The following is a 72,089-nucleotide window of genomic DNA, read 5'->3' as shown; positions in this document are numbered from 1 at the left end:
AAGATAATTGGTTTGTTGAACAATGACCTTTACTTGTATCTCGTTTAGTAACATTGTTAAGGTTGTAATGTTATTGTGAGGTTGTAACCTTGAAACTGGTTATCGGTTTGCTTTCATGGTTGTTCTTTAAAGTCGGATTTGAATCACGTGGTACCTTGTTTAGTGACATTTTTAAGGTTTATGAAAAAAAGTGTTTCATTTGTTATTACAAATATCTTTTTCACCGTTTTTTTTTGTTACATTTTAACATGTTATGTAACTCATCCTTTTAACAATTATTCATGGTTCACTACCACATCGCAATGGACAAGATTATAAACATTTGTGTTTGTCCCACATCAGGAATGAGAACTAATATGTTGCCGCTTATAATTGGTAGATGGGGCTTCTCCATTGCCGAGCTTGGTAACGTGAGCTTGTAACTCAAGTGTGGGCATTAAAGTGGTTTGGACTGTGACGGAACCTAGAATGGTAGAGTCAAGCTTGCTGCAATATCTGGCTTGCCCGTTCCACGTTTGGAGTTGGGTCATGTTGTTCGAGCGAAGGCTCGGGCTACTTGGTTCCTAAAGTAGAGGGCAACGCGTCAGGCTGGTTTCACAGAGCATCGAAAACCTCTCGCTCTAGACAGTGGAAGGATAACGGGTCGGTGTAGCCGTCTGTGTTCTTTCAAATGGACTACCACTTTTTATAATGTAAAATTCGAAATGTTACATTCCATCTAATATCTGTTATTTCTACAGGCGTCACCACCGACTACTTACAACAGACCAAAATGTGAAACAATGGTAACAATAAAATTAATAAAATCCTTAGTAGATTAACATTCAAAAAAATGAAACTAATATAAATCCAAACACAAGTGCAAAAAACAAACTAGGTTGCTTTGTTTTCGGCTTTGGATCAAAACCAAATCGCTCAACCCTAATCTCTTGTCCTACTACTAAAAGAAGAGCCACTGAAAGAAAGTATTAAGTATTAACAATACCAAATCATAACAGTTTGGTTAGGTGCTCATGCTACTCAGCTTGCTTATCAGTTCTGTAAATAATAATAGTTATCTGTACAAATTATATCATGTGTTGGGGATGTAGCTCAGATGGTAGAGCGCTTGCTTAGCATGCGAGAGGTACGGGGATCGATACCCTGCATCTCCAATAATGGTTTATTCTTTTTTGAGTTAAAATGGTTTAGACTAAAGGGGTGTAAAATGTCTATGCATTCGTGATTTTTAATATTTTCTTATTACATAGTTACAGAAAGTGCCACATGTAAACGAGCTTTTAAATGATCCGGATGGAGAGGAAGATGGAAGATGGTTTTATTTTTATAAACAAAATAGATAAAAAGGGTATATTAGTTTTCATAATGTTAGTTTGCAGTTCAAACAATTAACTGTATTTTGACCCAATTATATATCAATTAACTATTTTTTTGTTACATCAAGACAGAAGACAAATGGACAACAATGATTCATGCTTTTTTTTTTGGGACAAACGCTGAGCATGTGAGTTGGAGAATGAGGGTGCAGGTTGTGTGTAACCGGACGACGAGGCGCTTCATTTTCGGCAAAGATTCGAGTCAATCCGGTGGTCTTTTTAATGGTTGCATATCATGTGGGGTAGGATTTGGCTGCTGTTAAGAGGCAAAAAGATAGTTGGTTTGTTGAGCAATGACCTTTACTTGTATCTAGTTTAGTAACATTGTTAAGGTTGTAATGTTATTGTGAGGTTGAAACCTTGAAACCATTTAAACCAGTTATCGGTTTGATTTCATGGTTGCTTTCATATTTGTTCTTTAAAGTCAGATTTTTAAGGTTCATGTAAAAAATTGTCTCGTTTGTTATTACAAATATCTTTTTCACTGTTTTTTTGTGACATTTTTAACATGTTATCTAACTCATCTTTTTAAAAATATTCATGGTTTCACTACCACATCACAATAGACCAGATTATAAGCATTTGTATTTGTCCCACATCATGAACGAGATGCAACATGTTGCTGCTTATAAGTGATAGATGGGGCTTCCCTATCGCCGAGCTTGGTAACGCGGGCTTGTAACTCAAGTGAGGGCATTAAAGTGATTTGGACTGACGGAGCCTAGATTGCTTGGATCAAGCTTGCTGCAATATCCGGCTTGCCCGTTCCAAGTTTGGTGTTGGGTCATGTTGTTCAAGCGAAGGCTTGGGCAACTTGGTTCCTAAAGTAGAGTGCAACGTGTCAGGCTGGTTTTACAGAGCATCAAAAACCTCCCAGTTTTACAGAGCATCAAAAACCTCCCACTCTAGACAAGTATTGCTTGGATCAAGCTTGCTGCAATATCCGGCTTGCCCGTTCCAAGTTTGGTGTTGGGTCATGTTGTTCAAGCGAAGGCTTGGGCAACTTGGTTCCTAAAGTAGAGTGCAACGTGTCAGGCTGGTTTTACAGAGCATCGAAAACCTCCCACTCTAGACAAGTTTGGTGTTGGGTCATGTTGTTCAAGCGAAGGCTTGGGCAACTTGGTTACTTAGCATCAAAAACCTCCCACTCTAGACAAGTATTGCTTGGATCAAGCTTGCTGCAATATCCGGCTTGCCCGTTCCAAGTTTGGTGTTGGGTCATGTTGTTCAAGCGAAGGCTTGGGCAACTTGGTTCCTAAAGTAGAGTGCAACGTGTCAGGCTGGTTTTACAGAGCATCGAAAACCTCCCACTCTAGACAAGTTTGGTGTTGGGTCATGTTGTTCAAGCGAAGGCTTGGGCAACTTGGTTACTTAGCATCAAAAACCTCCCACTCTAGACAAGTATTGCTTGGATCAAGCTTGCTGCAATATCCGGCTTGCCCGTTCCAAGTTTGGTGTTGGGTCATGTTGTTCAAGCGAAGGCTTGGGCAACTTGGTTCCTAAAGTAGAGTGCAACGTGTCAGGCTGGTTTTACAGAGCATCGAAAACCTCCCACTCTAGACAAGTTTGGTGTTGGGTCATGTTGTTCAAGCGAAGGCTTGGGCAACTTGGTTCCTTAAGTAGAGTGCAACACGCCAGGCTGGTTTTACAGAGCATCGAAAACCTCCCACTTTAGATAGTGGAAACTTGGTTCCTTAAGTAGAGTGCAACACGCCAGGCTGGTTTTACAGAGCATCGAAAACCTCCCTATCGCCGAGCTTGGTAACGCGGGCTTGTAACTCAAGTGAGGGCATTAAAGTGATTTGGACTGACGGATCCTAGAATGCTTGGATCAAGCTTGCTGCAATATCCGGCTTGCCCGTTCCAAGTTTGGTGTTGGGTCATGTTGTTCAAGCGAAGGCTTGGGCAACTTGGTTCCTAAAGTAGAGTGCAACGTGTCAGGCTGGTTTTACAGAGCATCGAAAACCTCCCACTCTAGACAAGTTTGGTATTAACCTCCCACTCTAGACAAGTTTGGTGTTGGGTCATGTTGTTCAAGCGAAGGCTTGGGCAACTTGGTTCCTTAAGTAGAGTGCAACACGCCAGGCTGGTTTTACAGAGCATCGAAAACCTCCCACTTTAGATAGTGGAAACTTGGTTCCTTAAGTAGAGTGCAACACGCCAGGCTGGTTTTACAGAGCATCGAAAACCTCCCTATCGCCGAGCTTGGTAACGCGGGCTTGTAACTCAAGTGAGGGCATTAAAGTGATTTGGACTGACGGATCCTAGAATGCTTGGATCAAGCTTGCTGCAATATCCGGCTTGCCCGTTCCAAGTTTGGTGTTGGGTCATGTTGTTCAAGCGAAGGCTTGGGCAACTTGGTTCCTAAAGTAGAGTGCAACGTGTCAGGCTGGTTTTACAGAGCATCGAAAACCTCCCACTCTAGACAAGTTTGGTGTTAACCTCCCACTCTAGACAAGTTTGGTGTTGGGTCATGTTGTTCAAGCGAAGGCTTGGGCAACTTGGTTCCTTAAGTAGAGTGCAACACGCCAGGCTGGTTTTACAGAGCATCGAAAACCTCCCACTTTAGATAGTGGAAACTTGGTTCCTTAAGTAGAGTGCAACACGCCAGGCTGGTTTTACAGAGCATCGAAAACCTCCCTATCGCCGAGCTTGGTAACGCGGGCTTGTAACTCAAGTGAGGGCATTAAAGTGATTTGGACTGACGGATCCTAGAATGCTTGGATCAAGCTTGCTGCAATATCCGGCTTGCCCGTTCCAAGTTTGGTGTTGGGTCATGTTGTTCAAGCGAAGGCTTGGGCAACTTGGTTCCTAAAGTAGAGTGCAACGTGTCAGGCTGGTTTTACAGAGCATCGAAAACCTCCCACTCTAGACAAGTTTGGTGTTAACCTCCCACTCTAGACACGTTTGGTGTTGGGTCATGTTGTTCAAGCGAAGGCTTGGGCAACTTGGTTCCTTAAGTAGAGTGCAACACGCCAGGCTGGTTTTACAGAGCATCGAAAACCTCCCACTTTAGATAGTGGAAACTTGGTTCCTTAAGTAGAGTGCAACACGCCAGACTGGTTTTACAGAGCATCGAAAACCTCCCACTTTAGATAGTGGAAAGATAATGAGTCGGTGCAGCCTTGGCCCTGAGAATCATTTGGGTTCTTTCAAATGGACTCCCACTTTTGTATTACTATTTCTTGTTCAATACTAATTATGCTAGGTCATCATATGTGTTGATTGGTTCAAGTTTTGGCTCCCAATCAAAAAGTATTCCATTCTCCACATCAGTTCATCAAAAAGAACTCCAATAAAGTGGATGCAAATAATTCTTAAATAATTATTTAATTGAAAAGTTAATCAATCATTAATTAGAACTCCTTTTAGTGAGTTGGAGAATTTAAGTAGAGAAAAAGGCTTAACCTAAAGTCCTAAATTATGATAAACTGAAGGGCCATTAGCCATAGCTACATGCCACATTCCTAGAAACAAAATATTATTTGGAAAAAGTTCAAAGCAATCCTAAGCAAACATGAGAATTCTTGCATGATAATAAGTTATAACACAAGGGTCCATGGATGTATGGATTATAGGGGTTGGTGGAATGGGGAGGCTGTCTATTACTATGAAGACAAAAACATTGGGATAAAGTGACACAAGCACTTGTTACCATGCACATGCATGTTAATTTTGCTTAGGATACCCATGTATGCACATGTTGTTCCCATCACCTATCATCACCATTTTTTCTAGGATTTCAACAAAACTCCATCTCCAAGAAGCCAAATATCAATCATTCATTTGACTTGGACATTCAACTTTTATAATTTATTGAGGGCCTGTTTTGATCCTTGGGGTTATTAAACCATATTCTTTCATTAACTATCTATACCCATGGATGGTAAAGGTTTCTATTAGTATTGGAGTTAAATTTTTCGTTTTGAAGTAGTTTGATACTATAAATTACTGTCGATAGAGTAGTTGAAACGAATTTCATCGTGACCTCATAGTTAAAAGTTTTAGCTTGTTCCACCCTACAAAGGAAACTGAATTCAAGAACTTGATGTGACCTTGATATTATAAAGAGATACATAAAGTCGAGAAATAGTTGTTTAGCAAATAAACTATGAGCATTAGCTAGATCGCCGATATGTTAACTATATACTCTTGTTTATGTAGAGACGCAAATTATGTTCATTTAGACCCAACCAAAATACATATAGACATACAAGTGAATTGTTCTATGAAACTATATTATGTTTACGTGAATGCATAACCGTTCATGATTATTTCTAGATAAACATTGTGTTTTTGTACTCCATATAAGCATTTTAATCATTTCAACTTTCAAGCACATGTTGTGTGACAATTGTTAAAGAAATAGCCAAAGATTGATGGATAGATAATGAAATTCTACAATCTACTTATTCGGAATTGACTATTGTCAATAATAGAGTGAATTGTATAATATTTGTCACTAATAATAGAGCAAGTTTTAAGGTTTTTGTCAATAATAGTAATAGAAAGTAATAAAATTACTTTTTATTGTTTCCCAGTATTTCCATTTAAGTTGCATATAATAAGATAAAGAGTGAATTACAATTACTTGTTTGGTTAAAATTATAAGTTTTATTCATCTTTAACATTTTATATAAGTTTGATACCTCGTTTTAATATTTGTTTGCACGGTCATCCTTCCAACTCCGTCTGATTTACTAGATCACATAAAAGACACATGAGGGTACGCATTTGATCATTTTCTCAAATGTGGCCCTTTATGCATATGATATGTCGTTTGCATGTAGAAAATACTTGGCCTCATAAGAAAATTTTAACCTCAAATTATTATCAACTAATTTTGGGCACTTGTTTATGGATTAGATGAAACCTCCAGGGTTTGCGTAATTGGATGGGAGAATTTCACCTATCGGAAATCGAACAACTCTATAACACATTAAGAACTTATACTAAGGTCATTAAATGTGATAAAACACAATAAGTTTTGTCATCACATTCTCATCTCCATCTCTCTATATAAATAAAAGTCATACCCAATTACCCAACAATCTTTCTCTATTTAGTTCAACTACTAGTCTAATCATTACATAAAGATATGCTTAAAAGTTAAAAGCAACAACATTTAAACATGATAAAAGAGAGGGAAAAAAAAGGAAATTGGCGTAAAGGAAGAGATGGAAAAAGTTTAGGTGGTAAAAACAAGAGGAAAAAATGATTGGAAAATGAGTACGTATATAATTTGCATGGGCAAGGTTATGGGCTAGGTAGCGATGTTGTTTTATGCTTGTGGGATGTTCCCCTTCTTTTCTTTTATATGGAACTATATATATTGGTAGCACACTAATAATATTTTTTAGTACTCTTTGTTTTACTGTCTTTTAGATTCAGAGTACCAGTGTATATGTTATAGTTATATTTTCACGTTCAGATTTGGTTGTTGAATCAATGTCTCATTGAAAACAACTTCTTTATCATTTGGAATAGATGCATGGTTTGTCTATATCTTACTCTCCCATGATCTACCAATAGTCTGGTTATAGGTTGGATTTTGCTATATGTATGATTGATTGATTGCAGAGTTGAGTTTCGGAAGTTAGACAAATTAAGTAGGCTAAAGGCCGCTAATATTAAATTGCGGTGCACTTGTATTATTATGAGAAGTTAATAGTTGTTATGATTATATGATTTTAAAAAAGTGATAGCTATATGGTTTCATGATATGGCTGATCTAATGCAGAAAGAGATATTTAATTTCTGCTTGCAGTCACATGATTGTCACGTCTTTCATGTTAATTAGTTTCTTGTATTCTCATGATTGTCTTTTTGTACAAAACTGTTTATTATGAAAACTTTAAAAGTCAACAAGTCATGCAACGACGTTGTGTCTCATCGATCTAGTACACTAGTACTTATCTTGACACTATTGCATGTCTTGTATACTATTATACACGATATATCATGGTTATTATTATTATTAAAAAGTATATAAACGTAATAACATTTTTGTAAATTTCCAATTAGTAGAAGAAGTATAATTCAAAACATATTGTGGAAGGATTAATAGGTTTGAAGAGATGTAGACAAATAGACAAAAACATTTAGTACGTACACCTAAACAATGTACATCATACTAGGATTTTCATCAAAACTAATAAACACCAAAGATTATAAGAAATAAGAATATGTAGGCTTGAAACGTAGCATCTTCGCATGTAGGCTAGAAAACTAAAACATTAAGCATTTTGTGTGTAACTGAGTTGGTTATTCATATAGAACAATTAAAAAGTTACAAGTGTTTAAACTTGTTAGAATTTTTTATACATTGTTGGATTAGTTGGAACACCATTTAAACGGACGATCTTGATCTATCTCTAACGTGACAAGCCTGAAAGCGGCTCAACATGAGTCAACTAAGATTGTCGAGATTGAACCTTTAAGTGAAAACCATCACATGCGGCGATTAAGTACTTTTATTAAATTTAATTATATTTATATAAATTAGAAGACTAAATGGTATACATTATGTATGAATAGTCTCTGATTCTATTATCATGTTTGCTATCTATGTTTAAGATTTATAATCACCTCAGTTTATCTTAACCTCATGTTTAGCACCTTATCTTACTTTAAAATTAGAAAACCATCAAATCACAACTCAAATCATAATAAATAAAGTCAATGATTTTTAAGGTTTCACATTCTAATCACTCATATTTAGTGGTTTAGATATCCATATCTGCTATCATATCACAATTAAGTTGCACACTTGCACCTCAACCACCAATCTAAGAATATTTGCTTCATAATTTGATTTTATAACAAAAACAGGTTCTAACATTTAATTTGAGTGATATCAAACAAATATAATTTTGGTTTTGAAAAACAATTCGCTATATTAGAGACCACTTGTAAAATATTAGTCACTAACATTGTCATTGTTAGAGATATATATGGCGGCCATAAGGGCCTATCATAAATCAGACACTAGGGGTGTTTGAGATTTCTTATTTTACCTCCTTATGACTTTTGTAAGTTATAAGTTATAACTTTGTAACTTAAATAAGAAATAAGGAGGTAAAATAAGGAATCCCAAACACTCCTAATAAAACCTATCTCAACTTTAATCGTTAATCATAAAACGGTTATTAGTAATAGTTAATTGTTGTAAATTAATCGAGCAAATCCACCTCTTTATTATGGAGAGTTTTCTTGCTAGTCCATTAAAAATATCAACACCGTTTAAAACAGTAACATTTAATTCATTAGTACAAACTTGGGACTAATATTTCAGGGCTACAGTACTATTTCCTTCTCTCTTATAAATTACTCAACATTTAAAAGTAAAAGTAAGGTTTTTGGGTTTTTACGAGCTAGGTTTGATCTTTACGGCTCGGTTTTCAGCAGTGGCGGATCTAGAACCAAATGTCAGTGGTAACGTTTAAAAAAAAAAATTAACCGTATTTCATGCAGTGTAAACTAAACAAAAATAGAAGCACAATGATAAATAAATTTAAACATATGGGCTGCATATTTTCCCATTCGGTTTTTGAAAGCTTGAAATCGAGCCATTACATCATCTTCTTTTACTCAATTAAGAGTTTCTCTTTCATCCACACAAATTAAAGTATTGTTCAAATACTCATAACCCATTTGATTACACAAATTCGTTTTGATAAGCTTCATTTTAGAAAAAACCATCTTTCAACGGCTGCGGTTGCAGCCGGTAAAACCAACACTAGCTCCAATATAGGATAAACCAAATGAAAATTGGTGCATTTTCCGGTTTCCACCATTACACGAGCAAGGTCACATATTTCACCCAATTTTGCAAATTTATCATATTAATTTAAAGTGTATTAAAAGGTCGTGAGATCACCCGAAATACACCATCTTTCTTCATTACTAAGGTCATTCGGATACATATTTGAAAATGCCACTATCTTCGATATATCAAACGTATAAAATGAATCACAAGGATTTAAACCGGACATATTTTCTATCAGACTAGTTGAGACCTCACTAACTCTATTTCCAAGTTCTTGAATTTGCATATCCAAAACGGTATTAAAAACTTCAACCTCAAAATAATGTCGATTTGTAATAATATTTTTCGGTTTCATTGATTACCATAACTTTTCGTCGTATCTAACATTTTAATCTTGTTTTTTCACAAAAAGATGTCACTTTAGTCAACATCTTGTCAAACCCGTTTTGTCTTAGATTATTTAATGTTCGGTTTGTCCCGCTTATTAGCTTAGACGCTTCTAACAAGTCTTGATTTTTTTTGAAGACATTTTGATAAACCATTTGTGAGGCCTAAAATATCATCTAACAAATTTATACATATTATTTTAATAGTAACATATATTATTTTAAGGATTAATAAACTATTTAAAACCCCCTAGCCCAAAGGTATACAGAAAACAAGAAGAATATAAACATTTTAAGCTTTCATCCTTGTTCTTGGATACTTGTTTTCTTCATTGGCGCTTAAATTTCATCATTTTCCTCAAAATTCATCAACTTTTTACCACCAAATTCAAACCAATTCCAACTTATAACTTATAATAATAAACTTGCTTTTCGAATTTTGATTGTTCTTATCTTTACAATCTGTCACAACTTCAGAGGTATGTTTTCCTTGAGAGATTGAATTCATTCGTGAAATCATTTTATTGTTTGTGTTCTCTTCCACTGATTGTAATGGATCACGGTTCAATTCGTTCGGTATTCACGTTGAATTGTATCATTGACCGTATGTTTGACCAGATGATATTGATTTTATCGCACGGCAAACAGTTTTTTGTATCAATTTAGAGTTAGGGTTAGGGTTAGGGTTTTATCAATTAGGTTTGTTTGGTGGTAAGATCACAGATGTTGCTCAACAGCAACTTATAATACAGAAAGCTGAGAGTAATAATAATGATGGTTGTTTGGGTTATGAAAGATTGTATGATTGTATGTCATTTGCATCATCAGAGGATGATGATGATGATCTGGCAGAATCTTCTGTTGTAAGAAGACGACAGTTTCGGGTTTTGAGCACGTGGGCTGCTAGGCAAGCTCGAGAAGTGATTACGACGATCGAAAGAAGAAACCGTGAGTCTGAGTTGATGGCGCTTGCCGGTCTGCAAACCGTTTCGATGTTGGATTCGTCTTTCTTGAGGGAATCTCAAGATTCTCCCAGGAATGAAGGGAATCTTGAGAGATCGAGCGCCCGCGCGTCTTCGCTTTTGCAGATGTGGAGAGAATTAGAAGAAGAACATGTCCGTGAAAGGGTCCCGCGAAGAAGTTTGGACTCGAGCACAATTGTTTCAAGCACCACTGAAGGCAGAGAGAATGAAACTGAAAACGAGTATGGAACTTGGTCGAATGATCTGATGGAGCCACGGACCGAGGGTCGGGATCAAGACACGGACGGTTCGAGCCGTGAGCAAAGTCCTGATATTGGTGAGGTTGAACGGAAGAGGGTTAGGCACATTGTTCAGGGATGGAGGGATGCACCCGATGTTGCGCCGAGGATTAATAATAGTTCAAGGGCCGAGTGGCTCGGTGAAACTGAGCGGGAAAGAGTGAGGAATGTGAGGGAATGGGTGCAAATGACAAGTCAGCAGAGGGGTACACGTGGCGGTCGTGAACGAAGTCTTGAAAGGACAGGTGGTCAACATGATGGTCAACCAGAGCATGTTAGAAGGGATATGCTTAGGTTGCGCGGTAGACAGGCTCTAGTTGACTTACTTATGAGGGCTGAAAGCGAACGACAGAGGGAACTTCAGGGTTTGACAGAGTATCGGGCGGTTTCTGGTTTTGCACATCGCAACCGTATTCAGGTTTAGTTCTGTTTCTGTTTTCTCTAAAAGCCTTATATAACTATGTTTGCATTATTGCATATGTTTACATGAAGTTTGAAGTTTGTTTTCCTTTTTCCAGTCATTGTTGAGAGGCAGATTCTTAAGAAATGAAATACCTGTAGAGGAAGAAAGGCCTTCTTCAGTTGCAGCAAGTGAATTGGTTCAGTTGAGACAACGTCACACCGTTTCGGGTTTAAGGTATGCTTTATTTCATCTTTTTTGCTTGAAATGTTCATATCAGTTTCAGTATCTGCTTTGAGGATCCATAATTTTCTAGTACTTTTATTGACACAAAATGGGGCGGGTTGAGTGGCATTGAGAGTTTTTTTCTTCTCTTTTCTTAAGTTTTGTAAATAATTAATGTGTTAAATACTTAAATATGATTAAAAGAAGCTATTTTGGTACATTGATAAGTATTGGAATAAAGGTCTAATGCAGTTTGAGTACAGTTTGGGTGACTTCCTGTCTGGTTTGGTTTATAGCTAATTTTTAGAAAAACATCCATCATATGAAACCTAACCCGAATGGACCTATTTACCCATATGTGTATCAAAATTCCAGCTCTAGTTAAATAGTCCTGAATTCGTTTATTAAGATTTTCTTTGTTACTGTCAGTTGATGACATGGTTCCCTCTTATACCAGGGAAGGGTTCCGGTCCAGATCAGAAAATGTAGTTCATGCTCGAGTAAGCACATCCATTCTTATACCACTAATCTTCAACAATTACATCACTAATCTCACAAGCGATTAGACTCACACTCACACTTACACTTTCACAGGAACTCGAACATGATAACCAAAACCAATCACAACTGTGGGCCCAGGAAACTGACATTCACCAGGTAACTGACCGCATAAGCGGCTCAGATACCGTTACATCCACTCAAAATTCAAATCAACTAGAAAACATTTATGAAGATGAGAGAGAAGAGTGGCAGCAGGAAAGCAGCAGTTATACTGAGTTTAATAATATATGGAGAGACGAACATTTAGAAGATGTTGGAATAAATTGGCAAGAAAATTCAGGTAATGATTGGCCCCAAGAAACTTCAGAAACTGATGGTGATATGTCACACGACGCCGAGAATTGGCCCAACGGGCCTTCTGACCCGCCAATGCTGCATTTGGGCCGGGTCAATAGGTTTCACCCACCTGATGATGATAATAATGTTTACAGCATGGAACTCCGGGAACTTTTAAGCAGGTACAGTAACTACAGTTTGACATCTGATTATTTGATTATTAAAACTTCAAACAATAAAATTACATCCAAACACTATTTGTTTATAAGAATTACACGGGTAGTTCCTGTGTTTTACGTATATCGCAACTTAGTCCCCAAGTTTAAAAAATTACAGGTTTAGATCAACTGTTTGCTGGAACGCAACACCAGTGATCCATCGAGTGGATGAGCGTTAACTTGCTTCATTAAGAGCATGTGAAATGACTGAAACACCTTTAACATTACCTAAAAAATAAATTAAGACCATCCCACAGGGACCATCCGTGTAATTCTTTCTTTTTAGTTTTTACAGATGTTTATCTTTTACTATTACTTTTGCATTGACTGAATTTCTTGTTTATTGTAGAAGAAGTGTTTCTAATCTTCTTCGAAGCGATTTTCGCGATAGTTTGGACCAATTGATACAATCATATGTCAGTCGACAAGGTCATGCTCCCGTTGACTGGGATCTGAACCGGCCACCTGTTTCACCAGAGGTTGACCAGGATGAACCGACTGACCCGAATCAGCAGGATGTGAATGGTGGCGGGCCTTCATTGGTTCTTCCATTGCCACCTGTGCCTCCACCACAACCAATTTGGCATCATTTTCCTTATTCTAGTTGGTCCCGTCGCACAATGCATCATCGCTCTGAACTTGTAAGTTATAACTGGATGTGTTTGCATATGCTGTAAATATTTGGATAAACAGATTATGAATCGAATAATTAGTTTTCAGTAATTAATATCAACTAGCTGTGACAAAAGACAATTACCAATTTACGGTATTTACCGCTGTTTGTTGGAAGGTAACTTGTACAAGCCAAGCTGATCATGAAATAACAAAATATTATATATTATGTTATATATAAAAACATTAGTTATAGATATATTAAGGTAGGTATAAATATACATAAATTAATTAATAAATAATAAACGAGCCAGGCTCAAGCTTTAGAAATGGAGCTTGAGCTCGAGCCTAGACAGCTAAGGCTTAACTCGGCTCATTTACACCAGTTGTACATTGCTAAATTGATAGGTTTGTCTATTTTAGTTTTTACCCTTCACCAAAAGAGATGGTAAAAAGACAATTTAATTGTTGAAAGGTAATATGGTCAGGGTATTGCCTAAAAAGTTGGTGTACAAATCACTCTTTTTTAGCCTTATTTATGAGACTTGTACGGTCATTTTAGTCTTTTTGGTTGTACTTATTAAAATTTTCCAATAATCATAATGGTCAATCATGATTATTTGATTAATATAACTTCAAATAGCATAAATAAAACAATCTTGTCTGTGCAATCAATGACTGAACATTAATGAAACAGGAATGGGAAATGATTAGCGATTTGAGAGCAGATATTGCAAGGCTGCAACAAGGAATGAGTCACATGCAGAAGATGCTAGAGGCGTGCATGGACATGCAAATCGAGCTGCAACGGTCTGTCAGACACGAAGTTTCTGCTGCTTTGAATCGATCACGAGGTGGACAAGGTACATTCAGACACCACACTTAAGTTGTAATTACCATTCTTCCCTTTTGATTGTTAAAAAAAACTAGTATCGCAGGTATTGCTGAAGAAACTTCAAAAGACGGATCAGGTTTTGGTCAAGTGAACAAAGGAACCTGCTGTATATGTTGTGATAGCCAAATTGATTCTTTGTTGTACAGGTATTCCTTTTATTTTCCGGAAACTTAATTTTAAAAGTGACTTTTTATCGTTAGTAAAATGTCTAAAATACTCTTTTGTCATACAGATGTGGGCACATGTGCACATGTTCAGAATGTGCAAATGAGTTGGTTCGTGGTGACGGGAAATGTCCATTGTGTCGGGCGCCAATTGTTGAGGTTATCCGAGCTTACTCGTTACTGTAAACAAATTACAAGTTGATCAAGGAAGAAGATTAAAGAAAGTTGTTGGTGGTTTTCTGTAGAGTATGTCATTTTTGCCTCACTGTTTTTCTGATTAATTATGTATTGTATACTTGGAATAACAGTTGGTATTTATTTATTGAATAATAAAATTCCACACGTGCATGCAAACCTATGTATGAATACTCATGAAGATGTTTTGTCTTATGTTTTCTTGAATGCAGTTTCCTCTAAAACATTGATTTTGACCAATTTAATAGAATCTTCTGATTTTTCGATAGATCACGAGCACACTCTTGTTTTGAAAAATGAAGTTTAACATTGGTTTTTACATTAATTTAAAAAATCAGTTATGTATAAGCTGATGAAACTTATTTTGAAACCAGTCTCGGTCTCAAGCTGTACAGCTAGTTTGATATTGGTTTAAGAACTTCTTTGAAAATGGAATAAAAACGATCAAAAACTGGTTTGAAACTGAGTTTGTTGAAGAAAATACCACCGGGTACTAGTATAACGGTGATATGTACCTTATCGGATAATATACTTGGGACATGGATGTAGTAATGGCGACGAGAGTGAGCGAATGAGAGAGTTAAAACACATGGTTAAGGGTTTTTTTTTATTAATGTTCTGAATGAGATTTGTTACACATATTACAACACATATTTGTGTGCAGTACTTCGTTAGTTACATGTACAATCGCATTTACAATGACGTTAGGTAGTGGTACCTATAGATGTCGCTATCCAGTATCCAGAAGAATCTTCTATGGCTTCTGAGACCCATCAATGATAGCGACTGGTAACCTCTTCTTGGGACCACTGGATGTCGTTGTCTATGTCGATACGATGTGTTTTCTTTTTGGGACCACGGGATGTCGCCGTCTATGTCAATGCCATTTAACTTATTTAAAATCAGTTCAAATCCAAAACCGGTATTCAAAAAATAAAAAAAGGTGTGTAAGGACACTACATTTATTTCCCCCCTAAACAAAAGCAACATATAAGAAACAAGTCTAATATTACTCAAACTTCTCTATACTATATCCTGGAAAATATGAACACTCGTAATTGATTATTCGTAATAGATCCCAACAAATGTTTAATATATTAAATAAATTAAATCTTTTATTATAAAAAACAGCTTATTTATCCTTTTGTAAAAAGAGCACACCAAGAAAATGTTTAGAATACACATTACATATGATATTTTATATACGATTTTAGTTTATATAATATGACACAAATAACCATTAATCCGTTAGTTTAAATTTAGTTTTTTAGTTCAGTGTTTTCATTTTGTATCAACTCAAATCCAGTCCACTCAAACCTTCAAATAGCAAACTCTCACTATTTCAAATCATGAAAAATCATTGTTTAAACATGGAAGGTACATAATCTACCAAGGACATGTAAGCAAGCTAACGTTGAAGATCATCGTTAGCAACTTAGTTGGGATTGGTGGCATCATAATTTCAAAACATGGAAGATCGTTGTTTAAGTGTGGAATGTACATAATCAACTGAAGACGTATGAGTGGATTTAATTGATATATTTTGTCATTTATGCTTGTACTCATGATCAGTTCGCATGGCACAAAACATAAAGATAATTAAAAGGCATTGGCGATTTGGCGGACACCTCGCCTAACCATTAACAACCCACACACCATGTATGTATATGTATGTATGGTATGTATGGTAGTGCAATGTATGTGTGTATGCATACATGTGTAATGTTTATCTTAACTTGTTATTTAGCATCTGGTTATCTGGACATTTTGTCTATGACTACATTAACACATTCTCACTTTTCTGATCACTTATTGACTATGACTACATAAGTTTCCATCTTAATTATTCAAGTACAGATAAAAAAAATATTACAAACTTTCAAAAAAAAAAACACTCGTCTAAAATATCTCCTAGTAAAAAAGTTTTATGCTTATTTATTATTATTATTAGTTTTTTTATTTAATTAATTTTATATATATTTTAAGTTTTATTTTCTCTCTCTCTTTCAATTAAAGAGTATATATAATATGTAAGGGCATATTGGTCATTTAATATAACTTACAACCAAGTATATTATAAAAAAAAATAAAAAAATATGTAAAATACCCACATATTAATTTCACAACACCCCCATTTCACACACTGCAAAAATTAACAATAAATCACCATGAAAAGAAAATTTGTAAGCTCAAGCTCCACCAGCAATAATAATAACCATGGCGATGATGATGATGATGATGATCAACAACAACAACAACAAGAAGAAGAAGACAGACTCAGCTTATTACCAGATGTTTTATTAATCTACATCTTCTCCTTCATAGACACCAAATTAGCAGTTCAAGCTTCACTCTTGTCCAAACGCTGGGTAAATCTCTGGTCTTCAACCCCAGTTCTCAATTTCAACTCTTCAGAGTTCATTAGCTTCCGTAACCCCAAACCCGCCTTCGATAGCTTCATCGATAACGTTTTAGCTACCCGAAATCAGTTAATTAAGCTTGATAGTGTTAGTATTAAGACTACTGATCATAATGCTTTAGCTAAGGTTTTAAACTATGCGGGTATGCACCGTGTCGGTAGTTTGAATGTCGATATGTCTGAGTATCTAACGAAATGCCGCCCGATTTCGTTCTTGGATAGTTTGAGTGGTTTGGGTGGTTTGTTAAAATGTTTGAGGTTGAAAGGAATGCTAGAGTTTGGTGCATTTCCGGTGTGTTCGGGCTTGGTTAGTTTGCGGCTGGAGCGTGTTAAAATCGTTGTGAGCGAGCCGTTTTCGTGTTTTCCTAATTTGAGAGAGTTGTTTTTGGTGAACTGCAAGTTGGAGTGTGAGTCGCGTGCGATGGAAGTGATTGGGTTCCGGTTGACGAGGCTGACGATCAGCTCGTGTTTTTATCAGCCGATTCCGTATGAGAAGGTTGTGGTTTTGGCTCCGAAGCTTGAGAAGGTGGAGCTCGAGGGGCTTATTCCGATGGAGTTTGAGGCCTCGGATATGTCTGAGCTGGATACTGTGTATGTTGATTGTTGTTTTTCGTTTCAGCAAGTGACGGATTGGAATATTTATAATTTTCATCCTGATGAGTATGAGCAGAAGGTTAATCTGATTCGGATCCTTTGGTGCCTTCGAAATGCTAAATGTGTTCATCTTTCTCCATCCACTATTAAGGTATTGTTAATGTATCATATCAGAGTTTATATTTTGATATTCTCTATTTTAAGTATTTTTTTTATTTGTTTAAAGCTTCTATCGCTATCGCATAGCATGCTTGATGAAGAACAAAGCCCGTTTGTGAAGCTTAAGGTTTTGAACCTTATCCCGCCACCAAACAAGCCCGTGAGTGAGCTTCTTTTGTCTGTGGCGAACTATTTGCTCAAGGGTTCTCCGGAGGCTGTTGTCAAATCATTGCCCTGGTATGCTTTCTCGTTTTTTAAGTTTATTATTAGAGGTGACGATCAATCGCTTTATTTATGAATCGGTCTATTCAGATTATGTTTTATCTCTAGCACGTCAAACGGGTCAAATAAAGTTTTACTTCGTGAATAAAACATGTCGGGTGAGTTGGACAATCTACTAAATTATTCTATTAAAACAATTATTACGGTTGAAATAGTATAATTTTGATAATCATATTAAGACTATTTTAGAAAAAAATTATGAGTTTTGGACAAAATGTGTTCAGGTCAACAGGTTCCATTTCGACATAAACCAAAAGGTTACATTTTTTAGCAGTTGCTCATTCTGCCATTTACTGCCTTTTTGTGGTGTGTACGAACCGAGACGAGCTTGAGCTCATTTAACTACGAGCTCAGCTCGTTCTAGCTTTATATCTGAAGCTTTAACTTGCAATTGGGTCTAATCTTGTCCAATGCGAAATTTTAATGCATAAAATCTCACAAATAATACTATTAAAAGAGTTATTATGATTGAAATAGTATAATTTTAATAGTAATATTTGACACACCAACTATTTTGGAAACAAATGAGTTTTGGACAAAATGACAAAATGTGTTCAGGTCAAACGAACCCATTTCGACCTATACCAAGCCGCGTGGCCCGCTCTGCCATTTGTCGTCTTTTAGCGGTGTAAACGAGCCGAGATGAGCTCAGATCGATTATTATTTATTAATTAAATTATATGAATTTGTAATTGTTTGTATATTTTTTTATATATAACATAATATATATTTTTTTGTTATTTAAATCATAGTTTTACATCTGATATTAATTATTATAAAAACATATATTAAATATATTAAATAAAAGTTGTATAAATATCATGCTCATTTAGGCTCACGAGCTGGTTGTTTAGGATTGCGGGCCATCTCGAGCTCTATAAGTGAAGCGACAGCTTGGCTGGGGCTCGTTTATTAACAAGCTTATTTTAGGCTCAAAACTCATTTTTCAGTTAGATTCAAACTTCTAGCGAGCTGATCTCGAGTAACTCACAAGTAGCTTGGCTCGTTTACACACCTACCGCCTTTGCTGTAGTCTTACGATATTTTTTACTGTCTGCAGGTGGTAAATGATCAACAAATGCTATATTTTGTTGCTTATGGTATTATGCATTTATGCTATTAGATATCTACAAAGGAAGTTAATATACATCGGCACCCCTTGGTTTCCTAGAGAAGTGTAGTAAATTATAGTTTTCATATATCGGTTCTTGTTTTGGATGCCATAACATCACTTTCTTCTCTATGAAAAACCGTAAGAGGTATTATCGTTCGTGTTAGGTTCATTTTTTGGTTGTCTTTTAAGTTTTAGCTTCTCGACAATTTGTTGACATATTGTTTTTAGCCTTTAGATGGTCTCATCTATTAAAAAATCTTCAAAATCTTGTTTCTAAAACTATATCGATTACACAAGGAGTTACATAGGTAACATGTGACGTTTACAGTTTTACTTGTACACGAGAACTAAAATTCCTTTCGAGGATTCCTGCAACACATATCTCCGGTCTTATTAATACGTCTAACATAATATAATAGAACAGTAGATCGATTTCGTGAAACTTTTCCGCTTTGTAATCGATTACATATGGTGGTCAAAGCTTTGACCGGACCTGCTGTTTGCTTAGTGCCACTAAATCCTTTCTCAATATATTTCCTGCAGCTGACTTTGGTATTATGTTTATGAAGGAAACTTTCTTCACCTTCTTGAATGGAGCCACCTAAAACATGCAAATAATCACAATCAAATAACATGCAAATAGTCCAATAGTTTCAAATTTGTGATTTTCTTCCCTGTGGTTTCATTTCACCTGCAATTAAACCCAAATTTATTAACCCCGTTAAATCTGGTCGTTAAACCCATCAGCCTACCCTTCACGCGAGGGGCAGTTTTGTCCTTTTTTTTCCCAAATACACCCCAGCCCCTCACGTGAGGGGGGCTTGCGAATTACGATTGGGGTTTATTTGGGAAGACAAAGGACAAAAATACCCCTCACGTGAGAGGCACGCTAATGGGTTTAACGACCAGACTTAACGGGGTTAATAAATTCGGGTTTAATTGCAAGTGAAATGAAACCATAGGGACGAAAATCGTAAATTTGAATTTATCGGACAAAAACCGCAGATTTGAACAAGCCACAGGGACGAAAACCGCAGTTCACTCCATCATTTATATACTTTATGAACGAGCCACTTTAGGTTATTCTTTTATCTCAAACGGGTTGATTACAAAATAACTAAAAGATATGTTTCTAATGCATGTATGAACATCCCATTTTGACCCGTTATCCAACCTGCGTGACCAGTTCATATTCCACCTAGAAGCAGTGAAGGTGTAATTTAGACAAACCTGACTGGCAACAAATTGTATGATTTGTTCTTCACTGAGTTGAGATTCTGTTGCTCGCACCACATAAGCGATAGGTATCTCTCCCGCCTCTTCATCCTCGAGTCTACAATATTTTAATAATATTTTAAGATCGTCAAAATACTTACAAAAACATTTTCACACACGCACAGAGAAACTCACGGTATGACTGCTGCATCAAGTATCTGAGGATGGCTTAGTAGTATGGCTTCTAGTTCCGCCGGAGCTACCTACATTTATAACTTATGACATTTAATCACGCGTATGTATCTGACATGCATAGTAGTATAGTAGTCTCTGCTTAAAACTGGTTATGTAATAAGCGCGCTATACCTGATACCCGTTATGTTTTATAAGCTCCTTTATCCTATCAACAATATACAAACATCCATCTTCATCAAAGTAACAAAGATCTCCAGTCTTCAACCATCCATCCGAATCAATCGTTGCAGCGGTTGCCTCCTCATTCCCTAAATAGCCTTTCATAATAGTCGGTGACTTTAGACCCAGTTTCATTATCAACCACCTTAGCACAAAACGTTGGTAACAACTTTCCCGAACCAGCATTACGAGCCTTGGCTTCTTCATTACTAAGAAACAATGTTGCGGCCCCACAACTCTCGGTTAGTCCGTACCCTGGGCGGAGTTGAACCCATGGAAACTTGGCTCTGAACCGATCCACGAGCTCCTTACTCAAGGGTGCAGCACCGGACCCCACTCGTCTCAAAGACGATAAGTCATACCCGCCTTCGTTATACTTAACCAAACTTAGTATAATCGGTGGGACTGCGGGTATGTTATTCACTTTATGTGTGTGTACAGCTTCTAACATTCCTTTAAAGTCATACCTTTGCATCAAAACAACTGTTGCACCCAAAGTAAGCAATCCCATATTAAAAAATGCAAGACCATATATATGAAACATGGGTAGGAAACATAGGAAAACATCTTTGTCTGCTGAGGTTTTATAGGTTGACCATTTTAATAGTGTCATTGTAGAAATGAAATTAGAATGTGTTAACAAGACTCCTTTGCTCACACTCCGGTTGTCCCCGAGGAGTACAATATCGCTGCCACGTCCGACTGAGTCAACCGGGTTTCGGGCAACTCCATCCGTTCACAGCACTCGATTAGTTCTTCTACCGAGAGGTCGTTTCCATTAACCGGACGGGTGGTAAGGAGGGTTGGGACATTGGTTGACACCAACTTGTGAGCCTCACCATGAGCCACAATGGCTAGTTTTGCACCCGAGTCGAGTACTTGCTTAGTTATTTCAGACTCGGTGTTAAGCGGGTTAGCCGTGGTTAGGACCCCATCGGTTAAAAACACGGCTAGACATATAACCGGGTAGAGGATTGAATTCGGTGAGAGCACAAATACAACATCGCCTTTACGGACACCGAGTCCGTGGTTCAACCCGGTTGCCAACGAGTAGATTGACCGTTGGAGTTGACGGTACGTGACTCGGTGGCCCGTGGCCGTGTCTATATACGCGACTTTTGTTTCCGCTTGGTCGGGTTTTGGAAACTGTGACAACACAAATGTTGCGATGTCGAGGTTAGCCCTGGTGGGAATCTTGTTTCCATCCCCGAGTTGAACAAGCGAGTGGTAGATTCCCGTCTGGGAATCAAAACCGCCCCTTGTTATGGGACTCGGGGATTGGCCAATGGGTATGTCCTCAAAAGTGTCCATTGTGGCCTAGATGTTGAATAAGTTGGATGTTGCTAGTGCAACTTATAGTGATTAATTGTACGAGGTAATAGTTGTAGTAGTATAGTACTATGTAGACGTGTGTTTAGGTGCATTGTTATCACCGGAGGTTTGGAATATTATTGTTGGACATGGGCTGTACGCCGGCTAAAGGTGACTATGACTAGGTCGAAGGTTGAATGTCCGATGATGAAAAGGAGTATACTCCATCTTTGTCACTTGTCACACCTTCCTCTTCCTGTCCATTTCCTTAAATCATAACTCCAGCTTTCAGACATTTAATTTTTAAACTATTTTATTTTTCAATTATAATAATAATTTTTTTCCTAAAACTGTTGAAAGCTGGGTTACTGTCTACTAACCCCAAATTTAAAAAATATTAAATATCGCCATCATAATTATTGGGTTAATTCGTTCGGCATTAAAATAAAATCCTTTCATTGTCACTTAGTAATTGAAACCATTTTAATTTTGTTTTTTTTTCCTTTCATTTTCGTTATCTTAGTTTTTTCTATAATGGCAAATCATGGACAAACTAAGCGATTAATCACATAATTGGTTGTTTAAAATGTTGCAAGTCGCATGGTAAAACTCAAATTCGCAAATAAACATTGAACGGGTCGAGCTGATACACGGCAAATAATGCACGAGTCAAATACAGATTCGGGTTCACTTATTCAACCTGACGACCCTCGTAATGTCATACATAAACACATGTGATTATGGCATAAACGAGATTATGAAGCTCTATCATAGCACGAGGTTAGGCTAATTTACACCATACACGCATTTAGATCATTTAGATCGGTTAATTAAATGCAACAGAAAAATAGACAGGAAACAGCGAAGCACTATTTCCTTCCAGTTCCACATAAACATTGAAATCGTTCCCAGTGATCTTTCTAATGTTCTTACCAACACAACTTTCAACCCAAAACATAAAAAAGCATTGCCTCCGTGGCAGCATCATTTTGTTTAAGACGCTACAGTGTGGAATAAAGATTTAATTGAGACGCATTTAGAAGCTTTCCTTGGTGACCAACAAACCTGAAGGTCGGCCATTGACCCTTTCAGCTCATGTACGACTTGGGACAAACAAGACTGCGGATTTTGAAGCTCAAAGAAAGAACCACGATCCACAATAACAAGCAGTACAACCAGCTCCGCGAAACAGAACTACGCTTTTGAGCAGGGGCTTCATGTGAATTTACAGAAGTACCCTCACTTTGCTCCAACTGAAGTGACAGAACAATGTTGAGATGACCATTTTTGGTCAATGACAGGTCCATCTTGCTCCCTGTGAAACAAACATCTCTTATTCTGATCATGCCTGTTGTAACACGAATTGAAGTAGAAGCTTGTGAAGCAGTAGCCATATATTTTGCAGAAGATTCTGACGCATATGCAGATGAAGAAGACATGTTTCCCAACATGCAACTCCCCCGATGCAAAAACGGGTATGCAAAATCTGCACAAACCAAAGTAAACAATGTATTTAGATGTAGGTAGAGGCGTCAAAATAGGTGGTTGCACACTTGCACTGGTCAAAGCAGGTGGAATTGACCCGAAACGTTATTATTTGATGAGTAAGGGCATCCCTGAATGCCATCTTATGTCATTTCAGTGTACGAGTATATGCCATATGACATCTGATTTGACATTTTACAATTTTTTAGAAAATAAATTTTAAAAAACTCTTTGAACTATTTTTATTTTTTTTTAAATTTCCCCTTCGGCTTGTGTGGGGTCTGATGTCAGCTAGCATAGCAGCAACCAGTGCCACATCTGCTGTTAACAGATTTAATCATAAGACTGGTAGTACTTGCAAGTCAAAGTTGGTTGCTAAAATCACCAAATGGCATGAAGTTTGACTCTATTTATGCAGTTTTCCCTACAGATATTTAGTGTGTAAATAGACTATTTCGAAAACGATTAAATCAATGGAATCTGACTTCTGGTCGAGTCCTTATAAGCTAATCTTTTATGTTTAGCCTTTAGACCCGTTATAAACATTACGGAGATTGGCCCATCATAAATTAGCAGGTTGAGATTTTCACCTTTAGGAAATGTATGATTTCTAATATTACCTGTCGGCAAATCTGCATCCTCTTGCTTCAAAGAAGGAACACAATCGTTACCCTGTCCTTCAAACGGTTGTTGACTTGCTTCACAAGTCTCGGGAGTTCTTTCCAAGTTACTCATTTCCAAATCTGGTCTCTCTTGATTTGAAGTAGAGTCAAAATCACTGTTCTGCACTTCAAAGAACTCATGACTAACTTCACTAAACTGACGAGTTTCTTCGTTTGCATTCTGATTATTGAAAAATATAACCGAATTAGGTTATGATACGACAACATTAACTATAAAAGAAAAGAAGAAAATGGAATAATGGTGTGTTACCTCAAGAATATCCTCATTTCCTAATGAATCAAAAGCGTATTCCAAGTTATCAGTTGGTGGAATAAGAAACGTGGGGTACTCATCAAACATGTTAAGACCAGGTTCCGTCTTGACAACATTTTTAAGGTCTTCTGTTTCCAAGAATGAACTTTCATTAATTTGGAAGTCACTAGTAGAAGCATCAAAATATGGCTGATCTAGCAAATAATCCACATCAAAATCCACGGTATCGTTTGGTTCGCTAATGTATTCATGCTTCACTGAATTGGGATCCAACTCGTTTTGTATGGGCAAATCAAACAACTTTGGACCGTCCGGTTGGTCAGCCTGAGGATGACCCTCACCCACTACTAGATTTTGTTGGTCATCAGCCGTTTCTGTGAATGCATCACCACAGCTGACGTCACCACCTTGATGAAATTCCAATTGAAGGGGACGCTGCTCCTCTGGCGTGTCTGAGCCAAGAATCTGAGGTAAAAGAAAATTAATTATAAGTAATTGAGATAGTCGAATTCACTGAAAATATCATTGTATGTAGTTAAAACATCAATTAATGTTCTAGGGTTTCATCATATAATGTTTCTTCTATTACTCGCATGATGACCTTTAGGGGTTAGTTCTATTGATGAAGAACGAAAGGATGTTCTTAAAAGCAGACACATTCATTTTATTCTTTTTATTGACAGTCTTCAATTAAAATGAAAGAAGGTTTGCAAATAATAACATGGAATACTAAATAAGTGATTATTTGTGTTAGGTAAATAATCAAGCATGAACTTTCAAATAAACAAAAAAAAAAGTCAACTGACTAGTTGATTAGTCAAACTCTTTTTTTAAAACCTAACTTTTAGCAAGGAATGTACAGCATTGTGAACACATAAATGTGGACAAAAAAGTGAATATACTGGTAAAATCATACTCCAAAAACGTGCATGTAAATGAGCTCACCTAAAATCAAACAATCCCAAACAGACTAAAGCTAGAGGGTGTCGAGATCCCAACCTCACCCATCCCCTCCCCTCGTCCCTTTTTACAAATGCTTAATGAAGTATTGAACTTTGAGCTTTGAACCAGCATTGTTCTAAACAAAAGTTAAATCACACTCACCCTCACGATACTTACTATTATATGTTTCCAACGATCATATCACTACATTCACATAAAAATAGTTGGCCAACGAAGAGATTTCATACTCTTAAATTCTTAAATCAGGCATATTTACTACAACTTATATGTACCAATAAAAAAGGTAAGAATACATGAAAACATGTTTAAAATGACAACTATGTGAAAGCCCAAACCTGTTCAAGGTCATCTGCATCTAGATAAGCATCATCAACATCAACAAGCACCTGACCAAAGTCCTGCTTCGGGTCCATTATTAGCTCATCATCCTCCCATTCCTCATCAACAAATGGTGCTCCATACTGTTCACCATTTTTCGGCCCAGAACCGCTCTTGCGGAAGATTCTACAAAGAACAAACGCATCCTGCCCACCCAAAATCTACAATAAGTTAACATAATACAGCAACATCAACATAACAGAAGAAAACAAACATAAACTGAATCACAAATCAACCACATGTGTGTATGTATGTTTATGTAATAGAAATCACAAACTGCATCTTCCTCACCTGAACAACTCCAGCTCTTTCCAACTCCTGATCAATGAATCTGTATTCATGCATAACCCAATTCGTTCGCTCACCCTTCGGTGCCCGACCAATATGATACACCAATGTTTTCTTCATGCCAATCAATCGAGACCTATGATGAACAGCACGGTCTTTCCCAGTAGTCTTCCAGTATCCCTTATCAGTTGCTCGATTTGTACGTGATCCATTTCCATATTTCTTATCCAAAACACTAAAAAAGTACCATTCTAGGTCTCTAGTCTTGATTCTGGACAAACCTGCACCCCAAATTTGACCAAATATTAGCTCTACTTTAATACTTTCACAAAAACTTCAAACTATTACCGCTGGTGTGCATGGTTGGTTTGGGTCAGTTTTGGACTAAAACCGAACCAAAAACTGAAACTATTGTTTTTGAATTTTTGAAAACCGTTCAGCATCGATTTTTCGGTTTGAGATCGGTTTTCGGTCTTTTTGGTTAATCCCATTTGAGCTTTAAAATTCTTGGCCGAAAAAAATTCAAAAAATAATTAATTTGGGTCTTTAATCATTTTGTTAATTAATAACCAATTGATTATTATAAATTTGGACTAAAATACTTATTACATATTTATCAAATTCTTATAAATTCCTTCAAATAAAAAATTAAAAAAATAATAAAAATCCATAAACTTGGTACGACTTACTCGTTTTTTTACACGTTAAACCAAAAGAGAACCGTTAGTTCGATTTTAACAAAAACCTAAAACCAAACCGTCAGTTTTGTTTCGGTTCGGTTTTTCCGGTTAAGTTATTCGATTTATTTCAGTTTCAGATCGGTTTCATTCACACCCCTAGCTATGAGTTCCACTGATATTGTCTAAATCATTACCAGATTCATAAAACATTTTATTATAACTTACAAAAAAAACATATATCAACCAAACCGAATAATTAATTAATAATTTGAATTCTAAGTTTCAACAATCACAGAAACCCTAATTAACACAAAAATTGAACATAAAGAGAACTGAATTGAGTCAATTGACCTGGCAGATCCCACGGCTCGACTTTATAAACATCAACATCCGAAATCGCGTCAAATCGAAACGGTTTACGGCAAATCTTACGCCTGAGGTAATACCACACGAGTTCTTCATCCGTTGGATGAAACCTGAACCCAGGAGCCAGTGAAGAGGCTGTGGCTGTGGCTGTGGCTGTGGCTGTGGCTGGTGCTGCTGGTAACGAATCAACGATTACTGCCATAATATACGAGTGAATTTTGAGGTGAATTGAAGAACTAGTAGGGTTAGGGTTTGATTCAAATTTGGGGATTTTTAGAGAATCGGAAAACGAGTTGGTGCGTGTGTGTGTAACTGTGTATTACTAAATAAACCTTTTTTTTTATTTTGGTTATCTAATATCTGTTTAATAAAATTTTTTATTTTTTTTTGGATAAAAGGTTAGAAATAAGAATATGGATATGTTAACCACTTGGGCTAGCTCAAGTGGCAGCCAAATGATGGGTAATAGTTTGATTCTGTTTGGCCTCTTAAGTTCGAATTTTGATGGTGACACGAGTATTCTATTTGAGTGTCCCTTTCCAGAGAGCTTGCTCTTGTGGGCGGACAACTCCTGTCAAGTGGCAGGGGCCTCGAAATTTTCTCGTGGAACGCCTAGTCAAACTCGGATGCCAAACGTGGACCCGGTTAAGACAACATAGTCTTGGTCCAAGTGAAGCGGTTGGGGCTCTCTCCGAGGGCTGTGGCTGAATATTCAACCACTATGAATTATGAAAGTTACCGTTCGAAAAAAAATATGGATATGTTATGACCGAACTTAAATTATATCTAGAATATTCTAGACTATTCTTCAACCATCATGACTCATGACTGAGTGCTACAAAATTCTAGTTTAAGGCGTTTGGATAGAATATTCGATTTATTCCAACTTTTAACTTTTGAAAGCTGGATTTGTATTTGAAGTAGATTTAGAAAAATTCGAATTTAAAAAAAATAGAGCCTATTTTAGTTACGGGGTGAGATCCGGTATAAATAAAATTAACATACTAAATATATAAATAACAGGATTAATTGCAGTTTTGAACTAGAGTAATTATGTTATAAAAAATAATATAATGTAATATTAATTACTCTAGTTCAAAAGTTATACTGTAATAATAGTAATTACCATTGTGTTAGTATAATTACTCTAGTTATTTGAACATTTCTCACAATAAAAGCTATTTGTCTTTGATATAGACTTGAGATTTTTAACAGTAAAACGTAACGTCTAATTACGTGAATTCATAATCAAAATGATGAACTTTAAACTCTTAGTCTTTATAACTTAAAAATCTTAATTAACATATTTTTAAAAATGTGTGTGTTTATATATACATGTGATAAAAATAAAATATATAACTTGAATTCGAATTTCGAATCGAATTGAAAATTATAAATTCGTAATCAATTCGAAATTCGATTACTAGATCGAAGAATTTCGAGTGATTGAAAGCCAAATTCGAACCTTTAAATTTGAATGTTATTCAAAATAAATTCTAAGTTCCTTGAGTCTGATTTGAATACGGAAACATTCATGAAAATCTAGATATTTATTGATAGTTTGCATAGATTCTTATAAATTATCATAGGAATGTCTTTACGTTTAGAAATACCTAACACTAGTGTAAATACTTGTAGTGGCTCTATTTGTAACCCACTCAAGCATCAACATCTCTAAACCTTCTTGTTACCGTGTAAGAGCTATAAAAAACATAGAAATACTTGTATCAAACAATCTAGAGTTTTCTTTATTAGTCGTTTGAGTTGTTGCCAAAGTTTGAAAAAGAAAAGGGTTGCTTAATTAGCCAAGCCTATTGAGCCCGCCTTGTTGACACTTTATTTAGTCAGCCTATACAAAATCCACCTATTCTGACCCATAATATAATCCAACCAAAATCGATTATTTTACCAACTTTTATTAGAACAAGTCACGCGCCCTCTAAACCTACCTCAACATCCACTACGAAACTAAATCTTCAATTGAATGAGGAAAACATATTTACCAAACGCCTAAAGAAAACCTTTATTTTTTTTTTACCATCTATAAAAGAGGAACATAAATTTGTCCAAAAACCTATGCTGTAAATGATGCAGATTAAGCTTATTTGAGCACCAAAGAGAGAAATATAGTAACCAAACAATTGGAAGTTTTAGACTAAAGCAAATGACTTAATTAAAATAAACTCAGCCCATTCTAACATTTGTCTAAAAACAAGGTACATATGCACAAAACAAAGTACACCTTGATAGCCATCGGGCCACAAAACTACACGACATGAAACTACCTACACGCACCTTTTCAAGTCAACGTTCTCCTTGGTTAACACGTCAATTTGGGACTAAAGAATGTTGATCATCGCTTGGGCACGCGTCACTTCAATCTTCATAGTCTCTCTTTGCATTGAAACGTCAAGCAACTCGTTTTCCAAGTTGTTAATAAACTTTAAGTATCCAGGTGGCACAGATTTTTCAAGAGAGGAGGCGTGAAAGAAGGGTTGACCGGTTGGTTGACTTTTACTAGCTTCAAGAGACAGCAACAGAGGAAACTCCATGAGTGCAGTTGGATCTTGACTTGTGGTCTAGTCTTCTGAACCGTTTCCATTGCTGACATTAGTGGTCGGGTCAACACTCTGCTTTGACCTTTTGTTGTGGAACAGAGAGATGGTTTCTAGCTCAGGCCCGTGATCTACAACACAATCTTCAGACCTTTCAGGTTTACAGACGTACAAGACGGTTTGTAGGTCCACCATTGGCTCACTTCTTAACGGGATCACGTCGGCAGCAGGTTCCTGTGAAAAATGAGTTTCATATGTATGAGAAGACAAGTACACAAAGGTATTTTGGTAAATTGCGCATGTATGCACACAAACTACAAGTCACAACTTCATTGTAGCATTTATGACATGCATCAACAAAAATAAACAAATTGCAAGGGTATTTTGGTCCGCCAGTCAGTCAATGAATACAGTAATGTTTCGGGTCATACATTGCAATTCTTGCATGATGGATAAAAAGATCATTTTAGATATCAATTATCAAATACAAAGGAACTTTCGATGGCACAAGATCACAAGGGTATTATGGTAATTTGCACATGTATGCACACAAACTTTGAGTTATAGCTTCATTGTATCATTTACCATCTACATAAACCTTAAGGAATGAACTGGTCCATAATATTTGTTCTGATTTGAATGTGCAAGGATATTTTAGTCATTTTTCACATATATAGCAGCAAATATGAATGAAACATAATACCTGCACAATGCCATTTCCTTGAGGCTGAGACTCATCACCGGGGGACATATCCTCCTCGGTCTCTCCACCGGGAACATAAAGGGCTGCATCATCTTCCCATTCTTCCTCTAGAAACGGTGCATAACGGTTACAGTTGGGCGGTCCTAAACCACTCTTCTGAAATATTCTGCATAGCACAAACATATCCTTTTCCGCGACCCACAAAACAAGAGCACAAACTACTTTAATAATATAGATTCTAACTATCTATATAACTGCATACAAAGACAAATACAATAATAATGACTGAAGCAGATTTCCAACCTGCAATATGCCAGCTCTCACCAATTCTTCATCCACAAGTCTGTATTCATGCATTACGCAATCAGTTTGCTTGCCATTCGGGGACCGCCCACTATGGAACACCAGTGTTTTCTTCATCCCTATAGTTTCAGACTTATGGCGAACGGCCCGGTCTTTTCCGGTTGCTTTCCAATAGCCTCTACCAGTAGTACGGTTCAACCGTAAACTGTTGCCATATTTCCTGTCTACAGGGCTAAAGAAGTACCATTCAAGGTCTCTTGTCTTCAAGGATGAATAATCTAACAATTCATAAATTACATAATGTAAGAATAATATCTTACATGTTAAACCCTAACAGGTACAGAACAAACCTAGTTACAACAATTTGGGGATGCAAACGAGTCGAGCCAAGTGTGAGCTCGACTAGACTCGAGCTTGGCTTGTTTAACTTATAGAGAGCAGCTTGAGCTCAGCTCGTTATTATTAAATAAATAGATATTAATTATGTTAAATAAAAGTATATATAAATAAGATAATCGTTTAGGCTCGCGAGTTAGCTTGAGCTCGTAAGTGAAGCTCGAACTCGGGCACGTTAATTTAACAATGTTATATTTAGAGTAACAGAAAGGCAATCAGCTCGTTTCGAGTTCTATTTCTAAAGCTTGAGCTAAGCTCGTTAAACTTATAAAGAGCTCAAGCTCGTTTCGAGCTCTATTTCTAAAGCTCAAGCTCGGCTCCTGACTAGTGAATAAACATATACTCCATATTAGTTATAGCAAAAAAAAATCTAAACAAAGGCTCGTTTATTAAACAAGCTTATTTTTAGGCTCGAACTCGTTTAAGCTCGGCTTGAATCGAGTTTTTCGATCTCGAGCAATTTCAACTGAAAAAATTGAAAACACAAATAAAATTCAACAAATCAGAAACAAATATAAAGCAAATGAATCCATCAAACTACTACCAGCAAGCTCCCATGGCTCCAATTTGTAAACATCCACTTCCGAAACAGCTTCAAACCGAAAAGGCTTTCCACACACCTTCCGCCTCAAGTAATACCTCACAAGCTCCTCATCCGTTGGATGAAACCTATATCCAGGTGCTAGCGATGACGTCACCACCGGTGGCGCCACGATCATCAACTCATTACTCATTTTGGCGCCCTAGTTTACAGAAATTAGACGTCTGATTAATAACATTATGAGGAGTGTAAATGAAGCTACATGATGAATGGATGCTTGTTTAACACGGAAATCGAACACACTCTTTTTCTGCATTTGTGTGTTTCGTTTTGAGCAGCCGTGTTCGGTTCAGTTCGGTTTGGTTCGGTTCGGGTATTAGCATTAACCCAACCTAACCGACCGGTTATCGATTCGGTTCGGTTAATTTCGGTTAATAGCCGTATCATATTTGGGCTAAAATTTTGTTTAAATATTCATGAAATGAATGCGTAACTACATGAAATGAAAGTATAAATATATGAAATTGAGATATTAGTACATGAAATGAAGATATAAATACATGAAAATGATATTATTAAACTATTAATACATATACGACATAAAATAAAGGGAAACAAACTTGAAAATATAAAAAACATGAAGAGTTTGGTTCGGTTACGTTAGTTTTCGATTCGATTTCAGTTAACGATTTGGTTATTACTCACCCCTATTTGAGGGTTTTCATTACGATTTTGGTTCTTATAGGGAAAAAATTACTAAATTCAGTTCATTATTCATACGTCGGATGTACATGCTGCATTGGCACATGTAACATGGTTTACATTTAGAGGAGAGGAGTTAAGGCTTGGAAGAATGGATTTGGCGTTCCTTGAATAGTTTATTTATGGTTGTTGGGAAAGTGATTATAACTAATCTTGTTGTACGTTATGTAGTAAGTATGTGATTAATTACATCATTAGATTCAGGGCGACTTCGAGAAGAGGAATTTTTTTTTTGTTAAAGGCGAAATTTTTTTTGGGGCCTTAAGTAAAAGTAACATTTTGTTGACTTTAAACAAATTAATTTTAAGTGGGCTTGTTGGTTATGATTTGAATTGTGTAAAAAACTTTTATATATAAATAAACTTAAAAATATCTCAAACAAGGCTAGAAATCACAACCTCTTGGTTAGATGTCATACCTCTTTGTCACCAGACCAAGCTAGTATTTATGTAATTGTGTTGAAACATTGATTATACACATTTTTTCATAAAAATACATATATTTAAAAAAAATGGGCCTAGCGGGGTGTCGAGTCTGTGGCCGTCGACTACCCTGCCACACCCTTGGGCCGGGCCTGATAAGATTTATTGCATTATTGTATTTGTTTAGGGATTATAAACATCTAATCTAAGTATTTTATAATTTAATGGGTTAATAGTAAATTCATGAGGAAGTCTTGAATTCAAGTTTTACATTTAACAAAAATCCATGCTCGTGTTAAAAGAAAAGAGTATACTATAAACTAGGTGATATTAAACCTACATTTTACTACGGAAAAGCGACGAATTTTTGTTACATTCAGACTTAAAACTATCTCTTAATCATTAAGAAGTTATGAACTACTTAATGACCATTAAGAGTCTACCAAACAGTCCCTTATTAATGTTAATTAAAGAAATAATACAAACACCATTTGGGGTTTATTTTAAGAAAAAACATGACCCTTTATAACTATTAATTTAATAAACTAAGTTAACAATTCTATATCAAATAAAAAAACTAAAATAAAATGTACAAAGGTTTACCTAAACTTGTCAAAAAATTGAAAACAAATCAGTAGCATTTTGGAGTGTAAGTGAAGCAAACCTATTGTCCATCGTTCAAGAAACGACTTGACGTTAATACCAAAGCCTATTCATAACTTATTTGATTATTTTCTCTGAAAACATAAATAATGACTCTTAATTACGACCAACTAACACACTTTGCCGATTTGTGATCACAGGATTTAGAAAACCTCAAATCCACTAAAAACTTACCTTGTGTCAAGCTTTATCTTTATAATATTATATTTATGATGAGGAAAGTGAATATGAGGTTGTTAAGCGTCTAAGCTTAGATGTGAAACATTCAAAATTACGTCGTTTTGATCAATTATTACATTAAAGCCATCCATTTTTATGTCAAATTTCTTTAAATAGATTCAATAAAACATGCATAGAATATGTAAAAAAAATTATAATAATTTTGCTTAACTTCCCTTCTCTTGATTCACACATCATCTTCCTCCGTATATCTTCTTTCGTAATATTGTCATATTCATTTTTGTATATATAATTTAGAGAACTATGAAAATCCCCACTCAATGTTTTAAAACATTATATTAAAACAATTCAATAATTAGCTAGTCAAGATTTAAGAACAGAAACATACTTGAAACTTGAATTCCATTGACGAATACTCGATTTTAGTTTTGGATTCAACCAATTATTGTATTCAACATATAAGTTAAACAAAAAATAATAATAAACAAAGGTTTCAACAAAATTTTGAATCTCATTTTGGGTGGTTTCGTAATGATACTGTAGAGAAAAAAAAGGAAGTTTTAATGTAAGATTAATTAAAACGACGTAGTTTTGAATGTTTCACATCTAAGCTTAGATGTTTAAAATCCCCATATTCACTTTCTCCATTTATGATTACATATATATTAACTCTTCAGCTATTCGATATGCATTTAAACAAAATAATTGAGATAATAAACAAAAAAAAAAGTTGACAAAAAGATTATAATAAAATAATAAAAGTGCCAAATTTAAGTTTAAAAAGTTTCCAACAAGTTTAACTTGAGCATTCTTTAATTTGTTAAAGTAACAAGTTGCTTCAATAATTACTAATCCATCACTATTTAAGAACAAATGAATAACTTACACTCTTACACAAATAAACTTATTCAAATAAGTTAAAAAACCATCTTCAAATAATCTTCTTCAAATTAGCTTATATAAGCTAATAAACATAAGCTTAAAAAGCTAAACAAAACACCAAATTAAGCTTATTTTGTAAAAAAAAAAAACTAAAAAAACTATAAGCTTTGTTAAAAAATCTAGGCCAATCACCCCCCTTAAGTAAAAAGCTTGAAACGAGCCGACTTCAAGCTCGAGTACTGCTAAGTTAATTAATCATGTCAGGTTAAATAGCATAATTTTTAATTATAGTTTCAGCTTCAAAGAGCACGTTATCAATGGATGTCACCACCCCCCCCCCCCCTCATCTTAGGGTCGGACGTGCGACCAACAATTGATACCACATTTGTAAATAGATCAGAGTTAGCGGATTAAAGCGGAAAATATGTTTGCATGGATTAAAATAAAATATTTACTTAGCAAAACACGGGATTATAAAATATCCGGTTAACGTTTACAAAGATTACTTGTTTATACAAGAAACCACCATTCATATTTTAATATTAACAAAATGATCTGAGCCATCAGATCGCCTAGATGTCACTTCGTCCTTTCCAAGCGGCTAATTTTCTTTACCTGTAAAATGTTTAGAAAATACGTCAGCAACACATGCTGGTGAATACACTGACGCATAAAATATTTTCTTTACTTGATTACCCCCTCGAGACATAACTTAGGTTCGGCCCATCGTGGCTAAGGAATAATCAAGTTTTAAAACAAATCACAATTATAAACTTAAGTTCTACACAAACCACTCAGCAAACACCTCAGCGTTCGACATTAGTTAGGTACCAGCAGTATACACATTACCCTCATTCGGACGTAAATTAGGTTCAGCCCATCGTGGTGGAGGCTTATGACCAGGTGTGGCGCGGTGTGCCCACCGACTTTTTACCACATATGTAAGGACCAAAACAAATGTACACGACTACCTGAGGGTTAGCGATTACTTTTGTTTATAATGTTTTAGAGATACGTAATCTCATGTAATCAATTTGTTTGACACATTTAATACAAGTTTATAAAGTTGGGCGTATTCACCTTTCTTTAAAAAGATCAGCTTCAATACACTGATTGGTTCTTCCTTAGCTATCTCGGACCAATAGTACGAGTATAACTTTTTGTTAATACCAGATCTTTAATCCGACTTAACACCTCTAGTCTATTTTGTATAATATTTACCTCAATTATATTTTATTTTTAAACCTTATGTTTAAATATACTTTCTTTTCTTTTTACAAGTTAAACCTCTAGTTTTACTTGTTTTACTTTTCTTAAACTCTACGTTTCTTCTTCTTGACAAAACGTATATTTTACTTTTCTTATTATTTAAGAATAATAATAATAAACTTAAATAATATTATTAACAAAGAATCACATTATTTTTATATCTCCTTCCTTTATATTTCTTTGTTATGTTTTTTTTGTTTATTTTCGAGGTATTGAGTATACCCTCGACTTAGGGTTTTAAGCATTTTAATATTTTTATATTATTTTATTCGGGCATTATGCCTACCTTTGTTGGCTAATAAAAACCCTAGATACTTGGGCAGCACTTCGACGCCTTCACGCTTCGCGAGACATCTTTGATCAACAACTCCTTATCACGCAAATCGAGGCACGTCGTATTTCAATCTTGGTTGGCACGCACTTCGAGGCAGATGTCGGGTCGTCTATTGGCGGAACATGCTTCGAGATATTGTCGTCGTCGGTGTATTGCACGTATTTCAAGATAACTCCGGTTTAGGCTCGGAAAACGAGGTAACTTGGCACGATTATCGAGATAGAGTGAGGGAGTATGGTTTTTAGAGAGAGAAAGGGTTGTGAAGTGATGGTGTGATGAATGAGAGGGCTGGATGCCCCTATTTATAGGCTGAGTTCGCTAGGCCATCGCTATACGCGATGGTCTGAAAGAACCTCGTCGCGTATCCCAACGTTGATGAATCACACATAGGGTTGCCACGTGGCGGACGCTGGTGACACGTGGCGAGACATACTGCCACCTGGTGACACGTGGCGACACGTGTCTCGCTGTCAGATAGTGTTATCGCGATACGCGATGACATGGGCTCTAAGGCCGTCGCGTATCCCGATCGGCCAAGAAATCAGAATTTTCTTTTTGGTCCTTTTACTTTTAAACTTGGTACTTTTGACTCGATGATTTCATGATGTTACAATGGATATTAGGGATGTTCATGAACCGAGCCAAACTAAACACATGCTTACTCATACTTGGCTTGGTTTGAAACCGAGCTGAACCAAACAGTTTGGATTTAAGGAAACGTGCGATATGTTGATGCTTGAACTTGGTTTGGTTTGAAACCGAGCGACTTGGTTTGTACAAAGTTTTAAATTTTAAATTCTAAAACTCAAAATAATATTAAATCAAGTCTTTTAAATCTAAAATGTCTAAAACACAAAGTTTACATTAAAAAAAAAAAGAAAGAAGCATACATAATAAGTTCAACACGAAACCAATCTAACTCAAACTCAAGTACAAATTAAGTTCAACTACAAATCCAAAACACAAATCACGATTGAACTCATGTCCACCACGTTCGCTACAATCATCTCCACGTCCACCTACAAAGCGCCCTCATCCTACACACACAAAATTAAAATTAAAGAAAATGAGAACAATTTTACATGATGTTAAACGGGTCACATAATGGAAGTTTACTTGAGATACTTTCCATTTCATTTAATTGTTAGCACATCTCTTAAAAATTTAGAGTTTATGTAAAGAATACTATTTTTAATAAAATTTTAACAATTAATAAATTGACTCGAGCTCCATTTAAGCTTGAGCCCGAGCTAAAGCTAGTTAAGATTTAAGAAACCCAAAGTTTCTAACCGCTCTAAATGATTTTGGTCGCACAACATAGATCTATATGCATCTTTTAAGTTTTAACCACCAAATGTTTAAATGAGTTTATAACTTGCATTAGTCAATAGAGTTTAGTAACTCGCGTTAACCATCAAAATACGCATATGCTTCGTGTTCACAAAAAGAGAGTTTGCTAGCATCTACGTGTAACGAGCAAAAACAGTCCATAAAATACGCACGTCAAGTTTTTGAGCAGCTGCGGTAGCTGACAGACGTTTCAGTATACGTATTTGGTTTTCTACAGAATAAGTATATATGCTAAATTATCAGGACCACTTGACAGATACTGCAGTGAGTAGTTGGAAGTATCTGATACAGTTAAAATTAGTTATCAATTTGTTGAATATATATTCATGTATCTAATTTGGTTGTGCTGAATATATTCATCCATCTAAAAGATTTGACTTAAGAATTATGTTAATAGGTATTACCGGGTCCGGTTCCGGGTACTGAAATGAATACCCTGTTCATACCCTACGGGTAGGGTCGGGTGCAGGTTCAGGTATTATAAAACCCGGGTATACAAAAACCCGGTTACGGGGTTTTTTTAGGAGGTTCTGGGTTTGGATATTTTGTGCATCACTAGTTCACTACTTGAGAGTTAAAAAAATTGATCCAACTCAGCCTAGGACCATTTAAAACATTGAGGCCCTAATTAGGCCCATATACAGAGACCATGTTATACCGGTTCGGGCCATAACAAATAAAAAATATAACCCAACTCGGCCTAGGATCATTAAGGCATTAACCGGTGTCATTAATTGTCTACAAGTAAATAAACTGTTCATATGTGAACAAAACCAATTTTGAGTGACTTGGACAAACGTCACAAACCTGTTACATAAAAAAAAAAGTAGAAATATGCAAATACTCGTCTTTAATCAAGCTATATCAAAATCTAGTAAATAAAAAAAAAACTCAAAATGTACGGGGTACGAACTTGCCAATTTGTGTATTAACACATGCAAAATGTCACTATTAATTAATATGTAAAACACTAATCTTTGTACAAGCCAAGTTTATCGGAAAATGAGCATCTATATGAGTGCAAAAATGATCGATAACAAAAAGATTACGAATCTACAGAGATCACGTTATGCATATCATGTCAAGACTAGAGAGTAGAGAGTCCGTTCGAACAAGAAAGTCGAGTTGAAGATCGGACTTTAGGAATTAGTCGATGCGAAGCATAAACCATAAAATTGGTTATTATAGTATACTTTTGCCAGATTAAACATGGTGGATTGGTGGCTTGTGATGAGCCTTTTGAAGATGTATGATTGTCACACCATGACACTAAGAAATCACATGATTTACACGTGCAATTGGACCACATTATGATTTTAGTTATTTTAGTTGCACATATTATGCTTTAATCAATGATTAATATAAAATATCAAATTTAATGAAAATAATTACTAAATTCAACGATTTTGTGTATTAAAAAGATAATTTTGTTTAAAATTTTAAATAAAGGTTTAGTTGGCCTTAATAAATATTATATAAGTCATTATCTGTTTCATATATAGAAATTTATACAATAGATAATGCGTAAAAAGCGAAAACCTTGGGTAGATATTGTTTAAATTTTTTTCCCTTGTTTTATTGATATATTCTACTTCAAAATAAAAGTTACAACTTTGTTGCTTAAAAAACATCCAAACACCCAACGCGATAAAAAAATGAACCGGTCATTAAATCGGCCGTACTACTTATCCAACCACAACTGGTTAGCCCAACCAGCACTAGTTCAACCATGTAAGCTAGTCGAACCGGTTAGGTGTCCGGTTACCAGTGCGGTACAGTCTTAACACCTTATTAATACTATTAATTAATTAATAATTAGTTATTAATTGGAAGATAAACCCTTTTGACTTTATGATTAGGATGGTAATGACAATACCTTGCCAACCTATCTTTCCTCACTTGAAAAACAAGAAATCCAATAATAAGAGATCATGAACAAGAAAAGAATGCCACTTTCCACAAACTTAAAAACATAATTAAATTCAAGTTCAATTAATAATGTGACCCAATAATCAAAAGAATTTTAAATTTACATCCATAATCATATTATATAAAAAAAACTAGAAATTAATTTGTAGGTATGATGAACAATTTCACATCTTACCTTCACAATATTAATTAAATAAGTAATCAATTATCATACAAAAAATATATGTATATATATAATCATAATTTGCAACTTTGTAATATTAGTAATGACAATCCACTAATGTTGATGCTGGAAGGTTAAGATCCAAATCCAAACACAACCCATCATTGGTTGACTTTTGATCATAATTTCGATCGTCCGCCACCACGGACAACGTTGTTGTAACCGGACTATAAGGTATCAAAGACAATGTGGTGTTTGTGTTGGTGTTTGCGTTTGTGCTGGTAATAATATTGCCACGGTGTCTCCGCATGTGTCCGCCCAATGCTTGTCCGGAATTAAATTCCGCGCCACATATCGAACATTCGTGAAGCTTTGATGAAAATTTCTTGGAATTGGGTGATTGAATCCGTTGGTGCATATTATGAGAAACCGAAGAGGGTTCATCCTCGTCCGAAAACAACGCTTGTTTTTGCGTTTCGGGTTCGGTGATTCTTGGTTTCTTGTGGCTTGCGCGATGGCCTCCGAGCGCTTGAAATGATGAAAACGTCCGTGTGCATGTTTTGCATTCGTACACGTATGTTGATCCCGTTAATCCGTTGATGTATTTTTTGCTGTTAAACTTGTAACAAGAGGATTCGGGTATATTAATAATATTGTTGTTATGAATGTCATGAATGGGATGAATATTATGGCCTTTGGAGAGAAGAATGAGGCAGTTTGCGGTGTCTTCGTCTTCGGTTGTGGTGCTAGTGGCCGGAAAATCAGAAGATGAGGTTGGAGAAGGGTTGTAGGAGGTGGTGGAGTGTGTTAGAATGGTGGGTCTTGGACGTTTTGTGCGTTTGCCTTTGAGGATGTTGGGAGGATCGATTCGGCCGCCTTCGTTGTCGTTGCCGGAGGTGGTGGCTGTGGTGGTGGAGGTGGTTTGGAGGGTGGTGGGATCCATGGGTGGAGGAATGAGAATGAAAGAGTATTTGAGGTGGTGGTGACTGGTGGATATATATATATATAAGGTTGTGTGTGTGTGGATAAGAGAAGGTGGATTATGACATGATGTGTGGTAAGTGTGAATTAGTCCACTAATATTCTTCTTAATTGTCTAGCATTGGATTGGTTTATAATTAGAAATAGAGAGATGGTAATCTAGTTTTTATTATAAGAATTTTTGTTGATTTTTTTCTATATTTTGGATGTGATTTAAAACAATTACAATAATAACAACAATGTCTCTTTTTCTTGGAGTGAAGGATACAGGCGCTTATTAACATCAGTATGTTTGTGTTAATCGATTACAAAACGACTTTCTCTCTACTATACGGGCGTCACATTTCTCTCCACGCTCTCTTGACAACCGGGCGTGCTCTTTAATGGCATCTGATGCCCTCTCATCACCATATATCAATAAAAATGGTGTTTCATCTAATGCGTATACTCGGATACACCATCTATACGCATGAACACACAATATACTCGGATAAATTAAACATAGTATAATAAAAATAGTATGGAGAGCAATTTTTTAACATTACCTTTTTTATTAAAACAACACGTCGAATGCTTATATAGATGTTGTGGTTCTCAACATACTAGAATGCGCTATATGTGCATATATGTATGTACTAGCTTAGTGCTATATGTGCATATATGTATGTACTAGCTTAGTACCCGTGTATTACAATTTCTTAATTCTTTATCTATATCCTACAATGATGCATTGCATATACCAATGATATATTTTTTTTTCAAAAATATGTAAATACTATATAATTGCTTTCGAAAATACATTTGTTAGTATCTAATATAACATGACATGAAAGATCCTATATTTTTAGAGTGGATAAATAAATATCTATATATATACTATATACATAATATATATGCAAATTATGACATGTTCATTTTAAGAGTTTTAAAAATCAATTAACTCATGGTACAACATTCAATACCTCTAGGATAAGGGCAAACTTTTTCAATAAAAAAAATGCAATCAGTTATTAAATAATATTTACAACATTGGCCCCTTCACTCAACTTCCCACATAATTTTTAAACGTTAATAACTTTTTCGTAAGTTTATGAAACTTTCGTTATTGGGTTAGCCATACACTTCACATGTTTCTAGCGATTCACATGGCATCATTAAATGATACAAGTCTTGGATAAGAATCTATAACGCACTAGAACGCCCTTGTTGACGATCCTTTACTTCGACAGCATCTAGGGTTCCTCGAACAATGTGATATCTCACACCAAGTAAATCCTTAACCCTCCCCCCTCTTACTAAGACTTTTTTAAAAAGATATTGCACCATAATAGTGAGTAAATTTTTCGCTTTAATTTGAGTATAATATTGTTATAGTTTTTTTTAGTTAAAAAATAACATTTTATATAGGGGCATTTGCGGTCTAATTTTGATGGTTTTTAAACTTAACCTTAGGTCAAACTGTTAGTAACGGGTTATTGTTGTCTAAAACTGAAACCGAAACATTGAAGGATGAAAACGACCAACCAAAAGTTAATGAAAAAATCAACCGTGAAATTAAACCCGGTTTCAACGGTTTCAAATCGAACAACGGACACTCATAACCTTATTACATAATTACCAAGGTACGTGTTTCCGGCTGCATCGCGCTGACATATATGTATGTATAGAGAGAGAAAGAGTAGACATTAGAGTGAGTGCAAGAGAGATTCCAGGGTGGTTGGAAGAGAAGCAAGGCAAGCCATTACTTCACCACCACTCTCTATTGCTAGCCTGTTTACACGGATTCTCCGCTTCTTTTTTTCTTTTCTATATTAATTACTATTTTCTAAACACTCTACACCTATAATTAATATACCAACCTTTGTTATTTATTTTATTCATAAAAAAAACAATAGAATAACTAAAAGTATACACATAACATATGGTGGCGGTAAGTGGTTATAGGTGACTAAAGAGGTTGTTTGAAAGCGGCGCGGTGATCGGAGACGGTGGTGTGAACAGTTGCCGATGATTGTGGTTCCAGTGATCATATTAAGTTAAGTGTTAACCAAGTGTATCCTTGAGTGCAACATGGAAAATGTTACCCAAATGGGACGAAACAATCATCATAATCATTAACTGTTTAAACTAATAAAAACATTATTTTTTTATTCATTTCTTTAGTTTAAAACAACTAGAAGTCTATATTGAAATCTATGCTATCTTAATAAACAATTAATACCAGCATATGTAACGAATCATTTCATGTGCATTTAACCCTCCACATTATAGTTTATACAAGCACTTTACAACTTTTTAGGCACAAAGCACAACTCTTGATCACCTAGCCCAATCATTTGCTTCTACTTCACTACATACCTTCCTAAAGACGTGCATTCTTAATGTTATCTTATTATATCTCAATAATCGCTTTTACATTAATACTCACATGATGTCTTAGCAAAACCATTTGATTCCATTGAGCTTTATCTCCACCAGCATGGGAGAACAAGTGAAGATTTGGGCAGGAGCCTACAAGGTTTCAAGTTTGAATTCGATCCCAGTTAGGTTTACTGTAATGGGCCTTCAGGCTTCAGGTGATGCCTTTTCCTTGGAGCAGGAGATGGTGGGCTTGGGGTACCCAATGCTGTCTACGATCATAGGCGTATGTGGTCATCTTTTGCCATTGGGTTACCCCAAATAGTCGGACTTTATTCGTTGGTTATTCAGAAAAAAAAGTAAAACTATATGATAATTGCTCAAATGTTGTTTTCCCCAAATGGTCGGAGTTCACTACCCGATTCATTTATGGTAGTCAATTAGCTCGTTATCAAATCGACAACTTTTAGGGTGTAAACATTACATTTTTAGTGAATGAAGTTGTGGGTAACATTATGATAAAGATAAAGTTTTAAAATAACTAAATTTTGTCACTTATGATGTAACCAATTATTAATTTTAATTGCCTATCATTAATTTTGGTTGATTGTTCACAAGGTGTGGCAAATCTATTCCAAGTTAATAATTGGATATTACATGCTATGCTAATGAATGATTGAGGTGTTTGATTGGTTGTGATTATGTGTGTGAGGCACGTAAACGCACCAAATGGTGCGTGTATGTAAGTTTTAGGCAAAGCAAAGAATGACTTTAATATGGGTTTCCTTCTTTCATCACCTTCTCCCCACTCCTTGTAAACCATTTTTATTCAAAATCTTTATATTATATTCAATTACTTTAGAACCCCTATTTAACCTACAATCTATACATGTATGTTCATTTGATGATGATAAGGCTTTTTAAATTGTTATTGTATTGCAACTCGCTAAAACTCGAGTTGATTTGGCTTAGCTTATATTGGTGTATGTGGCTCAGTTTGAAGAATATTAATGGGATATCTGGACTGGTTATATATAGCACGAATAATGCAATTAAATATTCGTTAGTTTAGTAAAACAACAAGCTTTAAAAAGTCAAGCATTTAACCTTTGAGCATTCAGACGTCTAAACAGTAAGCCAGTAAAATAAAATAAGTCCTATTAATAAGATCTTATTAAATTAATTGTTTGATTTCTACAAGTGAAAAACTGAACTTTATTGAAATTATACATACTTAAAGTGTTACTATTTTTATTAGTATTTTACTAAGTAAATAATTTGTAATTAAGTGGATTTATAGTTTTGTAATATAGTTTAATTAGTTTTATAAATTACAAAGCAAATTTAAATTTTAAAGAAATTAAAAAATGTATAAAAAAATTACAAATTCAAAACCGGGTATTAATACAGGGTTGTACCTGGACACATACCCGGTTCCAATACCCGAACCCGATCATACCCTACCCGGGTATATAGGGTTGGGTTTTTCTCCTCAAAACCCTACCCGATTTCTCTCAATACCCGATCATACTCGAAACCGGTTCATACCCAAACCCGGGTATTAGAAAAAACCCAATTTGTGCACCTCTAGGTTACACTGCCACTCACCCAATTATTCATGCACTCCCAGCTCAATTTCTAGCAGATAGAAAAATTAAAATTAAAGTTAACATTGTTAATTTAAGAGTAAACTGTTATTTCTGTTAATGTAGTTTGCTCACTCGTTATTTAAACCAAATTTTCTCGTCATTTCCGTTCTCGTGATTTCATTTTCTTTCCATTTCAGTCCAATTTGTTAACTCCGTTAGCTAACTTCCTTATTATTTTCCCCTGCTTATTATATTCTTCCTATTCTTATTTATAGTAATAAATAATGTGTTAAATACAATAACTATAACTAATATATAAGACATCTGACTACAATTTAATTGTTAGTAATTTATTGGTATAGGTAATTTCAAACATATCATTTACTATTTCTAAATCTTCATTACTAAGTATTTAATATGTCTTGTATTCAACTTATGTAATAAACCGTTTCTAATCCAGTATTACATATAGGCGTAAATTAAGAATTTATTATGCTTTGATGAACTTAATCTTGAGAGGCACGTCATCAGTTATGGACAAAACCTTTCTTCCGTTTTCAGCAATCGTGACACCAAAGTGTCCCGTAGGAGTTCCGCAATTCGCACACACCTTAGGCCAGTACACAAGCTTGTAACCATCTTTGTACTTCTCTATCTCGAACCAGTTCCTCGTGGTATCTTCACCGGGGTTTCCTAAGACTCCATAACTAGATATGATCTGCTCCCAATGATAACCATCGAGCGTCCACACGTTTGACTGATTACAAATTCTTGAACCCGAGAATACAATATTAAGATCTGTGAACTCTTTGACGATACGTTTATTAGGGTTTGATGGTGTGAATGTTAAAGGCATGGGATGATCTCCTTTTTGGTTTGCTTGAACTACATCAAGTGGACACGCCTCGTTTCTTATGCTGGCTAGCGTTACGCCAACCCCGGCTTCATCGAGTATGTAATATTGTGTTCTTGACTGGAGCCATTTTCCATTAATATCAAGAATTGGATTTGGCAATGACTTTCCTAAAGAAAGCCAGATTGTTGACAAAAGAAGTAACACTATTTTCATCTTGTGAAAATTATTTTGGAATAAAAATTTCACGAGAACATATATATATATATATATATACATATATATATATATATATATATATACACATACATACAGGGAGAACATTATGTGGTTTATTTAACATAAATTAGAGAATAGTATATCTAATTAATTACAAATTCAATTCTGTATATTCATTTTAATAATATAGTTTCATTACAAAAATTAAATTGGCATTTTTAGTCTTTACAAGTTATTACAATCTATCTTGACATCACCAAATCAAGTTTGTTGGAGTTAATCCTAAGTTCACATGTCAAACACGTCAAGATTGATACAAGATTAGTTAGAATTTGAATTTGAGTTGTTTAGTTGGTTAATTATGCTTGTCGATTTTGGGTATATTTATTTGTTTGTATAATGAGTGTTAGAATCACAATGTAGTATGTTCAAGTTTAAATATTAGCTACGTTTCAACGTTTGGGTGTAGAGTTTACATATGAGTTGATTAATAAAGAAAAGAGTCGTGAGTTTATCGCAAACCAAGTTGTTTTGTGTTCATTGATCAAGATGTGTTTATGTGTGTGCTCTAGGCCAGAAATTGGTATCAGGGCAAGTTCTTCAGACGAGAGTAAAAACCAAGGAGTGATCAAGTTCAATAGCCGACCAACATCATTTGTCGAAACACTTTTTGAAAAAACGAACCCATCAGTTGAATCACAATAAGCAACAATCAATAATAAAATCAAAGTGCAACAACGACCAAGAAGAGATCAATAGAAATTAAGAACTCGTAAAGAATCGAACTGAAATCGATTAATAAACATGTGTGGAATCAAGAAATCAATTGAAGAACAAGAAACTAACTTTTGAATCAGATGTGTGATAAACAGATCAACAACCAAGAACATGAGTGGTTCAAAAGAAAACGTAGCGATCTATATCAATTAGAATACAAGAAAACTGAGTGACATGTGTGAAGGTGGAGATAGGTTGAGTAGAAGTGAAAAGGAGATATGTGTGATACGAAGATCTTATGCGTGTAAAAGAAGATCTTATGCGTGTAAAAGCTATGTAAGCCGATCAAACATGTGTGGGAAGTATTATTCGGCTAAATAAAATCTGTATGATACCGTTGTGATATGAAACCAAGATATAGACTTGTGTGGAGAAGTTGAGAGAGTGATCGGTAGGCGAGCAAAGGATAACAAAAAGTATGGCAGCAGGTGTAGCATGAGTAGTGGCTATACCCGCTAGACAGTAACAAAATGTTCTATAACAATGCCCAAAATTGACTATCAAAGACTGTACGATTTGGTAGATTATGGTGGAATCGATCTTGTAAACTTATGGTCTATTGAATATGACGATTAGGGCGTTCATCTTTTGCACAAAAATGCAAAAGATGTATGGACATTTACCCGAGACCAGTTTCTCGGGTAAATTGGACTTTGTTCTAAGACGAATAATAGTGAGTCAATTGTTGAGTTCTCTGACAAACTAAGAAGAAAAGTCGCCAAGTTCGAGAGTCTTGGATCGAGTCTTGATAATGAAGTAACCATGAAAAATTGCTCAAGTTGTACCCAAATAAAAACTTTAAGTCGTGTTGGTATCAAACACTACTCATAAATTGAGTCCATGTCATTTGAGTATGTTGTTGGGAGATTGGAAACATACAAAGGGTGAATTAGAGAACAAGACTGATCAAGTGAAGATCATAGAAATTTGTTATGTTCAAAGGATGATGGGCAAAAAAGATCAAGGAATGGTGAGTTCGATCGAGATCAGTATGGACGAGGACAATGATGCGATAACCAAAGACAAGGTAGAGATCATGGTCATGATAAAGGATGGGAAGGTCAAGTTTAACCCAATGAAAATCGAAGTGAACAAGTTAATTACAATGATACTAATAGAAACATAAAATGATCCAATGGTCATTTTGTTGTTGAGTTTCAGGAGCAGGAAGACTCCGTTTTATGTTACGCTATCATTAGACTATGTGTTGTAGTTGAAGACGATCAACGAATTTATTCTATCACATTACATCACATGCCGCTAACTAGACCATACCCTTCACCCCTACCCAGTTGTGATTTTGTTCACTTGAGCTTGTTGTGGTAAGTTAGTCGTTAGCGTTAGTGCCCTGTATCCATTCACTCCATTAGCCAGCTCACACTTGCCCGTTAACGCCTCCCATAGTTGGACCATGTTATGGTATTTGTGATCTATGTGGTAGTGAAAAAGAGCCCCCCCCCCCCCCCCCGGTTTGAAATGGCCACAATGCACCCGTCTTAGCAATATGTGAACTTTGACCAATATCGTTATTTTCTTGGAATTTTCTTTTAAAAAAACTTATAATAACAACTTGTTTAGAATGTGGTTTGATCTTCCAACTTTCAAGTCCCCTAATTTTAAAAAGAAACAAAATATAAGCATAATCGAATAAACAATAACTCTAAAATTATAAACAAAGCCCAATGCTACTTCCTAAACTCCTATTTCATCCCAATTCTCTCTTTTAAGTTTCAAGTTCTCGATATATACAAAAATTGATTATTTAAACAATTAATTGATATCCATATAATTACAATCTTGAAGCAGGTGGGTCTCGAAACTTTTATTATGAAAATAACTAGAACCAATTGTTTGGAATTTGCCAACTACACTAGATTGATTTGTTGCATACAATTACAATCAAAGTTATATTATTTGTATCAATTTGACTATTAAACAATTAATTCATTAATTATGTGCTACCAATCCCAATACCACTACAAACATAAAACTATTAATTCATTTATTGCATGTTACCTCTCACAAAACACTACAAATGTAAATAACTAGTTCATTAATTGTGTGTTCCGGATTGTATAAAATCACAAGTTCAAGTGTCACATGACACAACTCAATTCTAACCTCACCTCACCTCACCTCACCTCACCTTTGTTCATAATGCGTTTAATTTCTTCACCGTTCAAACTTCATAACCTGTAACAAAGTTAAGAAAATGATCTTGGGCTCACTTTTTAACTTGGGTTTTTGGTTAGGTAGTGGCCTTTTAAGTTTTTCATTAAATAGTGGGATGATCCAAACTTGAGGGGTAACAGGTAACGAGATACATAAAATTTAAAAAAAAGAAAAAAAAAATTCTACTTAGCCGGAAAAGTTGAGGGGCAGCGGGTGCTACCCCTCCCAATACACTAGATCCGATCCGCCCATGCTCTTAACAATCATAATGAATTTATTATTTTATTATTTTTTCAACTTTTGTCGCAAGAAGCTAGACAAAACAACCACCAACACCAAACACGAAAAGTTACATTAAAGCTACGTCAAACACCCAATAAATGGAATGTAATTTCTCGCGGCCGATGATTAAAAAATAACTTAAAACTTTCTGTTCATATAAATTTCTGGTTTTGTACACATTTCCTTTGTAATGTTGTAAACACATATATATTCAAAATAATTCAATTACCTTAAATCACTTGAACTATATGTTTATTAATAATATTATAGCTAGGCATAAATTAAGAATTGATTATGGTACAAACTTAAACTTGAGAGGTGGATCAGTTATAGTCAGAAACTTTCTTCGGTTTTCGGCAACGTTAACACCAAAATGTCCAGAGAGAGTGTAGCAAAAGGCACACACCCTCGGGTGGTACATAAACTTGTAACCATCTTCGTACTTCACTATCTTGAACCAATTTGGCACGGTTTCTTCACCAGGGTTTCCTGCGACTCCATTACCTGATATAAACACAATCCCATCATAACCATCGAACATCCACACACCTGACTGATTACAGATATTTGCTGAACCTGAGAACACAATGTTAAGATCTGTGAATTCCCGGATGACACTTTTCTTTGGGTCGGACGGTGTGAATGTTAAAGCCATGTTAACATCTGCTTCTTGGTTTGCTTGAACTACATCAAGGGGACATGACTTGTTGTTTTTTATGGTGGCTAGTGTTAAACCGATACCCGAATCATCTAAAACATGGTATTTTGTTCCTGACCGGACCAATTTTCCGTGAATGTCACGAACCGGATCCAGTAATGGTGAATGACCTAAAGAAAGAGAGATTGTGGAGAAAAGAACAAGTAAAAGTAATACTGTTTTCATCTTGTTGCGTGTATTGCAATAAACATCTCACGGCTACATATAGGAATGAAATTACATATGTGACATATATTTTAGGGAGAGAGAGTATAACATAAATGCGAGAGAGAGAAAAATATATCAAATTCAAACCAATTTAAAATAATATTAATAGACCGTATATATTTATTTTAAAATAGTTTGAATTACCATTAACAGTCTTTATATGTTTTGACGCAATCATTTGGTTACGTAGATGCATATATTTTAATATTTACTGAAATTAATTATTATTATTACCAGCTTTTGAGCCCGTTACTAGAGATGAGCTTTTTTTTCTAAATACACGTAGCCGTACCTGTTCAGTACCCGTACTTGTACCCGTACCTGTACGTGTCTATTGGGAACGGGTATGAGTACGCAAATTTACTGATTATAGGTAAGTGTATTTTCGGGTACAGGTACGGGTACAAGTACGGATATTACGGGTACTGGTACCCGTTTAGAATATGTAGGGGTTTTTATTATGTTTCCAACACTTACGACTTAACTTTCAAGCAAGTTTATCAAAACATAATATATATTAATTGAATAAGTTCATTCTCAATTTATATGTGTATATTCATATATTGTGTATTCGTATATTTTATTTTATGTATATGTAATCGTGTATATAATTAAATAACATATATTAACTTTCTCTCTTGTTTTTACATAGAAATTGAGGAAGCAATAAACTAAAAAAAGGAAAAGGACATGAATTTTATAACATGGTTGATTTGTTTCATTTTTAGTTTTGGTATTATGTTTTGGTTGCGGTGTTACGATTTTGGTATTATAGATAATTCATTGTCGGTATCGTACCGTTACCGATACCTAGTTTAGTGGAGATTTTTTTTTAAAAAGAAAAAGAGGTACTAAAGCGAGTACCGTACCCAAAGTACCTGCACCCGTACCTGTACCTATACCCGTACCCGTACCATATAATTCGGGTACGGGTATGGGTACTAAAATTTACTGATTTTAGGTACGGGTACTTTCGGGTAAAGGTACGGGTACAGTCCCGATCTCATCTCTACCCGTTACACACGAGATAATCTACATAATTAAGTTACAAATAAAGCAATACATAATGTATATTAAAAAAATGTGTTACATCTATGTTTGTATCATTATACATAAATTGATTCTATTTATTTCATAAAATATTTTTTTCCAAAAAAAATGACCTTAACAAAAAAAATGCACGTGCAAAAACATACACAAGAACACTCCGTCTATTGAAAATTTATTCTCGATATCATGTATGTATAATTGAAAGAAATTTGATTATAAACCAATTTCGGAGAATACTTTTCATATAATAATAGTTTTGAGCTACACCATTTAAAAGATTTTGATAAGGTTGAGAGACTTCTCGACTTTGCCAATTGACAAAAAAAAAACAGGTTAACCCGTTCAATTTTGTAAATGTTTTGCTTCACTTGCGTATAATTTTGTACGACATGCTTCACATACAACTTTCTAATCGTTATTCAAGAAAAAGTAAATACTGACAAATGTTTCTAATTTGATAAAAGTTAGAAGTATTCATAAGCTTGGAGGTGGCATGCCGAATCTTTTGACTATTTTCAAAAATATCACTAAAAATAAATTCAAAATTCAGTCACATTTAAAATTCTAACTTTCATTTGTTTTACATTTCAAGTCAAAACTTTGAACCCGTAACAAGTTTGATGATAAATCTATTTGCATTTTCAAAATTTTAAAAATACTCAGATTATCCATTTTTTACACCTAAAATTTTTGAGCCAAATGTTGTTAATTTATACCGAACAATTTATTTATCAACATTTAACCCGTAACAATCTAATTTAAGTTTCACCAAAAACTCGAAACAATCCTTGATAAAAAAATCCAATAAACTAAATATGGTAAACTTTATTATATTTGAAAGTGATTGGTATATACTATACTTACAATTTAACACATATATGTATAGTTTACTAAATTAACCGAAAAATTAAATAGATAGATTTAAATCATATATTTATAATTTATATATTTATATGACAATGTACAAAAAAAACCAATAGATAAATGAATTTATTATAAAAAAATGAATCAACTTTTAGGCATATATTTATATTTAATGATTAAAAATTACTTTGTATATTGAAAGCATATTAGTGTTTTTTTTTGTTTTTGTTTTTAATTTACAATCTTTAACAATATACATAATATAATATATTAATGATAACATTTAAAATTATATTTTTTTCAATATTTAATAAACATGGTTTGTTGTAGATTTTTGGATTTCATCAATTATGTTTTGAAACATATTATAACAATGTATATTAGTATAATATGTAAATATTTTTTGTATAAAAGTGTATAGATATAAATCAGCTGGATGTATTTATAGGGGATCTGGATAAGAGTATAAGACTAATTTGGGCATGATTAAGTCAGCTGGATGCCTGGCAATGATATCCGATCTGGTTGTCATCTTTGAATATGAAGTTAGGCATGTGATCATCTACTTAAGTTAATATATTATTTAATGAACATGATGCAGTTTGTACACGCTACATTTTCAAGTTTTCCCTTTATAGTAGTATATACATATTTGGTCAAAACCCGACGGCAGGGCAAACTAGTTAGTAATTTTTAAATCTTGATTCGAACTTATTTTTTAGATTAATAATAACGATAATAAAAGAGCAAGAAGTTCTCAATCAATCTTGATATCATCATAATTCTTAAGTCAACAAAACACCAATTCTTTTTCGAATCTTGAAATCAAGAAACTTTAAGTTATTTGCTTCTTAAGCAACATGAGTTGTGCGTATTTGATTTAAATCTTGTTTTCATACAATTGAAGATGAATTCCGACTTCTAGCAACGATCAACAATATTCTAATTGTTTGTGTCATTAGTTAATAAGATTTTAGCGAAATCAGATTTAGTTAAAACTTAAAACCAAATGAGAAATTGGGGAATGTATTAACATTGAATCAAGTTAAAAGGGGTGGTATACACACATGATGAAATCTCAAGAGTTCTAGTTAGTGGTGAAGCCCCTAAACCATACAATCTCAAACGGGGTACAACCCTAACTGGGTCAGGGCGAAGCCTCGATCAACAGGCTCAAGAGGTTGAGTCGTTGCTAGAGGTCGCCGCTGATCACATTTGCTATGGATACATACTATATTGTTTTTTTAACGACAAATTTCGTACTTTCCTGGACTTGAACCCAGGATCTTTAGGTGTTTAATAGGATTTGCAACTGCCACTAGATTACCAACTACACCCCATGACTGTTTTGGATATGCATGATTGGTTAAAAATTTGCATTAAACTAGATTGTGGCACATAATCATACAAAATACATATGTGCATCAGTGACTATTAATATAAGTGGCAACCTATGTCACAAATTGTAAAGTTACTACTTAGTTGTAGTAACTAGTACCTTATTTGCTTAGTGATAATTACGGTTGGTGCTAATTACAGAGCAATAGTTTGTACTCATCCACGAACGGGATATTTCATTCCAATCAACGTAGACAAACGAAATGTTTTTACCTAATAGTTAGACATTCACGATTCTTAAATATATCAAAGTTTATTGAAATACGAAACCTACACGATCGAACTCATAAACTACAACCTCTAAAGTGTCAAAAATCTCATACCAACTTTTTTGCTTTGAAGTTGAATGGAAAACCCAACTTAAATTTTACTATATATTACAAAAGCAAAACATATACATAACTTTAACGTGATTAAATAATTTCCAACATTAATTGTAGGGGTGGCAAAACAAATCAAGATGAGTTGTTTTTATCAATATAGATAATTTTTAAAATTAAAATAAGTCAGGATGAATTAAAAAAAATTGCAAGAATGTCAAGATGAGTTGAGAAAATGCTAGTGACTTTTGGTTATGGGTTAAAATGGACTAAATTAAACAAGCTCCATCCAATTTATTTCAAACAAAACCCACGAAACCGAAAACATTGAAAACGAAACCGACCAAATTGAAAAAAAAAAGCATAACCGAACCTGAACCATGAAAATCCGGATTTTTTTAACGAACGATACAACGGGTAAAAATTTTAGTTTTTTTTTTGTTTTTTGCGCTTTTTGATTTATATTTTGAATTATTATTTTTTTATTAAATTTTTAAAAATTTTTAGGGGTTTTTAAAACCCTTTGTTTTTTAATATTTACTTGGGGTCAAGATGAGTTAACTTTACCCATCTTGATTCTTGACATATACCCATCGTAAGTCCTAACCATCTATTTTTAAAAAACTTATCATGACCCATACCCAGCATTACCCAAACCCATTTTAATTCATCATCAAAATTCAACCCAACCCATTGATATTGTCGCCTTAAGTTAAACAATGTACGCACTAACAAGTATAAAAAGTTTATCAATTAAATTGGTCAAGTCAAATAACTATTTTGGTGAATTCCTCTAAATTAAATAATTTAGTTAATTTAAATAACAATCACCTTTGTTTATGGGTGTTACAAAAGCCACTTTTTTCAAGTTTTTTAGAACAAGTTTCAAGCCACTTCCACCATATATATATAAACAGATTTTTCAAAAAAATGTATTTAATCGATTAGTATACACCTACCTAACTTGATAATTCCAAGTTGCCAATTAGATATGATCGTTCGACTTTTACACACAATTACGTGCCGCCTAAAAAAAATACAACCCCCAAAATCACATCTCATCCATCCTATGTATACGTGTTATACCATGTAACTAAAAGTACACCCCAAACAATTTCAAACCATCTTTACACAATAACACAAGATGAAAACATTTATCTTACTTCTTTTCTCCACAATCTCACTCTCTTTAAGCCAAGAATCACCCGACCCAGTTCGCGACATTGACGGAAACATCCTCCGTTCAGGAACCATATACTACATCTTGCCTGTCTTCCGAGGAATGGGCGGTGGCTTAACACTAGCCCCCACCCGAAACGAGTCATGTCCACTAGACGTAGTCCAAGCAGACCTAGAAGTGGACAATGGCTTGCCATTAACATTCACTCCAGTCGACCCGAAAAAAGGAGTCATTCGGGAAGCCACGGATCTTAACATCATATTTTCGGCTTCTTCAATATGTGTACAGTCAAATGTTTGGATCCTCGAGGAGTACGATGGGCAATTGATCGTATCGGCTCATGGAGTGTCTGGAAACCCTGGTCGGGAAACATTAAGCAACTGGTTCCAGATACAGAAGTATGAAGATGATTACAAGCTTGTTTTCTGTCCGCAAGTGTGCAGCTTTTGCAGGCCGGTTTGTGGAGATATCGGGGTTAAGATTACCGAAAATGGAACACGACGTCTGGCTATAAGTGATGTGCCTTTCAAGGTTATGTTCAAGAAAGCATGATCATTATGATCGAACTTGATTCTACGGCTACGAATGAATTGATTTGGTTATTTAATTAACTTGTGTTTAAACTATACATGTAAGAATAAATGACTGTAAACTATATATAAATAGTCTTGTAAGTTGTTATAATCGTCATTCAATAAGAAAATGAAGTGGTTCGTAATTATATTTGCATGTGTTACTGATGTGTATAATGTATGTTGATATATATATATATATAGGAAAAAATCAGATAATCTATATAAACACCTTTTATCATTTGAGTTTAGATCGCTTATTTCCCCTCTTTCAAGTCAAAATCCGTTCAGATGAATCTAATTTGTCTAGCGATACAAGCCTAGGATCGATGTCGGAGGTTTCACCTATGGGGCTTTATGAGTCGGACCCGAAGCGTTAAATAAGCATGGTTGAAATCCTGTTGAAAGTAAGAATAGGAAAAGGCGTTAGTTAAAAAAAATCTATAGCTGGTAACTTAATTTTTAACGTTTGTTTAATATGTTTTTACTCTGCATGTTCATTTTGCAAGATTAATTTTGTTTGTATTTGCCATTTTTTTTGTAAAGCACTTTACAGGACTCTAGCTAGCAAACAATTAACTTTAAATCTACATAATTATCTACCATTAAACTAGAAGCTTCAACCACAATGGGTGATAACCTTGATGAGACTACAAGACCTTTGGCATTAGATTTATTAATTAATTTGAATTTTCAGAATTACCAAAATATTCACGTGACTTTTTTTCTCAATAAAAATTATCAAATTACAATAAAAAGACTATAAAAACAGGTAACACTCAGGATTTGATGACCGAAAAATGATATTAAGAGAGAATAAACGATTTATTCAGACAACACTCAGGATCGGGACAATCCCTCCTCTACTTAGTCATGATCGGGATTCGGGACCCTAGATTCTTTTATATTGTATAAAAATATATTAATGAATTTTAACTTTATTGTAATGAAAGCTTTATTTGGTATACTGCATATTTCGTAAATTCTAAGTATAGCTTAATTCGCTTTCCGGAAAGTTTTAAAAAGTTATCACTTTTACAAAATTAAATATACATTACATTTTTGTCCATAACACTTAGACAAAACCTGTAACATTCGTCATTTTCGATCTTTTTTGTATTTGTATTTGTATCAAAACCCGACCCGATTTGTAAACCAAATCTTTCACTAATATAAAATGTTGGATTTTTATGTTTCATAATCATCTCTTACCTTTTAGATTTGTTACTAGATTGTATTATTTAAACCTTTTTTTTTTTAAAAACACATGCAAGTATTGATATAAAACAAGGAAAACAAGTTTGACTCATTCCCTATATAAACAACCCCATCCTCTTCATTATTTTTTGCTCATTCATCTTCTTTCTCTCCCAAATAAAGTTCATATCTCTAACCTCTAAGGTTCTTAATAATCAAGCAATAACCTTCTTTAATTCTTGTTTGTTACTTATTAATTCATATCTTGTGGCACAACATATATATAATATGCACCCCTTTTCATCTTCTTCGGGAGGTGATATGCTACAAGGCAAGGCTACATGGAGAACTCTTTGTAGTTCTTGTTTATACTGTTTTCCTTTAATGCTTTCCTAGTCTTGTTCATATTGTAAGTAGTTTAGCTTTTAATTCATGTTTAAAGAGTTTCATGGTATTGGTTATGAAGTCACTAGTCTCGGTTTTATCCCGAGATTAGACCCGAATCAAGACCGAACCAAGACCAAACTCTTGTTTACTAGTCTTGTTTATACTATTTCCCTTTAATGCTTTTGTTTATATTGTAAGTAGTTTAGTTTTAATTCATGTTTAAAGAGTTTCATGGTGTTGGGTATGAAGTCACTAGTCTCGGTTTCATCCCGAGATTAGACCCGAATCAAGACCGAACCAAGACCGAACTCTTGTTTACTAGCTTTTGTTTTAAATAGTTTTGTTTACTAGTTTTGTTTAAAATAGTTAAATAAACATGTTTATGAAAGATTTGAACCTTGTAACTTCTAAAACCATTTTGATAGTTCTATGGTATTTGGGTATGTGGCAACCATCCTCGGTATCATTCCGAGTCAAGGACCGAACCAAAACCGAACTAAACCGAGTTCACTTGCCTAAGACACACAAGTGTGTTTTTGGCCATCGAAACTCATATTTTCTTCAAGAATGTATTTTAAACTAATTTTAAGTATTTTATCAACTTACTTGGTGTGTCGGTATCCAACTTGATCTTATAACAAGCTTGGACTGGTGATACCAAATACACACTTAACGGACGTTAAGGTTCTTCATAATATAACTATATACTTGGTTAAGTCTTTCGATTTTATTGAGTTATCTCAAAACATTTTGGAAAGTTAACTTTGAGTTTAGTTAATTATCTAGACCCAAGTTAACAAATCCGAACACTCGATTAAAACCTTGTTTTGGTGTTCATATACCCAAAGGGTCTTGCATTAGTGCATTATAGCCCACATAAGTTACTTAACATAGGTTGAGTAATAATTATGAATGAAATACCAAGACCCGGTTTCGAGTAAACTTACTTTTTAGAACATGTCTTTAATTTCCCAAGTATTTACATTTTTAAACCATAAACTTCATTTATTTACTTTACTTGTCATATTTTATTTTAAACCCTTCCAAGACTACCTACTAACTTAAGACCCGTTTAATCTAGGTCTTGCTCGTTAAATCCGATCTCCGATTATTCACGAATCAATCTTTCAAGTTACTTAGTTAACGTGAGTACATTTCATCCCCCGTTTTCACTTTTATCTTTTGGGGGTAACATGCATACTTATTCAAACAAAATGATTTATATTATACTCATTTCTCAAACCACAAACTTTAGGGTATATGATGCTAGAATACTTGCTCTATTGTGTGTTATATGTCTCATATGCTTTATGTGCGCGAGTGTTTATTTTTATGTTGTTGTTGAGCTTCATTAAGTATGATCATACGCTCCCCTAATTACTTAGCCTTGTGCTAGTAGAATAGGGCCTCATTATCCAAGTATGTCGGCATTCTTACCGATTAGAAAGGATCCTCATTTACATATGTTTTATATACCATGATTGATGCTTTTATTTATAGTCTCATATACGTTTGTGGATTTCACTCATATTATATATACTCAAAACTATGAAATTGCTCACCAACATACGTGTTGACAAATGTTATTTTATGCATGTTACAGGTTTGATTATTACTTGAGTTGGAGTTTGAAGACGTCATTCTATTTTGATACCGCTAGGTTATTAGAAGAATGAACAATATATATTTCTTATGTTTTGATGTTATTTGTATGAACAATATGTGTTACTTTGGTGATTGAATGAAATTAATGAGTTGATTAAATATTGTCACTTTAATAGTGTCTTGTGTATTTGTCCAATCACGTTGCACCCCGGCATGTTTCGCCGCCTTTGGTCGGGGTGTGACAAAACCATCGATAAAACCGTAGGTTTTGGGTCATCTGTGATTTTGTTGGTAGACGTTCGTTGGAAACAGTAAAGTTGTAGACAATATGTCCGCAAAGTTGTTCATCGATATCTTTCAATGTAGTTCCGTTAGTAATCTATAAAAAGCGATCGAGATTAGTCCCGATCATTTTTCTAATTGTAATTTATCATAACTGCTTGTAACAACAGAATAGACCTTTGGTGAATTAAACTTCTTTTTTTATTAATCAGCAGTGCCAGTTTCTTGATTTGGTATAATATATGGACTTTGAACGTGAGAAAGATACGTATTCGTAGGTGGAGAAACTTGCCGACACATATAAGCAGGTGATTTAAATTAATTTATATGTGACATTTAAAATCCAGTTACATCATTAGGATCATGATTATCGTACTCAGTAAATCTCACTAATAACAAAGCTATGGTAGGGTCTAAAGAGGGTAAGATACAAACAATCTTACCTCTAGCCTGTAGAAATAAAGAGATTGTTTTTAGTGAGACCATCAGCTAGATATTAGCTTTGCATCAAGCCTTGAACACAAAGAATTAGACAAAACCATCTATATTAATATGAATAAAAACATACATATAGTCAGATATCAGTTCAACTTTTCAAGCACACATCTTTATTTTATTGACATAATAAGATCTATGACAACCCATTTATTATCATTACACCACAAGACTTATTACTTTGATAATCAAACCTTATGTTTATGCTTTGATGAACTTAACCTTAAGAGGGTCGTTACTCAAAAGCAAACTTCTACGCCCATTTTTAGCAATAGTACTACCAATATTTCCACAAGCTGGCCTACAAGTGTTACAAACAGTGGGACAAAAAACAATCTTGTAATCATTATCAAACTTCTGGATCTTGAACCAATTGCTAATCGTTCCCGCGCCCGGGTTCCCTAACGTCCCACGGCTCGTCACAACTCGTTGCCCATTAACCTCTTCGATCCGCCAAACCGCAGGCTTACCACATGTTGTTGCACCAGTGAATCTAATATTTAGATCAGCGGTGTCACGAATGACACCGCCTCTATTGGCCAGTTGAAAATTCAACTGGTCACCTTTTAACTGTTCGTTGTTTTCTTGTGCAACGTCTAGTGGGCATGTCTGGTTAAATGTTGTCGGGGATAGTTTTATGCCGCCACCTCGGCCGCTAACGGCGGGCACGATGTAGTAGGACGGTCCGGTTACTAGTGGCTGTTGGTTAGTGTCGAGGACAGGAGATTGAGCCGAAGAAAGTGCTAAGGTGGAGATAATAATGAAAGTGAAAAATGATATCTTCATGTTGTGTGGATAATTGCTTGTTGTTTTGGCTGGCTGTTATGTAGTATGTATAAGAGTTGTGAAATGATTTTTTTATATAATTATTGCAACATAGCATAATATATTATAAATTTATAATGGCACGGAAAATAAAATCATGGATGATATGATGTTTATCGTCGGTGGTATTTGTTGACTTTAGATATAGATATATAATATATGGTATACCACTACAAGATAAATGGCATAGACCGAAACGTTAAGTCGTCTTCATTAGAGATTTATGAATTTCTTTGGTAATAATGGATTATTTTCAAAGCTCACGATTAAAAGTAATCAATAAATAAAGTTAAAAATATTGTTCTAAAGTTTACTTTGAAAATAGACATTCACATAGGTTTTCGAAAAATCGTACTTCAAATATGGAGGACTCATAAATCTGATTTTGTTTTATAAATTTATAGGTCGTTTAGAATCTAAACGACGCGCCCTGCTTATGGTGCGTGCAGATAATGTATATATGTGTGAATTCACGGGTGGGCAAAAGTGAAATTGCACTAATTTTGATTTTATTTTACTAATCTTGTGAAAATTACGTTAAAAATGGCGGATTGTTAATCAGGTATCATGTGGTGGCGTTGATAGCCGAAAGACAAGGGTACATGCACAAATTAGCCGGTGTCTTGATGATTGAATGTTATGTGTCTTATGTCCAATGTTTGATGCAAAACTACTCTTGAGTCGGGGGTCTCACCGGAAGTAGTCTCTCTATCCTTATGAGGTAGAGGTAAGGTTTTCTACATATTATTCTTTCCAGACCCTACCACAACTTTGCTATTTGTGAGATATACTGAGTACGATGATGATGACGATAATTAGAATCTAAATGACCTATAAATTTATAAAACAAAATCAGATTGATATGAGTCCTCCATATTTGAAGTACGATTTTTCAAAAACCTATGCGAATGTTTATTTATGTATGACAACCACTAACTTGGTTTAGTATGATCTTCAACCAAATTATTGTAGGTTTCAGTCTCATTTGATACACAGGAATAAAATAAAGAGAAAAAAATTTAGCAGTTAAAAAATCATTTATGATGCATTTTTGTACGTACAGATCTTTAATTTGTTTGAAAAGGTCAAAGTGTTTACTTTCCATCGGTATTGCAATCGACATATTGTTGGTTCGTTGTTGAATGATTAAAAGATGAGACTACGTACGTGTTCATCTATAGGCCTTCCACCATCTAATATTGTTTAATGTATTCAAGTTTTCACATGGACGCACACCTCCTGCCTCTACATTGTGTAATCCATTACGTACTCAACCCAATTTGATGTTAAGCCAATTTTCATACCGAATTTGTTGACTGCCGCCTAAAGCTTACGAGTTAAGACTTACGATTCGTCTCAACATCAGCAAATCTATATGACTACATACATTGTTATTTGATTTATCTCGGTCCCAACATTATCTACAAATACTATCCTTTTAGTTTTAGTTTTATCAACAACGGAAATTTTATGGAAATCAATAACTAGCAAGAAGCTAGAAAAGACAAAGTGACAAACCACGGCGCCTCTTGTGCCAGACTGAAGGATTAACCTTGATGCATATTTAAATTATTAGAGTTTGAGTTTGAGTCGGTTATTTTAGTTAAATGAGATATATAAAGTTATTATAATTATCTTTTTATTACAATAAGCTCATAAGAGTTCGAGTAACATTTGGTTTAGGTTATAAATAGATTGGTGTGGTTAATAATTATTGTGTGGTCTTTTTTCAGTTTGATTATATTAATAAAGAGCCGATCAATTGTTGTTGATCAAAAACATTTTGTTCTTTTGATTATGATTTCCAACATAGACTACATCTTAAAAAGTTAAATTAAACCATGTTTTTCAAACCAAGAGGTGTGTATTTGCCCTGTTCGATCTTGATTCGAAAAAAGGTGTTAAACCTAATCGCCTCCAATACATCATCCGGACGTCGGGCTTTCCTGTAGAAGTGTTTCAGTCTGATGTTCTCTTCACAAATAAACTATAAAATCGCCAAATGTTATATATATGTTGGAGTATATTTATTCGAATGTTATTCCATTTTCCATTGAGCTTAAACCGACACGTATATAAATTATGCTTTAAAATGTTCCAAGTTGTGACATATTTGTTTCCTTAAATCATATCACCTTAGGACATTGCTATGTAATAACTAATCTGATCCCTATGGTATAAGCAATATATTTAGAGATGAAATTATTCTGAGACTTATTCCTTTCCTTCATCGACTCACAAAGCGCTATTTGTGATGTATTTGTTAGAGTTTTATCAACAAAAACTTGTGTTTTGTAGTGAAAAGCATTTAATGTCTTATGCTCAAAAATCATGTTCTATTCATTTATGAATCTGAGACACAATGTAACAAATATGCATATGATTATTTTAGAACCATGTTACATACTTGCATTACGTTTGTTTTTTTTCTTAACAAGCTAATTAGTTATCAATACCGGAATGCTGGATTGCATTAGGTTTAATTTTTCAAACTATACAAAAGCAGTGGTTCGAAATATTTGATACCGAAAACTCTCGTTCGGATATCTGAACCTAAACACCCTTATTTATCGGGGCCTATTCGGTTGGTTTTACATTTTTATGTAACCCACGTGTTGTGTTATTGTTCGGCCCAACAAGAGTTTGCATAATATGGCTAGAGAGTTAACTATATGGTCATTTTGTGTAGGTATGGTATGGTCCGTATGAACAGTATTTTTATGGGCCAATATACCCAAGTGTATTTTTCTTAGGGCTCTTCACAAGACGAGCCAAACCGAGCGAAAACCGAAACAAGTCAAAATCGAATCGAGCATTTTTTGATCGAACATCGAGCGATTTCGAGCATTATTTATTTATTTTTCACTTTAAAATTTTCAATAAAAAACAAATTTGAAGGTTGTAAATAATATATTTTATAAATAAATTAGTAGTTTTTAAGACAAACGTGTAATATATTGTAAACTCTTATTAAAAATAAGTTTGAAGTGAGATATAATGATCATGTAAACAAACTTCTAGTATTTTAAAAACTTGATCGAACAAATAAAACTATAAAATTGACGGGATATGAAAAATTTTAAGGGGTAAAAATAATTGTAAGCTTATATGTATGTGTTTTATCTATATTCATATATAATTATATATATAATAGATTTAAGACATTCGAGCCGAACCGAACTGAGCAGACCTTTGCCCGTTGCTTGGCTCGTTTACAAACCGAACTGAGCAGAGCGGCTCGTTTTCAATCAAGCGAAAAACGAGCGAGCATTTTCCGAGTAATTTACGAGCGAGCGGCGAGCGAGTTCGAGTGACGAGCGGTTTGGACGACCCTAATTTTTCTCATTATTTTTTGTAGTATATTTCGGATAGAGCCTTTTATTAAAAAAAACTGATATAGAACTTGATTTCAACTTGTATCCAAATACTAGGTTCAAAAGAAGTTGAACACTTACAAAATGCAAATAAAACCTTGTGAGGATGATAAGTCTCATATAAAACCTTGTGATTTAAAAATTATGGTCAATATTCTAAGTTGAGATTCATTCTAACCCATTTTTGTTACTCCAAACATTGCATATAGAAGTGTACTAATTATTTAATTAACTCTTGAAGTTGATCTGCATCATTTAACCAACAAATATGTAACTCATATACATTAATTATTGATTTAAAACAAGATATAAAACATCATTATTATTATTATACTTTTATTTTATACTTTTACTAATATTTTTCTTTTTGTAAACATTAATTTAGGAACCAAAAAAAAAAAAGGAGTAGCTAGTGAGGTACTAACTACCAGAACTCCCATGATATCAACAAACTGAATGGACTTCACTACATACCATGGACATAGCCATAATTATGGATTTGAGAAGCACTAGAAGATGATGGCATGATATGACCAGGCTTCATCTCATAGTGATCAAAACTGCCTCCACTACTATTATTAATCCCGAATAGCGAAATAGAATCCGAATTTTCGGCATAAATTTTATTATTAGCTTGAATAACCAAAGTCTTCTTGAGCTCCTCCATTGAATCCTTCAATTGTTCAAGCTCATGCACACTCAAGTCCTCTGTTGGTGCTTCCCACCAAAACTGGCTCCGGCCATCCTTTCTCATTTCATCTAGCGCCTCGCTTCTTTTTTTCTCGGCTTCTAACTCGTTAGGAATGTACATTAGTTGCATGTTTAGTTCAGGAATGCTGGCAAGCCTATGTGACTCAACAATATGTAAACTTGTTGGGTTGTGACCATTATTAGGACTTCTTGCTAGAAACCGATCAGCAATCGACTCAACTTTAGGATGACCAAAGGAAAAAACTTTCCCTGCAGGAGAGAATACCACAATAGCAATTTCAACACCGCATAATGTGCAAAGCTCGCTTGCCTTCTTGAACAGCCCGGACCGTCTCTTGGAGACGTCACTTGTAGATGGTTTTTTATCTGAATCTTGGCGATTTTGATCTTTTGGCGACCCAAACTTGGTTTCTTAGCCATATTGGAGATATGATCAAACAAGAAACTTGATTAAAAATGGAGGTTTTTGGATAACTTGCTATGAAGATTGACAAAAACATTGCTATTATAGGTGAGGAATTAACTTTGTTTCAGGTTATGATTGAAAGCAATGATATGGGAGTTAGAAAATCTCCAACTTTTAATTCATGGATAACACTACATTTAATTTTTTGTTGTTAACATCATGGAAAACTATTTGACTTTTGTGAGTTACAAAAGTCAAGATATTCAATTTGTGGCATGTAAAGGTGTAGGTTACATTGCATTAATTGATTATATAGTGATAAAGTCAACCTTTAATTTGTAACTTAAGCACTAAGGGGGTGTTTGGTACAGAGAATATAAAAGGAGAGAAAATAGAAATGGAAATGGAATTGTAGAGAAAGAGAATTGGCATGGAGAATGAGAATCATTTCTCTTGTTTGGTACACGAGAAAATAAACAGAGAACTCTACCATACCCAACCCCACCTCCACCCAACCTGACACCACTCACCACCGCAGCCCCACCACCACAGCACCACCACCACAGCCCCACCACCACCACCAGCCCCACCACCACAGCCCCACACCACCAGCACCACCACCACAGCCCTTTCTTCAACCACAGCCCACCACCACTGGCTGCCGCCACCAAATCCCCTTCTTCAACCACAGTACACAAGAAATTAAAAAGATTCAAATTTTTGGAACATAAGATATAGAAAAAGGAGGCTCAGATCTGTCATCACTGCCTCTTTGGAGATTTTGTGGTGGTGGTTGTGGTGGCGATGATGATGATGATAATCAGAAGCCACCTGCGACCACCGCCGATTTCCACCACCACTGTCACCCACCTGCGACCACAATCACCCGACCATCTGAAAACCCTAACCTACCACGAACCACCACTTGAAACCCTAATCTCCGTTCACCCGTACCACCTGCAACCTACAACCGGTTACCATCACTGTGTTCACCACTGCGAACGGCGGAGACGGGGTGGTGGTTGCAGACTTGGAGACGAGGTGGCGGTTGCAGACTTGGAGACGAGGTGGTGGCCGGAGACGAGGTGGTGACATGCTATGAGGAGGCTGCTGAGAAATGGATTTCTCTTTGTTTTAAAGAGAAATGGAATTCTCTAGTTTTAGAGAAATAGAAAGAGAAATAGAAATGAAAAGTGGAAAACAAATAAAAGAAATATTTCTAATTCCATTTCTCCCCAATCAAATCCCTCTACCAAACACCCCCTAAATGACTGTTTTAATTAGTAAAAAAGGGTGGCCAATCAAGCATTACAGGTAAGATATCAAGTATAAGATGAATGAATTCCTTTATGTGCAAATTGTCATTTATATCCATGAATTTTGGGAAATATATCTATGATATTACAACTGTCAAATAAATTTTTATTATGATGGCATTTCTTCTCCGTGTGGGATTGTTAGTATTTTATAAAAGTTATGTTTTAGCAAGTTGCAATGAAGTTAATGTAATAATATTTTTCACTTTCTTAACTAAATTCTTAAGTTTTTTTTTGTTATGTATCTTTTCTAGAATTCATTTTATAACTAGCTAGATGGGTTAGGAAATTATTAAGTATTTGTAGTGGGTCTTAAAAAATTGGACACAAATAGGTAGTTCGTTTTTTGAACAAGCAGACTTCAAACAATTTTCATAACCAATAAAATGAGGTGGTACTTTGAAACTCATGCATGTAATTGTAAATTAGATTCCTAGTCCGTTCACGTGTTAAACGGACTTGTATCCGATTCTTGAACAATCAAACTTTAGCAAAAGGACAAAAAATTGGCCGTGCCTCTCGGCCCTCCCACCTTAGTTGATAAAACATTTCTTGTTTTTTGACGTTATTAGTCTTTAAACATTTTGTTAAATGCGTTTATGCTAGAAAAACAATTCTTGTCAGCAAAAATAACGGGAAATTTAATTTCGTATTACGTACCAAAGTTTCATTTATGAATTCTATAAATTGTCATAACACTATGAATAAATTTATATTAATAGTGTCTCTTTTCAAAGTTTAAGGTTCAAATAATTTACGTTTTTTCTTTCAACAAGTGATTAATATTATGTTAAATGAAATACCAAAATTTTTTTTTTATTTGATCAAATCAGTTTTGTATAATTTGATGGTTACTATATACAAATATGATGAATTATATGTACTTACATTTGTCCCTAAGATACATCGTTTTCTTTCTATTTAACAGGTGGAGGATTCAAATTTTGTAATGCGAGGTCATGCAAGAGTATTCATGCATCTTCATGTGATGTGCCTACTTAGAGAGCCCTTTGATCCGGGTATTGTGATATACACAGGGTTGGTTATTTTAATTATATGGTTATTTCAATATGGTTCATATATAATCTCACAAGTCACTCGTCACAATAGGTCTTTCGAAAGGTTCTAAGTTTTAACGAGGCTCAGGTTTAAAGGTATAACTATTTAGAAAAAAAAAGTGGCCAAATCGTCGAAAAAGGTCGATTCAAGTGTTAATCTTACTAAAGCGACCACCAAGAAGAATTAACCCATGCTACTGCATGTGTCCTTATATCGGAAAGAAAAACAAGATAAATATGTAAATGCAACATGTTAGTCTGTTTTTAACAGCTATAACCCCATAGTTCTAAAATTTATAAAAACATTCACTTGGATCCATATAAAAGTTGAACATGAAAATTAATAAACAAAGTGTTAGGATAAGGTTTTGTCTTTTCAAGTGATGAGAGATCAAATCCCATAGATGACAAAAATAAAAATGAGAAAAGTCATTGAAAAATATAAAAGTTGGACACATAATCATTGGCAAAGGATAGTTAGGACCAGGGTTAGCCCCGTCACCCTTCGTTTTTAACGCAATAGTGAAAATTTACTCGTTTTCGTCTAAAAATTTTTATATGTAACGTAAATTAACCGTTTTTGTCCAAAAATTTGAGTCCGCCCCCCTCCATTTATGATTATTTCTATACGTATTTTTGTCTGGGCCTCTCAACACGTCCAACTTTTGCCACGACATATAATTTGTTGGGGTGCTCTAAAAGAATCAAATCTCACTAAACAAATGCATAAAAAGTTTCCTTGCGTGAAATTACGGAAACAATTTCAGGTGAGATGCATACACATTTATGAACATTCCGTTTTAGGCTTAATATGTATCATATTCAACGCTTTCGTCCATAAAACGTTAAATTTACAAAGTAAATATATCTCTATAAAAGGTAAAATTCACAAGAAAATATATATCTATAAAAGTTGAATTTACAAGAAAATATATACATAAAATAGTAACAATATGTATAATTTAGAGGGATAGGCGATTGCGGTTTTTTTTTCTCTTTTTGTGTGTGTGTATTTTGGAGTTTGGACTCACTAACAGGCTACAGCACAAGGTGTTAGGTGTCGGAACAGCTTCTCCAACCGGCCCATTTGAAAACATTTTTTTGAATTTAATATATCTTTCCAAATAAAAGAAAAAAAACATTCATAAGAGTTTGTTTTGTTGAAAAAAATATTTTATTTTATAGAAAAAAAAACATTTATATATGTATTCTTTAAAATTTATGAATATTCATATAACTACCATTTTAAACTTACACAAACAGGGAAAAAAAGTTGTTTGCCTTGCATGTGTCCATCGTGGGCGTCTTTCCCCACAAATGAGAAACCACATAATACCGAAAAGTGTGGCTACACAACCATCCGTATGCGAGTCATGCATCTATCGTTGTTAGCCTCTATGGTGTTTGTGAACGTCTTTTTCACCGCCAATGCTCCGGATTTAGGGCGCGCATGGGTTGGTTTGGCCCAAAACCGTAACCATACCTAAATTATAGGTTTACCGAAGTATGATAATTGTCGTTATGGATAATTAATTTTATAAGTTGAATCTATTTGTTTATGGCTCGGTTAACTATGAGCTAGAAACAAAGTAATTGGGTATGAAGTTTGGGCTTGAAAATTTGTTAACCATTAAACAAATTGTTGTTAACTAGACATTCGGGGTTAAATAATTTAAGCTCTACCATTTGACATTTGTATGTGTTACGATGTATTAAATAAACTTTGTACAATCCATAGGATTAATAACAAATATTCAACATGAAAGAATCATACCCAAGTAAAACTTTTTAATAGATAATTGGTTATGGATTAATTAAAAGTAGTGGATTTGGTGGTTAAACATGGTTTACTAAATCATGGGTCGGGCTGGGTCGGTTGCAACCCCTATAGAATTATGAATAATCAAAACCGATCCACTAATTTTGGTTTATCATAATATGTCAAAATCGGTCCATTGGTTCTTGATTAGGTTCGGTTATAGTGGTTTGGTTAATCCAATTAACTCGGTTATGGGTCGGTTAATTTGATTTTATGCACATTCCTATTTAGATTTCGGTTGTGATTTGTGAAAGGTGTTATCAAAAAAGGAAGGCTAATTATTTCTTAACATATATTTTTCTCTCTTTTTTTCTTTCTTTTTTAAACGGCATTTTGACTCTGCAATAAGTTATTAGGCCTATCAATCATTAATACCTAAGTTCGAATAATGAGACAGAATTTCAGTCATCCATTATAAGTTTGATGCTCTAAATATTAGAAGCATTACCAACAAAAAAAAAAACCCTTTAATGAAAAATCTCTCGCCAACATAAGAGATCCCTAATAATCAATCTTTACATAAAATTGATTTCAATATTCTAATATAAAAAATTAATCATTAATAACCTATAAAATCTCTTAGAACAATTAAATGTGATTGTTGGAATTCAGTATTATAATTACGTACCCTTTACAAGTTATTTACATTTGTTAGTCCACATGGAGAATCTTATTTAGCATTCACGTATCATCCCTATTTTCATCCTTAAAAATTAAGAAAATCACATTAAAACATATGAAGTTAATGCGAAAAAATATCGGATATTGATCAAGGACTAATACAGAATAGATTATTTTTCGTGGTAAGATATCGATAATTCAATATCATGTATAAATTTATATATACGTATGTTTTTATATCCATATCAAAATGTAGCTAGTGAAGATAGAGACGATTATTTGTTATAATAAACAAACTGATTAACACATTTTATGTAATTTGGGAAAGATAGAGGGTTAAATGTCAAAATACTTAAACGTACTTTAACCCTAAAAGGCTAAAACACAAGTTAATTGTCTGTCTTGTTCCTGCAACCACTCTTATTTATTCTTCTTAATTTCCGGTAGGTTTCCGACAATAACTATAATTTGTCATTCCATTCCTCACCTCATAATGGGAAAAACATGTCCATCACCCGAAACTAGGGCTCACTATTCATCCCTCATATTCATCCATACAATTAAATATTGTCACATAAACACATTATATAAATTATAGGGAATGAAATAATAAAACATTTTATATATACACAAAGGATGGAGATGTAGGATTAGAGATGACAACATATCGGATTTATGATAGGTTTAGGCATTTCCAAACCAACAACAACAAAAACAATACACAGTAAATCTCACAATATCAAAGCTATTAGTAGGGTCCGAGGAGTGTGAGATGTAAGCAAACCTACCTCTATCCTTGAGGATAAAGAAACTCATACCTGGTTAATAACGTCAATCCTAGACTTGCCTCTAAACCGTTTTGTCATCGGGTATAGGGTAAACCCGTGGGGTTTGGATATACCCGTTAGGAATAAGTACTGTTTTTTATCACAATTAAGTGAGATTAAAAAGTACAAAATCTAGTAACAAAAGTTGCATATTACAATTTTGTTTTACGACTAATAAGTACATTGAACCAATTTAAAAATCAGCTTTAAAAAGGTTCATTTGTATTCAGTTTTTAGAAAAATTAACCAAAAAACTTACGAAAAATAGAAAGCGTAAATAAATATAACAATTCCATCAAAAAAAAATAAATAATAACTTTTAAGATATACTATATGTCGGGAATCGGGTAAACGGGACTAAGTTATCGGGCAATTGGATCGTATAGTTGGGCATATTCCAAATCCCATACCCCTCCCAAACCCGCGAAATTTTTTGAAGGTAATCCCGAACCCATCCCATACCCTAATGGGGAGGGTATTCCCGTCCCAAATGTTTTGAAATTCAGGTTTTTCCATCAATTTCGGGTTTCATTGTCATCCCTATGTAGAATGTGGAAGGTTTTTAGATAATGAGATAAAGATAAGAAAGTTATTATTTTTAGTTAAATTATAGAGATGAGAATAGAAAATGAAATATATGCTTAAATGATACATTCAGAGTTCAAGGGTCATCAAAAGATTTAAGATGGAAACAACAAATGAATGTTTGTGCTACTTTCTCCCAACAAAAAAAAGGTATTCTCCTTTGGGCATTCATATATTTAGACAACTATACAAAGATGTTTGTTTCACATCCATATGCTTAGGCAACTATAGATAGATTCTTGGAACAAAATCATGTAACGTAACTTCAAACACATCACAATTTGTGAGCCTCTTCACAAGTTATGATGTGTCTAAACCGTATATATTATGGTTGTCTCTACACATGGATGACCAAAGAGAATACATTTTTAGCTGAAAACGCCATGATTCCAATTACTCAAAGGGACATAACTCACTTATACATTTTAGTAGGATGTATTTTATTTTCTTGGTTTGCTCTAAGAGTAGCTCGAGTGAGTATTTAAAGAACTCGTGTGGTCTGGTCAAGTATGCTAATAATGCTTGTAGATACCAGTCATTTAATTGCACATAATGTTTTTCCATATATATTGACCATGTTTGACCTTAATTTCCATCAAAATAAGAATAATGATGATTAGCCTTAGCAACGGTCGTTCTTCCTCGAATTATATATTTACTAGAAAAAGTTGTGACAAATATGGATTAAAGATTTCAACCAGGACCACTCACTAAATGAATAAATGGGAAAAACACTTTAAGTTAAAGTTTGAACTTAGACCACTCACTTATAAGGTAAGTGTCTGTTTTTGTAATAAATTTAAGTTGTATAAAAAACGAGACAGCAAATCAATAAAACATACACCATTCACTTGGTTACATTTTAATAGTAATAATAATAGTAATATCAACATAAATAATAACATAAACAAAAGGTTGTGTATGTTCTAACGCTATAACTATATTATTAATGAAACCATGTCATTTCATTTGGGAAGCCTATTTAAGCCGATTATTATTGTTATTATTTTGGCGAACTAGTTCCTTTGGTTATAGTAGTGTTAATAAACAAAAAGTTATTATTCTATTAGCGGGATCCTACAAAGGATTGTTCAACAACGAATACAGATATATCGAATGCAAAAAAAACGTGGTTTCACTTGAAGTTGAATTGCTTTCTTTTCACTAAAAATTCCATAGTTCCCAACCCAAAAATAACTAGTTTTATACCCGTCCGGTGGTCAAGTTGTTTAATGTTATAATGTCATAACTATCTTTCTTTGCATTTTAAAATAAAACAATATTGCTATAAACATAAATTCCAGAATTCTATAAATTATAAATTGCTATAAATATAAATTTTATAACATCCAACCAGAATTTTATTAATATAAACTGACTTATAATTTTAAAAATACAAATTGAGTTATACAATATTCGAACATGAATTCCTAATTTTAAAAAATATCCAGAATACCACTTATCTGAAATCTGCACTGATCGAAATACCCTTGCTGCCAAATAACCAAATATTGACCCGTATAAAAAGCAAAGTTGACCCGTATTCTGATATGAATTAACCGAAACAATTTATTCCGAAACTGCACCTAATGACCTGAATTCAGTCTTTAGCCCGTATAATGATCCACGCGCTCCCTTTTCCCATTTT

The 72,089-nt window shown here is 34.6% G+C and overlaps 7 protein-coding genes and 4 pseudogenes across 8 annotated transcripts; 3 read left to right on the top strand and 8 right to left on the bottom strand.

The window, feature by feature from the left end:
- The first annotated feature begins 10,146 nt into the window (after positions 1-10,146).
- Positions 10,147-14,568, top strand: LOC143577229 (uncharacterized). The gene is made up of 8 exons (XM_077061121.1): positions 10,147-11,209; positions 11,310-11,428; positions 11,874-11,916; positions 12,011-12,435; positions 12,821-13,112; positions 13,781-13,946; positions 14,022-14,124; positions 14,211-14,568. Exons 1-8 carry the CDS (start codon positions 10,340-10,342, stop codon positions 14,326-14,328), a joined length of 2,136 nt encoding a protein of 711 aa, XP_076917236.1. The 5' UTR covers positions 10,147-10,339; the 3' UTR covers positions 14,329-14,568.
- Positions 14,569-16,505: 1,937 nt separating this feature from the next.
- LOC143577232 (putative F-box/FBD/LRR-repeat protein At4g03220) lies at positions 16,506-19,224 on the top strand. The gene is made up of 3 exons (XM_077061124.1): positions 16,506-17,501; positions 17,577-17,746; positions 18,852-19,224. Exons 1-3 carry the CDS (start codon positions 16,506-16,508, stop codon positions 18,856-18,858), a joined length of 1,173 nt encoding a protein of 390 aa, XP_076917239.1. The 3' UTR covers positions 18,859-19,224.
- Positions 19,225-19,240: 16 nt separating this feature from the next.
- On the bottom strand, positions 19,241-21,985 carry LOC143577228 (putative CoA ligase CCL5; annotated as a pseudogene). The gene is made up of 4 exons (XR_013143081.1): positions 20,487-21,985; positions 20,316-20,383; positions 20,136-20,238; positions 19,241-19,506 (listed from the first exon to the last, which is right to left on the bottom strand). The product of XR_013143081.1 is annotated as a putative CoA ligase CCL5 (transcript).
- An 834-nt stretch (positions 21,986-22,819) lies between these two features.
- LOC143577227 (NAC domain-containing protein 53-like) lies at positions 22,820-27,275 on the bottom strand. Its single transcript, XM_077061120.1, has 6 exons — positions 26,927-27,275; positions 25,899-26,176; positions 25,565-25,753; positions 24,264-24,731; positions 23,951-24,173; positions 22,820-23,331 (listed from the first exon to the last, which is right to left on the bottom strand). The coding sequence occupies exons 1-6, from the start codon at positions 27,141-27,143 to the stop codon at positions 22,934-22,936; spliced, it is 1,773 nt and encodes a 590-aa protein (XP_076917235.1). The 5' UTR covers positions 27,144-27,275; the 3' UTR covers positions 22,820-22,933.
- A 1,886-nt stretch (positions 27,276-29,161) lies between these two features.
- LOC143577239 (NAC domain containing protein 50-like) lies at positions 29,162-31,673 on the bottom strand. Its single transcript, XM_077061126.1, has 4 exons — positions 31,443-31,673; positions 30,503-30,780; positions 30,200-30,385; positions 29,162-29,730 (listed from the first exon to the last, which is right to left on the bottom strand). Exons 1-4 carry the CDS (start codon positions 31,630-31,632, stop codon positions 29,521-29,523), a joined length of 864 nt encoding a protein of 287 aa, XP_076917241.1. The 5' UTR covers positions 31,633-31,673; the 3' UTR covers positions 29,162-29,520.
- Positions 31,674-39,490: 7,817 nt separating this feature from the next.
- On the bottom strand, positions 39,491-40,518 carry LOC143577240 (zinc finger protein ZAT5-like). Its single transcript, XM_077061127.1, has one exon. The coding sequence runs from the start codon at positions 40,334-40,336 to the stop codon at positions 39,491-39,493; it is 846 nt and encodes a 281-aa protein (XP_076917242.1). The 5' UTR covers positions 40,337-40,518.
- Positions 40,519-44,811: 4,293 nt separating this feature from the next.
- On the bottom strand, positions 44,812-45,390 carry LOC143577231 (miraculin-like). The gene has a single exon (XM_077061123.1). The coding sequence runs from the start codon at positions 45,388-45,390 to the stop codon at positions 44,812-44,814; it is 579 nt and encodes a 192-aa protein (XP_076917238.1).
- Positions 45,391-48,137: 2,747 nt separating this feature from the next.
- LOC143577238 (miraculin-like) lies at positions 48,138-49,635 on the bottom strand. Its single transcript, XM_077061125.1, has one exon. It carries the CDS (start codon positions 49,505-49,507, stop codon positions 48,917-48,919), a length of 591 nt encoding a protein of 196 aa, XP_076917240.1. The 5' UTR covers positions 49,508-49,635; the 3' UTR covers positions 48,138-48,916.
- A 4,622-nt stretch (positions 49,636-54,257) lies between these two features.
- LOC143577236 (kunitz trypsin inhibitor 5 pseudogene) lies at positions 54,258-55,082 on the top strand (annotated as a pseudogene).
- A 3,860-nt stretch (positions 55,083-58,942) lies between these two features.
- LOC143577235 (miraculin pseudogene) lies at positions 58,943-59,711 on the bottom strand (annotated as a pseudogene).
- A 3,853-nt stretch (positions 59,712-63,564) lies between these two features.
- Positions 63,565-64,366, bottom strand: LOC143577234 (agamous-like MADS-box protein AGL61 pseudogene; annotated as a pseudogene).
- Between the last annotated feature and the right edge of the window lie 7,723 nt (positions 64,367-72,089).

This window comes from Bidens hawaiensis, unplaced genomic scaffold, assembly GCF_021521415.1.
Source record: "Bidens hawaiensis isolate Kalapana, Puna unplaced genomic scaffold, B.hawaiensis_p1.1 tig00028495_1, whole genome shotgun sequence".
NCBI classification, from domain to species: Eukaryota; Viridiplantae; Streptophyta; class Magnoliopsida; order Asterales; family Asteraceae; genus Bidens; species Bidens hawaiensis.
This window is presented reverse-complemented; position numbering and strand designations above follow the sequence as displayed.

Bases quoted from the DNA above. Each gene is read 5' to 3' on its own strand.
- LOC143577229 (XM_077061121.1), top strand. From the start codon at position 10,340: ATGTCATTTGCATCATCAGAGGATGATGATGATGATCTGGCAGAATCT. The intron at 11,917-12,010 runs GTAAGCACATCC...ACACTTTCACAG, and splicing joins AAAATGTAGTTCATGCTCGA to GAACTCGAACATGATAACCA. The intron at 14,125-14,210 runs GTATTCCTTTTA...TTTGTCATACAG, and splicing joins ATTGATTCTTTGTTGTACAG to ATGTGGGCACATGTGCACAT.
- LOC143577232 (XM_077061124.1), top strand. From the start codon at position 16,506: ATGAAAAGAAAATTTGTAAGCTCAAGCTCCACCAGCAATAATAATAAC. The intron at 17,502-17,576 runs GTATTGTTAATG...ATTTGTTTAAAG, and splicing joins TTTCTCCATCCACTATTAAG to CTTCTATCGCTATCGCATAG.
- LOC143577227 (XM_077061120.1), bottom strand. From the start codon at position 27,143: ATGGCAGTAATCGTTGATTCGTTACCAGCAGCACCAGCCACAGCCACA. The intron at 26,177-26,926 runs GTCAATTGACTC...TTTGGGGTGCAG, and splicing joins CGAGCCGTGGGATCTGCCAG to GTTTGTCCAGAATCAAGACT. The intron at 23,332-23,950 runs GTAATATTAGAA...TGGTTTGTGCAG, and splicing joins GGATGCAGATTTGCCGACAG to ATTTTGCATACCCGTTTTTG.
- LOC143577239 (XM_077061126.1), bottom strand. From the start codon at position 31,632: ATGAGTAATGAGTTGATGATCGTGGCGCCACCGGTGGTGACGTCATCG. The intron at 30,781-31,442 runs GTAGTAGTTTGA...ATGAATTGTTAG, and splicing joins GGAGCCATGGGAGCTTGCTG to ATTATTCATCCTTGAAGACA. The intron at 29,731-30,199 runs GTATTATGTTTC...CATTTTTCACAG, and splicing joins AAGGAAATGGCATTGTGCAG to GAACCTGCTGCCGACGTGAT.
- LOC143577240 (XM_077061127.1), bottom strand. From the start codon at position 40,336: ATGGATCCCACCACCCTCCAAACCACCTCCACCACCACAGCCACCACC.
- LOC143577231 (XM_077061123.1), bottom strand. From the start codon at position 45,390: ATGAAAATAGTGTTACTTCTTTTGTCAACAATCTGGCTTTCTTTAGGA.
- LOC143577238 (XM_077061125.1), bottom strand. From the start codon at position 49,507: ATGAAAACAGTATTACTTTTACTTGTTCTTTTCTCCACAATCTCTCTT.